Here is a 72089-nt window from a genome sequence, read left to right on the forward strand (position 1 = left end):
ACTGATTCCTTGTCATAATAGAATGACAACCCATTTGTGATCTGATTTTTTAATACTAAGGCCAGTTACGATAATATTTAGGGCAATCAGCTGCAGGAACGCCCACTAGCGACCAATTACAAGCGATAAATTGTTGTATGTGTGAGGAAGGCATTACTGAGGTGTTATGGGAACAATATAAACAGCAACAGACCAAGAAATTCAGTGCAAGGCAAGCCTCTGCACACTAAGAACAAAAAAGACAATGCACAAAGGAAACAAAACATGTTTAATTGGCTCATTGTTGGAAAAATATACTTTCAGTTTCAATATATCTATTATCTTATGTGCTGTGGTTTAGCATATATCCCCACAGTGGGTGTTGGCAGCTCTGAGCAGTGTTTGTTTTAGACATCCCAGAGGTCGCTGGCAATGTGTTAAGTCCGTTAAGACTCGGACCACAGAAGGTCGTGAACCCTGCTTGCTTTCAGGAGCATGTGACAGGGGAAATATCCACCAGGCCATAACTGTATCATTAGCGGCACTGATTATCCAAAAGGCAAGATGGCTACTTGCCCATCTGAGGTCTGAGACCATCACTAAGGGCTTGGAGGAGATTGAAGCACGAGTCTCAAGTAACATGAATGGATGGTTATTTCCAGGACTGGGACCCAGCAGTTCTGAAGTCAAGGGAGTAAAGGACGGAGGCCAGGGCAGCGTAGAGGTGAGTGCTGTTGAAGCACAGACTGTACACTGGGCTACTGGTGGTGGGCGCCAACTGGAACATCTATTAACCGAATATTGCAAAGATGAACTTCACTACAGTAATATAAAATACCAAAAGGTTCTGAAACATGCATGCTCACAGTTACCTGTAAACAGCGTGTTTGCCGTTTGTCCCAAAGACGCACTACTCCATAGTATGACGAGCCACTGGCAATCATGTGATTCTTGTCAGACTTTATACAGTAAAGGGCGCTGTCATGAGGCTCCTCCCACTCCATCACACACTTTCTGTTAGAAAGGGAAATTCAATGTACAGATATTCAAACATGTTATTTTACAGGGCAGTGTAGTCAATATTGTCACAGAAGTGCAAATGTGATTTAAGAACTACAGAAGGGGAACATTTACTGGGAGTAATGACTTAAAAGCCCCTTTAACAGAGATTCCGGAAAATAAATGGATAAAGCGACCCGGGATTTGACCCGGGTTCGTTTGATTTTGCTTCATTCACACTGCCAGTGATTTGCCGGAATCAGAGAGCGCGTTCACACACAACCCGTGTATGTTCCGGAAAGACACGTGACATCGATGTGACATGTAATGTCTCAGCAGCGTGTATAGTTTGCTTATGAGCTGCGATTTCTCTCTGGAGAAACCACGCTTGTGCATTTTTTTCTCTGATTCGATCATAAACTAGCGCATTATGTACCGTTTCACTAGCCTGCTTTCATTTCACTTCAGCGTCATCATTACGACACGGCATTGGTTACGGCTTTTGTTCACACAGCGCGCGTTCCGGGTCTGAACACGGCAATGTTACTAGGTCCCCAACCCGGCATCGATCCCGGCATCAGTCCCGGGTCGTGTTTGCGTTCACACAGAAGGCACTCTGGCAATTTGCCGGGTTCAAAGCGCTGTGTGAAAGGGGCGAAATTGTGGTCTGTTCTTCACATGCAGTCGTCGTATGACTTGGAGTGAATTGTATGGACTACCTTTAATATGGTTTTATTGTCTTTTTTGGAGCTTGACAGCCCGTATGTGCTTTCACTGTATGGAAAAGAGCAGCGTGACATTCTTCAAAATAACTGTGGAAAATATTTTATGTTCCACAGAAAAAAGGAGTGTTTAGTATCATTGAGATACTATTATAGTTTTTACTAATATTTTGATTTAGATTTTATTTTATATTTTCATTTTCACTTTAGTTCAAGTTTAAGTAATTTTTTTTGTGTTTTTGCCATTTTCATTTGTTATTTTAGTAAGTTAAAATAAATGAAAATAAGAAATTTTACCTTGGCAAATTTAATAAAATAAACCTAACCTAAACCTAATAAAATAACAGAATTTTATTTTATTTTATTTCAAGTAACAAAAAATATTTTTTATGGTTTTAGTTTTAGTTAACTAATAACACTGAAAGAGAGAAAGACAAGCAGGTTTGTAATTAAATGAGGGTTTGTGATAAAACATTTCTTTTGGGGTGAACTGTTCTTTTAAAGAACAATGGGTTATTAATTTCCCCTTATAATTATAGCTTGAATTCTTTTAATGAACATCACAAAAAAAATCATTCAAATTACGAACTGAAATTAATATATAATGCACAGTTATGCTATACATTGTGTCCAAATGCATAGTCCAGAAGTTCCTAGTTACTCCAGCTATTCGCACATTATATTAGACCAGTCCTAAAAAAGAGCCAAAGTTACCATGGCTAGCTTTGCCTGCGTGGCTTAAGGGGAGCGTCTTATTTGCGCTGGCAGGCCACAAGGGTGAAACCTCATCCCTTGTTTACGGAAAGGGGCTTTCTTGTTTTAGAGCAGGTCGGGGAAAAAAAGAGGGAAGGACAGGGCAAGTGTCTGTGCATGAGCTGAGCCAATAGAGATCAATTCTCCATTAATGGTGTGCTGAATAAATCATGGAGAGGGAGTGTGGCTGGGCCGCGTTGCAGACAGCAGGGCAGCAGGAGCGTGAGGGACATGTCTGGATTGGATCTTACTTTGCTGCATATGTGTACACACATTCACTCACACAGAGGAACAAAAACATAAGCTGGTTCATTCCTCTTACGTCGCAAAATTGCATCACAATCTATATCAACGTAATGCACTGTCAAAATGTGCACAATTATTATTTTAGGGCTTTGTCACTGGCAGTAGCCATAAAGGGACCTCTTTGTACGTTATCTACCCCTAAAAGGTGCATATTAGTACCTTAGAGTAGTAATATGTTCCCACTACTATGAGTATGAACCTTTTAGGGGACAAGTTGTTGCACCACTAAAGGTACAATTGTTGCAGAGTGTACACTGGAATAAATATTAAATTAAATATTAATAAATAAAAAAAATCATATTCTTTTATCACAAATAAGTGAAAATGGCTGTGAATTGTAAATAATTTCAATACTCTGATTTAAAACGTGGTTATCACATCTGCGATGTCACCAAATGCAAACTTGTTTCCAACATGAAAAATTGGCAATTTAACTAATCTTCCTGGTGTTTCTTAAATTTTTTTCTTTCTATAATTGAAATATTTCAAACATGTTTTCTTGCAAATTATATCTTAATTTTTTTTCAAGAAGTCATACTTGGTTATCAATTAAAACAATTTTAGTTTTAAATGGCGTTTTTATAAATGTCTTCAATATATGCCAATATGTCATAATCCAAAAGACATAATCCTCCACGAAATTATATTACTGTGATAGGAAAACAACAGCACAAGTACCATCAAGTATTATCAAAGAATTGTATGAATGTGATGTTTTGTGTTGTTAGCTGGTTTGTTTTATTCTAAAACATTACATCCTGGTTGATAAAAGTACAAAAATGAGTATGACAATAAGAACACTTTAACAAAATATTAAATATTTTAGTCAAAATTAACTTAGTCGTTTAAGCTAATTCTCAATCCCTCAAAGAGCAAAGGCCAAATTTAGTTATTTCCATCATAGGAATCCTGTTCATTTTTGTGTCATCATGAAAATAAAGTTCAAATTAATTTGATTAAAAGTACACACACACACATATAACTCTTATATATATATTCAACATGTCTTGCAAGGTTCTGAGCAATCAAATTCAAATGAAAAGACCAGCACAGATCCTTCTCAATTATTCACAATTAATCTAAAATTAGTTTCACACACTTACCCATCATGATCAGTTTACTCTACAACTGAATTAAAGTGCCCTCTTTTTATAGACGATGACGACTTTCAGATGACTAACCGCTTTGAATCAAGACGTACCACATATTGAGTCTTGACTGGTCTTACTGTGAATTATTGATATCTTAAGAGGGGACATTTGCCCCTCCCCAAACTCTCCAGGGCCCTCTTTCAATCACCTCTGATTTGTGTTACTTGACTGCCCATATGCGATTGTGAGGGTCCCCCTCCCCAAAGCCCTACATAGAGCCCCAGTCCACCCCACAAGCAGCTCGCTGATCCCCAGCACCCGCCCTGTTGCCCTGGAGACGCGGCGCACCACATCAATATGGCCACCAACCGGTGTGGACTTGGGTGGGTGAGAGTCCCGGTGCAAGAGCCTCTCTCGACAAGGGGGTCCTTTTCAATCTCTCAGAGGAACAATTGTGTCCACAGACCCAAGAGGAGGCTCAAGTCTGGCTTCTTTTTTATCTAAACGGTACTCTATGCACAGGAGGGCTTATTAGATTAACAGAGAACACTAATCTTCCTCACAGGCTCTCTGAGACGTACAGGCTAACTTTATTAGTCTCTGTAGACAAGGCCAAATCTGCTGACAGCACAGGTCAATGTAAGCGCTAAGCCTAACTCAACACCACAACACCAATCGTAACGGCAAGGTGCTGAAGGTTCCCAGCCTGTACCTGGAGCAGACGCGCAAATCCCAGTAGCGGATGAAGGTGTCGTATCCGCAGGTGAGGAGCTGGAAGGGAGACTCGTAGATGATGTCCAACACACCTGCTCCGCGGCGGAACTCTGTACCAAGACACGACACCAGGTGACACCTGGGAGGAGGAGATAACAGAAGAAGCTTGCAGATTATACCTTGTCAAACCTCATTGAAGAAGATTAACACATTAATAAAAACACAGACAGCAACTTAAAAAGCAGCCGAGAGAATTACGCAAACTTGCTGGAGGCCGATCATTCCAGAGCGCGAGTTGAAAGCGACTGGACAAGTGAGGTCACCTGCATCTCGTCGTCTGAGTATCAGTTTTATCAAAGCGATTCTGTGACTGGCAGGCTCATAAAACAGGTCATGTTTACATGCTATTGAGATTGGAACGTCTCCCAGTCTTCACATCTCGGAGTCAATAAAGATCTAATTTCAAACCAAATGCCTTCATTTGCTCACTTAATCTCTTATTACCATTAAATCCCACTATACTCGTGCATTTCCAATGTCCACGGACCACACAAAAGCTAAATTAAGTCTTAGGATGAGGAGAAAAAAGTAAACACCTTTCGGAGTTTGAATAGGCTGCTAAAGCAGCTTAGTTTGGTTGTAAGGTACGTTCCCAGATATGTGAGATAACCGAGAGGACTGGAAGAAAGGAGATCGTGGGTAGAAAGGGGGTGTTGGGCCTAGCACCACGCTCCTATGATCACAGACCCAACGGGTCTGCGGCGCCCTCTGCCCCCACCCGCTCCGCAGAGGCCAGATTATTGTAGAATCACAATTTCTTTGTTGCTATTTAATTCCCTCCATGACCGTGACTGTGTGCGACTTGTGGACCTTTGATACCTGGTCCCTAGCAACCATTTAGGGGAGCCCAATGGCCATAGCGACCACCCCCCACGTTCGAGGTCTCCTGTGAGCTTGTTCACCGAGGGCAGACTGGTAATCCCCAACCTTCGCTCTGGGGGAGATGAGGGGGGTCTTTCTTAGACACAGGCTCTTTAAGAGATAGTCCTGCAGAACCAAAGGCCAAGACCCTGGTGGGGCTAAAGACAAACTCTCTTGTAGCCCCTCGGGCATCTGCATACCCATCATTTACCCCTTGCTGCTAAAATAACACGCTGGCAACAACTTGAACTGATGGCAGTGCTTAACAATGGGGACAATCAATTAAATGATGCAAAACATTTGTTTGCAAAACATGCAATTTGCATCAGATATTTCTTTCCTAAGTGCTTTAGGAAATTGTGTAAACTGGAGAGAGAGAGAGAGAGAGAGAGAGAGAGAGAGAGAGAGAGAGAATGTCTGGCGTCTGCTCGGGACCTTGCAAATGTCAAAGCGCGAAGTGAGAAAAACAAGCATCGTAAAAGAAGTCCTCGCATCTGTGCTCTAATTTTAAAGCCAGTAATAGCACTGTTCCAAGTACAACAGCAAACACCCGGGATTCTTAAATTGTTAGGTCACAGGTTTTTTTATGCGTCCCATGTTTTTTCTCCCGTTTTAGAGAGAACCTGTGAAGATTACAGGATGGAGGATAACCATATAATCTTTTAAATTACTGCATCTGCATGGCAGGCGACCTTGTTCTTGCAGCGTCTGATCTGTTTGGGAACGTGCGGCGAGACTGTCCCTTCTCCAAAGGCTGTCTGATCACGGCTTGTTCGACGAGAGATTTTGATTGAGTGGAAAAGGGTTAGAGAGCTGCTAAGGAAAAATTGATCTTCGATTTAAACTCAGAGTACAGGAGTCATTTAGCAGAGTGACGGCACATGTTTTATTAAGGTCAGAAGGTGAAATGGACAGATTAATTAAGACATGAGAGCGACTGTCCCAGTGGAGTAATACATATACAGTGCATCTGCCAGCACTCCCTCTCAAACGTGCGTTCAAAGGCTGCCAAAGAAAGGTGGTTTGTCTTCTCCTCCTTTAAGCAAGCAAAACTAGAAATTACATAACAATAAGGGAGGCCCTATCGTGGCTATTTTCGCAGCTCTTGTCGAAGGAGATGTCTAATGTTCATACATGTGGAAGCTGAGAGGTCACTAACAGACATGTCGGGGGCAACCGTGATATTTGCAATCTGCTAAAGTGATCACATGAACAATGTAGCCACCAAATATAGACAGACAAACTAGAGGGAAAAAGCTTTATTTTCGACATCCTTTTAAAGCGCCCCTCAAAGAGCAAATGACCTCAACCTAATCCTCTTTGACCCCTGAATATGTTTAAGCTCAAGCAAAAACAACACTCAGTACTTACGATACTTAGCCACACACCCAGACAGAATTTGTAGTTTTTTTCTGCACTGATTTTACTAGAAAATATGCAGAATATTTAAATTAATTTAAGTATAGCAAAACGTAGTTAAACAGAGTTAAAGGCATAATGAAATAATATTTAATAAACTATAAATGACATTTACATTTTTTTTATAAACAATATATATATATATATATATATATATATTTTAAAATGTATTAATCATATGTATGTATATATATATATATATATATATATATATATATATATATATATATATATATTTATTTATTTATATACAAATAAAACTAATTTATATAAATTTATACTCATATGAAATGAAAGATATATATATATACATACACACACACACTGTATATCTATGTTCTTCTGCAATTGTGGTTTCATAGATAATATATATTTTTTGTAGTCTTTATAGAAGTAAAATAAAAAACTTTTAAACTGCCTTGTTGCCAACAGCTACTTGAATCACATAGTTATGTCTTTATATTTGTGAAAAACTAACAAACTTTCTAACTGCCCTAAAAACAGTTGCAAATAAATGTCCTCTCTTTTTTATGTTCTGATATTGTTAGAGTTTTTAAATCCCTATTCTGCACTATAAAGAATGGCATGTGTTCGTAATTAGTCGTGAGTTATGGTCTCAGGGCCATCAAAAAATGGTGGGGCTGGCTTCCCTACAGTCCTCTGTCTCTGCTTGACCATTTGGGCCACACACACACACTTTATAAAAGGGAACTTTAATGAATTGATGGATTTAGAAAAAGGGCAATGCTGAGGACATTTCTTTGGGTGTTAGATCTACAGGAAAAGGTCATTTTGAGCTAACGCTCTTGTAAGGTTAAGTGTAGAGGGTAAACTGGCACAGGGAAGCTATGGGAAACAGTCAGTGCCCTGAAAGGATGTGAGACAGGTACATAAAGAGCCCTGCTGAGGTTTTCAGGGCCTAAAACAAACAGAAATCGCATTGCTTCGGCTGCATGTCAGCCAATTTAGCCCACAGTCGAAATAACCACCAGCAAAGAAGAAAGAAGAAAAAAAAAAGAATGCCATGGACCAGGACAATGGAGACTTTTAAATGTCACACGCGTTCTCTTAAAAACAATGAGATTGCAATTTGTATAAAACAGCTCTTGGTAGGATCCAGGCATTTAACCCTTTTCTTTGAGAGAAAAAAATGTTAAGAATTTCGGGGCAATTGTGAGATTCTTTGATGGCAAGAGCCCCATGAAAAGTTAGGGGTCCTTTTAAAGCACCACTTGTGTGTCCCTGACTAAGGCTGATCATAGACTTTTTCCCTTTTAAGAGGAGAAAAACATTAAAGAAAGAACGTAACTGCCATGTCCAGGTCCAAGTCGGAAATGTTTCCGATTTTCATTATAATGAAAGGTTAATTGAAGCTTAATGCATACTTAGGGTCCAAAATTAACTTTTTGCCTCATCTGTCAAATTGAGAATATTTAACAGTCATTACTTTGTTTTCATGAAACTGTATCTTAATCTTTTTTTTCTTAAAAACAGGATAAGATAATAGGGCTTATTTACTGACATTTGGTGCTTGGATTTATTTTATCCTCAGCATACTATTTATAAACATTGATCCTTAGATTAATTGTTGCTTATTTAGTGTTTTCAATTAAATATTAATAACATTAAGGCAATATTCATGTCTATATTGACAAAGCAATAAAAAAAACTTGTTTGGTGTCTGGGCATCATCTGTCTTCAGCTCGATCATTATCAAGTATCTTTTTCAAGCGATTGACTTAAAAGACACTACAGAAAACAACATGCTGCTAATGTGTTGGCTAACAGTAGCAAAATCTCCATGTCCCTCATACTTAAAACTCTTTTCTTTCCTTCCCTCATAGTGCCGTAATTAGTTCAAGCAGCCGGTCAGCTGGTACTCAGAGACATGAGGGTCTGACTGATCTTGGCCTGTACATGTCCTCTCTATTATTCCTCCACCCAGTCAACAGGCCCTGCTGAAAATATACTCAGATCTTTCAAGAACATGTTAAAAAAAAGTCAGCGGCTCTCGCCAGTTGCACTTGAAGTAGCCGGCTGAAAAACAAAACAAAAACAACATCCGGAATTCTCTCTCTTAGGAGATCTGGTGTTTTTGAAGATCCTCCACTATCCAGTGAATTTCTTTATGATGAAAATGAAGTAAAGGAAGTATCATTTAAATTTTAGAACTGTGGGTGGTTAATTTGCTGAGCATTTCATGCAGAAAGATAATCTGATATGCAAAAATAAAGGCATCCGAATTTATACTTTGGTGTTTACATCAGCAGTAGCCTGTTTCATTAGACATGTCAAATGCTTTTAGTTTTGTCATAGCCAATGTATCTAAATTTACTCCAGCCATGTCAGAGTGGAGGCACAGTGTGCAACGCTTCATCTCAGCTCAAGTTGCTAGGTCTATCTTTTATAAAAAAAATTAAAAAACAGCTATAAAATATTTATACACTAACAGATATATAAGAATTCCACTATCATTTAAACATTTGGGGTCAGTAAGAATTAAAAAACGAAAGAAAAAAAGAAATTCATGCTTATTCATTTTTAATAATTATTCAGCAAGGATGCACTAAATTGGTCAGAATTGAAAAAAAACATATTTATTATGTTACAAAGAAAATTCAGCTGTGTCATCACAGGAATAAATTAGATTTTAAAAACTATATTTAAAATAAAATAACTGATATTTGAAATTATAATAATATTTCATAATGTTACTGATTTTACTGTATTTTTGAATGAATGCAGCCTTGGTGGGCATAAGAGAGTTTGCACCGACCCCAAACTTTAAAACGCTGCTGTATATACAAACAATAGAGTCTGGCTGTACCCTAAAGTAGTATGGGAACTTTAACAAATGAAAGCACAAGTAGTTTTGTACTGAACATAAAACTAGGCCAATCTTTAATCAGAAAGACAAAAAAACAAACAAAAAAACAACAACATTACAGAGCATCTCAGTTCTGGCAAAAAGGCAGGATGTTTGTGCTAATGTCATCTTCGATCGAAGGTAAACGTATCCTCTCTAATATGTCTCATGTTTGTGCTGGTCATATAAGGGTTATGCTGGTGGCCTGTCTGGGAAAAGTTAAAAAGGGAGACATAGGAACACACACACATCCACACAGCCCCCATTCCCTGTCACCCCCCAGCCCCTCCACTCATCAGTCGGTTTCTCAGCCCCCTGTGACTGGCGGCTTTGTGCTCCTCACACAAGGTGCACCTGATTACTAGACGGGAACACATTATGGCAGGATACAACTGACCCTAGTGCAGCCACACAAAGACAGGAGGAAAGACAACACGACTTACTCCAGGACAGGTCACTGAATGCTCCTGTCCTGAGACACTTACACTCAGGTAATGCTCTCGGTGTTAAAACGCACCTGTTTTGCACATTCAACTACAATAATAATGAGTGTTACAAAAATCATCTGAAACCTCCTTACTCGAGCAAGTACAACAAAAGGTGACGCAAATATTAATTACTAAGGGGGATGGCTGATGACTAATAAATATGCATGTACACCAAAATCTATATATGTATGCGTGTGAAAATATACATAAATGTTTTTTAAATTTATATTTAAGATGTTTTTTTCAAAAAGGATGCATTCATTTGATCAAAAATGACATTAAAGACATTTAATGTTACAAAGAAATTCTATTTCAAGTAAATTTTGTTCTTTTGAATTTTCTATTCATAAAAGAATCCTGAACAAAAACGTATCACCGTTTCCACAAAAATATTAAGCAGCACAACAGTTTTTAACATTTATAACACTAAGAAATGTTACATGATCACCAAATCAGCATATTAGAATGATTTCTGAAGGATTATGAGACAAATATTCAGCTTTGCCATCACAGGAATACATTGCCTTTTAAATATATTCAAATAGAAAAGAGTTATTTTATATTGAAATAATACTTCACAATATTAAACATTTTTGATCCAATAAATGCATTCTTGGTGAGCAAAAGAAAATTATTTCAAAAATAAAAAAATCTTACTGGCCCAAAACGATTTTTATAAAAGAAAACCTGCTGCGTGTAACTCTAAAGCAACAAGGATTCTAATGCAAGCAGACTTTTGGCTGTTCACTGACTGTCACACCTCTTTGTAACCTTAACTGGTTCTTAGTTTAACAGGTTTGTAGTGAGTCTAACTTGATTCAATGGCCTGTTTACCTGTGCGTGCATCTGCATTCTGATAGCCGGCCAGCCCACGTGTCCATCAAGCTGACACTGGCTACCCGCGCCTCACAGATCAAACGGCAGGCGCATCGGTGGGTCACATTAATCTTGGCTCAACTTTTGTGTTCCGGTGTTCTATGGAACATGTGATTCCCATGGAAATCTGTCTGGAATTGCCTCTACTCCTTCTCCGCAATTTTTCCCGTCTCAAATTTCTTTGTCATTTGGTGCCGGAACTCACGGCCCACCCCACCTCCTCCTCCTCTTTTACTTTCCTTAGACTGACAACATGCAAGAAGGCTGAATTCAGCAGGTAAAGCTGGGGAATTATGGAAACCAGTCAGGTTGTATCAGGTTTAAGCCTGGCCTTTCATGACAGGAATTTTTAAGTCAGCTTTGAACTTCCCAAAGAGAAAAGACTGAGCTGAAGGGATAATGGGGCAGCTTCTATCATCATGATAAGGTTCTACTTTCACTTTGTGTGAAATTAACAGTTTCAAATAGTAACATATCTGAATACATACATTTTTGGAGATTTAAACATGTAGAAAACACAATGAACTGAATGATGCTAAGACATAATAAAACATAATTAGGACCCAAGTTAAAATCGAATGGTAATTTTCGATAGAAAGTAAAAAATACTACACAATTTTAGGGCTATCAACGTGACATGTAATTTCAATAAATGTTAATAAACAATATTCATATTTTGAAACTTTGCCCAGTGTCTTTAAATAAAAAGGCAGATGTTTTGTGTGAACTGCCCCTGTTACAGACTAATAAACCCAGTTGTAAAATGGATTGCTGTGGAAAGTAGGCCAGTGACGGGTTCAACAAGAAAAATAAATATCATTATAATTATATATAAAAAATATGTATACAACCATGTGGGGGGTGGGGGGGTGGGGGTGTGGGGATCGGTACCTTTCTGTGTCCCAGATTCGAAGAGGAGCAAAATTCTCACAGCAGGCTGTTCCTGTCACAAAGGTGCTGCAAAGATATAAAGATCTTTAGTAATGATTGCAAAATAGATGCTTTCATTTGATGCAACTTAGCTAATGTCAGCATTTTATAGGCAAATAATAATAGTACTATTACTATTACTATTATCATTAGTAGTATAGTAGTAGTAGTAGCGGCAGTAGTTTGATTGTAATTATTATTATAAATAAACCTTTACGAAATCCATAAAAATCTGTGATTGGGAGTTTTCACTGCTTTTCAGAAAATTTGCTTAATCTTTGTTCCAGCGTTTAATGTTTTTAGCATTTAAATACTGAGCAGGTGACGTAACAGTGGAGTCATATTTTGGCTCCTGGAGAGAATACACACAGAGCATTAAAAACAAATTTTGAAAAGTGAATGGAGCGTAGCGAGGTGTAAAGAGTGGCTGAAGGGTATGTTGAGACAGCGGATTTGTTCACAGATGTGTTTTCGTTCAAGAGATATCTAGGGGGAAAAAAGGAGGAACGTGGTGAAAAAAGAAAAAGAAACAAAAACACTCGGATGCCCCCTTCTTAGCTGGGTGACAGGTTGAAATGAGTTGAGCAGGTACGGGTGGGCGGGTGTGTGACCGCAGTAGTTTTGACCTGCGTGATAGTCAGGGATTAGAGCCCTCCTGGACAGCTGGGATTGGCGGGCGAGGCTCAAGGCTCTCCTGCTCCCTGCATTGTGTTCGGAGGTGAGCTGAACAATAGGGCCCTCACACTAGTGAACACACAGGAATGTGCCTGTTTTAGCACTCAGGTATTCCTACAATGCCCTGCTGGGATGGACTCTTTCATTGACAGAATGCTTTCTCAGTCTCTGTGCCAACTATGTAAAATGTGTGCGGCGAGTCGGCGACAACGTGCCTTGGAGCGAATGCTTACTGACGCACCACGCGAGAGGCACGTAAAACTACACAAATCACAAAGCATCTTCCTCTCTCACATACTTTCATACCTCTAGAGAAAACCCAGAGAAAGAGCAGGGGGTTCTTTGCCCTCCCACTAACATCAACCAAAGAAATGGGCTTCACAATGGAATACCAGTGTGGCCTCAAATTAACAACCAGCCCGTGTGAATAAGCTCTGTAGCGCCTGGTGTCCAACTCTAAACCCCCGGCACAAAAACAGAGAGGGACAGTGACCCTTCATTTCGCTAACACACAACATACACATGGACGGTCGATTAGACTCGAATGAAAAGGTGTGCTTGAATTTGAACATTTGATGAGGTAAAAACATAAAACTGATCATAAAAGTAGTACCAAACAACAACCCAACAAGTCTTTGAAGATATATCATGCAGGTGTCGAGAAACTGAGACACATAAGCAAATGCGAAGCCATTTTTGGTGTGAAAATGGAGAAAAAAGGCAGAAAGAAAGATAGACAGAGCGCGAGTAAAGTTGAGGGAACATGCGTACTCGTCTGTGATGGCTTCAGTTGGTTTGTTCATTGAGGACCCAAGCATATTGGCAAAGACAGCCATGGCAGCTGTCAACCCAGTTAGCGGTGGCCCATCAACCATATTCAGCTCGCCTGGCCAGTGCTGGCATTTTAATTACTGTTGGGTAAACTCATTTGCCCCAATGAAGGCCGTGCGCCCTAATAGAATATGCAGTCTGCCTGACCTTTGAACCCGTGTGACACAAGATACAATAGGGGCAAGGCCAAAGCTCTCTCTTCCCAGCCCTTATTACTCTCTATTACTTCAATTACTTATCCCTCAGTGAGTCCGATTGTGAAAAAACACAAGGGAGGGAGAGAAAAGGAGAAAAATAGAACACCACAATTAAATACATTTTTGTCTCCCGGACAAGTTCTGATTGATCTGAAAGGGACTCCTAGTGATATTATAGCTGTAAAAGGTCAAAGCCTCTCTCTCGCCTAATGTGCCTCCACCTTCCCTCGACCTTATGCCCCCCCTCTAAACCGAAGAGCACAGACAATCTCCCTCCAAAGCCCCCGGCCCACGCTGCCCACCCCGAACCCCAACTCCTCTGCCCCAAAAAACCCAGCACGCCTCAGGATCATTAGAACATGTCAGGGGTTCACTGCCAACACAACCATTTTGGTAACCTAATCAGCTGACATCATTATTCGAGGAACTGTGCAGCATGAAATTAGTGCCGGGGTCACACAAACTTTAATTCAACCCCTGCTGGGAGAAGAACTCCACAGTAACAACATTGTTAGGGCCAAACCAACACAAGCAACCACACGTATTGGGTCAAGACCACCGCAAGCGCTTTTCATAGCAAACCGCACACATCACTGAAAATGTGCTGAGTGTACCACAGAGATATGATGGGCTGTTTTTTAAAAATAAAAATAAAACTTTGTTGTTACTTTTTTTCCCCCTTTTACATATTGTTGTTGGTATACTTGTATGTGGAACGCAAACTAAAATATACACTTTCGTTCAAAGTTTGGGGTCAGTAAGATAAAAAAAAAGATAACAAAAGAGAAAATTATACTTTCCTGCGCTCCAAATCAGCACATTAGACTGATTTCTGAAGGATCATGTGACACTAAAGACTGTAACGGCTGCTGAAAATTCAGCGTTGTCATCAAAGGAATGAATTACATTATATGATCAAATACAAAACAGTTATTTTAAATTGAGATAATACATCACAATATAACTGACCGCAACTGTTGAACAGAAGAAAAGAAAGTAAAAGTAGTATAAACACTTTTTAACATTCACAGAAATACACATGACAATAACAACAGTAAAAACTAAAGACAGCTTTAAGAAAAAATAAATCAAAAATAAATGCTGCTAACATGCGTGATGTAGTGCTATAAAATGCTCTAGCTTTCTATGTCACATTATATTGTGTACACAGCTTTACAACTGAGCAAAATGAGGAAAACCTACTAGAAAAACCAGGTCAAGTAATCAAGCTGTTTTTTTTAAACATGGTCGCTGGTCCATGGTGGTCTACCAGCTCTGACCAGCTTAAACAACCAGCTGGTAGGTCAACCACCTAAACCAGCTTGTACCAACAAAAACAAAAAGAGCTATTTATAACAGATTTAAATCATAAAAATATGTTTTGTTGGTATAAATTAATGTATTCAGATTGATTCAGTGATTTTAAAGCTCCAGTCCGTAACTTTTTAAAGTTAAAAATAATCCAAAATAATTATATTAAAAACTTATTATAATTAAAACTTATTCTGCCAGTGGTCAAAACTATCTGCTTGCCATAGCTAGATTCAAAACGGTTAGCTTGTAATAATGATTTTAATTCCAGTGGTACTGGTGGGTTTCCGCGGGAAATTCGAGCATGTCTTTGCGTCATTACGTCACACCCGTACACATAAAGAAGGAGTTTCGGCTAGCCGGCTATACTGCGCGTGACGAGATGTTTAGATGTATAGGCTTTTCTCGCAGGCGCAGCACTTTACATAATTAAACTTATGGCATCCAGAAAGATCCAAACAACAATCATCAGTGTCAACTGGAGATTCAGCAGTTATAAAACCCAAAAGACTTCGTACTTCGGATTTAAGGTGGCTAGAGAAAGAGAAAGAAACCGTCTCATGCGAACACAAGGATTTAAACATCGGCGGGGCTTTTGAAAAGTGCATGAACTCCGTGTTTTGAAGGGGTTCAAAACAGAAGAAGAGACGGCTTTTTTCTGCTGAACAAGTAAGTTAAGACATTTCAATAGTTCAATCGTGTAACAGTACGTTTTCTTAATTCACACAGTTATGGAGTTTCCTTTGTTGTGCCTTTCTCGTTTTGCTATTATGGAGAATATGAATTCTGAACTACACAGGTAACCATAAAACACGTTAAATTTAACATTAGTCACGCAATGCTGATGTTGTTAACATGAACAATTTGAGAACAAAGTAGGCTGTAATTTGCACGGTTGCTGTAAATCTCGTTGATTAAATCTAACGAAGCTTATCATGTCGAATGCTTTTTCCCCCTTAGTTGGTCAGAACAAAAATGGATGTTACTTGTTCAGAAGACATTTTCTTATGAAAATTCTTATGTTGGTCAAACTTTCAAAAAGTGAATCTGTGATTCTGTATGACAGTATCCACACAGCGCGGTGACTGACAGCAGCACTCGCCTCAAAGCACTGTGTTCATCCGCGCTGTTTCATGCCGATTTACAACCCACGTAAAGATGATAATTCCGCGAATCACTGCAGTTACAGATTTCGAACAGAGAGATGGCGACAAAGAGGAAAAGCTACGGACTGCAGCTTTAAATAATACTGACTTGAATAAAACCAGTTCATTTACCATTTTAGGTTGTTTTTAATAAATCTGTTCATTTTAGTTTAACTTTTCAGAAAACCAATTGTTCCTTTTTTTAATTAAAATATACATTTAGTTAAACACTGCCTTTTATCACAATATTTTTGAATCAGGGAACTAGCTATTCCCCAATTATCTCCCCAAAAAGAGCACACAACAACATGACCACAACTAAAATAAAAACAGCAAAAGACATAAACACAGACTAACCCTAATACAAATTGACATATTTCAGCTAACATATAAATAAGAAAAGGTGTTACAAAATTTTAACTCTATTTTTATCTAAAGATAAATAGAAAGAATCAATCCTAAATTAGAAATATGACATTTAAATTGTCATTAATTGTGTAATGACTATAATAAATGAGGAAAATATTTTAAACAGTGAAATAAACCTATTGAACCCAAATGCATCTCATTCTGTCCTAAAGGCCTATGGGTAAAGACAGGGTTCAAAGGGAGTTTAACCCCCCGTGCACCGGCCTTGCAGTGGATGTTGTTCATTTGTTATAGTTGACCCCTGGCTTTGTTCAAGGGGATGTTAGAGTGCTTTCATCTTAGTCCCTAAATATGTTTGAATTGAAAAGGGTTATGATGTATTTATATTGGCTGGAGGAACACAATAGACAGGGTCTTTCTCTTTCCCTCTCTGTGTCGACCCTCCTGCCCCGTTCTCCAGCCCAGCTCCCCCAAGCCCCCCTCCCGCCCCCCTGTTCAGCTCACACCCGAGTTCACAGACCTTTTGGCTTTCTGTTCATGTCCCCTGCATCTGAGGTCAGAGGAACATTCCATACACCACCTTTTGCTTTTACCACATCAATTTAGACCAAAAAAAAAAAAAAATACACATGAGAAAATATTCCATGAGAAAGTCAGCAGCCAGTCTATACGCAGATCTCATCTTATTAACATGCAAATAAATGACAAGCAATTTTATCAGTGCCTCAGATTAACAAAATTACATGGTAGTCTTAAAAGCATTTTTAAAATAAACATTTAGGAGTCAAATTTAGTTACAGCCAAATTACAAAATAGTTCAAATAAACATGACACAACTGTCAAAAAAGGTAAGAAATTATGGCTCCAACATGTCATTTAACTTATTTTAGGGCATGTTGACAAAAAGGATGATAACTATAATGATAACTTTAGAGTTTTAATAATCATTCTACTTTTATGAGAATAAGGAAGTCCACATAACAACAAATAGAAACAATACCCTTGGAATCACCCATTTTTCCACCTGATGAATGATAAAAACATTTGATCAGAATCCACCGCCAATTAGAATCCACCTGGCTTTTAAAGAACTTGAGCATTTAAAGTGTCAGACAACAAAACTGCAGTGTACACTTATAATAAACAGAATGTATCTGTCCGTTGGTGTGGACACTACCATTATAGTTTTTTTATATTCTTGGTGTGAACAGGTCTTTACTGTAAAACAAAGATTCTCTTTGTCGGTTCATTACAATTTAACGTCACAATGATAAATAATGAGCAATATTTTATTGTAACAATGTATATTTATAGAGAATGACTTGCTAGGAATCAGTTGTGAACTCTGTAATAGCTCTGAACGATTCACTGACTGAGTGACTGAGTCAAACTTGAGTTCGAGATAGTGAATTTTTGTGCTTGACTCATTAAAAAAAGAACCTGAGTAATTTGTTCGCGAATCGGACATCATGGCTCACGTTTGATTCTCCATACAAGAATCACTAATGCGTGCTTTAACGAGATATCTGCCGAAATTGCATATGGATACTTTGTTAACTTGACTTTCTTTCCGACTAGATTTTCAATTATTGTCACATTTTTGGTCACATTTCAGACCGTTTTGGTCACAGCGGGTTGCATAGCAAAATTACGCTTTCTGACGTAGATTTTACATTTTCACTGTTCAAAAAGGATATTTTAAGTCTCTTTTAGTATTGTTACAATGTTTCTGAACTTATTTGTTTCATTTTATGTCAACAGTCTAACTCTATCTGGTTAAGAAAAGCACAGACAGTCATGCATTACACCACAGCCACAGAGTTAAACTCCCCAGCAAACTTCTGAGCAAAAATGCTTTTTAGGGAATAACAAAAGTTTCCATCTCAAATGCGCCTGGGGAACACCTGTATGTGGCATGTGTGTAATGATCTGCTTGTGCAAAGCCTGCATAGAAGGGGCATATTGACTGCAATTATTCAGGACACCACCTGCAGTCAGAGGCTATAGCTCCCATGCTGTGCTTTCAGTAGTAAGCGCCCTGTATTTAACGTGTGGGAACGCACATTCTGTCCGTTATCGCTTTATTGTTGCAGACTCTTTCTTTTCTTGCTTTCTTTCTTGTTTTTTCCCCTTTTTTAACTAATTGAATTCTTGACTCCTAAGACACGGCTCGCCCTCCCAGCCTTATAAGAGAGAGAGAGAGATGAGAAGCAAAATGAATGACATGAATTTCACTCTTTTTTCCCCTTCTCTCTCTCTCTCTTTTTGCTTGAATGAGGTGGAGCAAAGGGGCTGAAATTAGGGCGGGTGAGCTTAGGGTGGTATAGAGGGGTACATCTCGCTGTACTTTCATGCAGAGGGTCATAGGTCACGCTCCCTCCGTTTGCCAGAGAGTGGCGTTTTGGGGGCGGTTTATCCAACAATCATTTTCTTTGGAAAATTTCAAAGGCAGTACCCCTGCAACATCTTTGTAGATATGCTTGGCCAACTCTAAACAAAACAGGCCTCCCCAAAAAGAAGCCTTTCTAACTTCTCCTTGGGGTTGCTTCTCTTTTTGACGCTTGCGCCCGGCGTTCCTTTTCATCCCCCCTGCCTGGTCGCTGTGGGCTCATTGCGACTACTGAGGTATAGTGTGTACTGCGCTCTTTGAGGCAGTTAGATAGAAGGAACGCTTCTGTCCGTAGTGCCATGGCCTATCCCATCACAACATACAAGAAGCACAAAATCTGCTATCTGTGTTTACATTCTCTGCATAAGACATTGATTAGCCATGTTTAAAAACTCTCTGGGTGATGAACAGACACAAATGTATGCAGAATTTGCATCGGCCAATGAGGACAAGCACATTTGATCTTCCAAGTGAGGCCTCTTCGTCTAAACTGTAATTAAACAATGTCTGAAAAGCTAAACGAACGTAATTCTCTCAAGATCTGAGATGTGCATGGTATTAACAATACTAAATTACACATTTCAGGCTAATAAAATGTGTGCTTCTTTCTTACTTTCTCTGCAAGTGAAGTGCTGACATCAAACTGAAAACAGACAAACCCAAACCTCACTTTATATCAAACAAGCTTAATAAACTAGCTGACAGGATCTGTGGTGCATGTGTGTGTGTGTGATATGCAAGAGGAAGAGTGGCCGATGTACCCTACACACACTCTGGCTAGAGTTACCCAGGTCTGCATGGATTCTTCCAGACTTAACAAGTCCCATCTTGTCAGTTAAAATCTGTCATGTCTGACACTACAGGAAACTATTTATCACACAAGGCGCTCCCTACTAATTCTACATCTACTGGTAAAAAGGGAACGACAGAACATTTTCAATGGGATGGGTCAGACAGACATAAAGCAGTGAAAGATGGCATGTCCAAAGGAAATCAGGAGATGTCCAATATCAAGTGCCAGCAATTTTTAAGTGAAACGGTTTAGTTACAGTATAATCCATTAAAACGGTATAAAATAATATAGCAAGTAGACATATAAAATGATAAACAATAATATTAAAAACATACACTTCCATTCAAAAGTTTGGGGCCGAAATGTATAATTTTATATGTTTATCATCACATTATTAGAAATGGTTAGAAATAGGAGGACAATTTCAAATAACTATTTTCAATTGTAATATATTTTAAAATTTAATTTATTCCTGTGGTGGCAAAACTGAATTTTCAGTATCAGTATTCAGTGTCACATGATGCTTCAGAAATCATCCTAATTTTCTGATTTGGTGCTCAAGAAACATGTCATTATTATCATGTATATAACAGCTGTGCTGTTTAATATTTTTGTGGAAAGAAAGCATGATACAACTTTTCAGGATTATTTGATGAATAGAAAGTTGACGAGAACAGCATTTATTTGAAAGAGAAAGAATTAGTAACATTATTAATGTCTTTACTGTCACATTTGATCAATTTACTGCATCCTTGCTAAATAAAAGGGATCATTTCTTTCACGCCAAACTTTTAAATAGTGAATAATACTTTCTTGAAAGACAGTAAGTTGATTGTATAAAAATTAAACAATTAAATTGAGGGGAAAAGTCATTTGATTGGCATTGCATTGCCTTCATCCATTTCTTACAGATTGTATATGTAAAGATGCACACGAACATGGGAGTATCTCTAATGGAATAAGAAATGTAAACACTTTATTTTAAACATTAATTTTTCTAATAATCCATAATACAGATCGTTGGTAGCTCTAGCTTATTCCTGAATCGCATGGTTTGCTAGGAAGTCTATATGCTGTGGTTATGGAGGAGAGTATACAGGATAATCGCAATGTAAACCGTCAACCAATTTTAGCTGCAAAGAGCAACTGAAAGACTTGAAAGAGTAGTTTTCTCCTTTGAGAGCCACGTTACCAACTGAACGAGTCATTCCAGGTCCTAAAACAGTGTCCTCAAGATAAAATGTATGCTAATCAGAGGCCATTAGTAGCAATCAGGGCTTTTCCTTGCACAGGAGCAGATGAATCAACATTTGGGGTGAGAGTCTGAAGTCTGACATGGCAGACAAAGACTAGACTGAGATTTGGGGGGTGGGGTGCGGGGGGATGAACCAGTCAAGCTCACGGGTTACAGATCAAGAATCAGGAATCATTTGGGCTGCTGTGAATGGCAGGGTTTTTTTTCTTCTTCAATATGGCCGCTGCTGTCTCTTTGATATGAGATTGTAAATGGAATTCAGAACAGAAGAGCAACCCACTGGAGTGAAATGAGAACAATGCAGGGAGCCAGAGTGCCCATTACCTTCGCAATGGGAGAGGGGGCAGTTTTTTTGGATCGGTCTCATAGTTAAGGCTGGGACCGCTAGCCATATGACACCATTTAGGGAATTTCAGAGCTAGCGTTCACATTGCAACATCAGCTGTGAAAGTCATGCAGTCACCGTGGAGTTCTTCAAGTCTGCACAGGACCTGTCCTGCCCATCGCCTACATTACGCTGTGATATAACTACTGAAAAACCTGAGAAGATGGTCCAATATAAAAGAAATAAAATGCAGTGAAAAACTCAAGCGCCTAAAATTGTAAAAAGCAATCTCAGAAATAGGACAAGGGCTACTGGCTACGGTTAGGATCAGTGACTACAAAAAGATAGACGACAGTCAGCCTTGGCATTTCGCTCCAGCCGGAATATCCCACTGACAGACCTTGAGATAACGTTCCTTGGAAAATACGACGGCAAAAAGGGAGGGAGGGTTATGGAACAAGCGAGGAGGGAGGTTAAAATGAATGAAATACAAATCAGAGCCTGAGCAAATGGTGGCGGGAAAAAGAGAGAGAAGGGCTATATTTTCTTACGCGGTTCTTTTGTTTTATACACAAGTGTGATTCTGCATTGGGTTGGAACAATACAGCCCCTAACACCTGAGTGTCAGAGGCGACCATATGCACACTCTTTCGACATCTTTCTCTCTGTTCTCTCTCCCTTCTTTGTCCCTCACCCCTTCCCTCGGACCCGTTGCTCACTGCAGCGTCTCCTCTCTTGCTCCTTGTCCTTTAGATACCTCAAGCGTGAAGCTGGAACAATTACATTTGCAACACAAGGGCTTCCCATCTAGTTCTTCAGGTTTCCAAATTAAAACACACTGTGCAATCCCTATTTTGAAACCCTGTCCATCTACAGTTTCAGCTCCTGACTGTTGTAGGAGTGAAAGCAGAACATACTCTCAATTAGAGGACATCTGTTGCTCTTTTTAATTGGTGGAGCTCACACATAAAAAACAGATCATCTTGAGAGGATAAGACACTTTTTAACAAAAACTAAGCAGTCTCAAAAATACCAGCCTTGGTATGTTATATAAAATGAAATAATGGAAGTCAATAAAGTGTGCTTGAATTTTCTTCTTGAAAATAGTTGTGCTGCTTAATATTTTTGTGGAAACTGATACATTTTTGTTCAGTATTCTTTGATGAATAGAACCGAATTTACTTGAAATAGAAGTTTTTTGTAAAATTATAAATGCCTTTAACGTCATTTTTGACTAAGAGATTATTTTTGTGGAAAAACTGATAAATTTAAGGATTCTTTAATGAATAGAAAGTAAAAAAAAAAAAAAAGCTTTTGTAACATTATAAATGTCTTTACCATCACTACTGATCAACCGTAAAAACAGATCTTTTTTATACATAAAAATATATAGCAGTCTATATATTTTAGGAATAGATTCTGTGAAAAGGCATAATAAAAAAGTTTGAAAACCCCTGGCTTAGTTGACGCCTTTATTTCAAGTCAACTTTATTTCATCAACTTTGACTTGACTCCCACCATCAATACATGTAAAGAAGTGTGGTCCATTATCTGGGTCCAGCAGTCTTTTTTGGAGGCCTGCTATTTCAGCCATCAAATTGGAGAATTAATGATGTGTATAATCGTCTCTTATTTTGAAATCTAAATTCTTGGCTGTGGAGACGGGGCAGTGGGGATTAATAACTCGGCTGAGTGACTAAAACTGCGTTGAACCATTGCATCTGCTCAAGTAGCAGTGGCTTTCTTCCGCTACACGCTGGCCCTGTCGTGACAAAAGATGAGAGTGGTCAGTGTCCTCTAGTGTCTCCCAGCACACAGTGTTTCCATTCCTTCAGCAGTGCTGTGAAGGTGCGTTTGACGGATCAGGGGCAGGTGGAGGCTCTGCGCTAGTGTTACAGCTTCATGTGCCTGCGTGTCATTAAGCGTGTGGGAGTATACATGGCCGAGCAATCAAAGGCAGCAGGAGCAAAGGCAACCCCGCTTTGCCATAATATCCTGCACGTTTTTTTTTCTCTTTCCCTCTTCGCCTGTCTCACTCCATCCCACACTTGTTTAAACAGCTCATCACATTGGGAAACTTCCCAGATGTATCGGGGGAGAAACGGTTAACCAGTTGTAGACTGAAACAGCTCTCTAAAGTTCAAAAGTCTGTAACGATTTATCAAATGGAAGGTTCAACACATTTCAGTGTTTAAAAAGTCAAGAAACACAAAGAAACATTCAATGATGCATCACCCCTGTCCTAGTGAGAGTTAAGAAGCGGGGAAAAGAGCGTAGGTTACATTTGAGCATTTTCAGACCATAAAAAGGGCCTTTTTCCAGGCAAAATTCTGCTTTCTAAGGCTTTAGGGGCCGGGATGACATTCTTCTGAATCTGCATTTCAGAGGTGTGAGCTAATTGACTTCAAAGCAATGGCATGGCAATAAATTGAAGAGTATGTATTAAAAAAGGGTCTTGCCACCTGCATTGGGTTGCCCTTTCTATGACCACTTCACCTCACGAGCCGTAACGATGCCACCACCCCCACCCCGCTCTTTTAAACCCACTGATACATTCATTATTTGAAAGATCTCAAATTCTCTTTGATGAAAGCAAAGGTTGATGTTCAGGTCTGTTGGTGATTCATATGGTGAGAAGAACAGAGGAAACCAGTGAGTATGAAGTATGTAGCGGAATCAAACACATAATGTCTAACGAGTGGGACGGTCTGAAACTGGAAGAGCATCATGGATACAGTAGAGGGAATTACAGTGTCCAAAAGACTGAGGCCACTAGACTAAATGCTTTTATTATGCATAACAATTTGAGTGGCAAGTTCAATTAAAATATTTTTGCATTTAAACATTTTGCATTTTGAGTATCTTGTGCTTCAATTGAAGCAAGAAAATCCTGGCTTTTGTTCAAAGAAGTTGGCATGGTCAATGTCACAAATATGCATATGCTTACTTATACAGTGACATAGAAATATTCCAGAAGCATAAATATTTCCCATTTCAATTTTCATCATAACGTTTCTTGTTCGAATTGATTCGAAATTCTACAAATTTATGTTCATTTCCAGGTTTAAATTCGATTTTGAATGCAGTCTCAGGCTTTTGGGTCCTACTGTATATTTGCTGCCATATATAGAGAGAGTTTTAAAAAATAAACTTTTAGTTTAAAAGAATAGTTCACCCAAAAATGAAAATTCAGTCATCATTTACCCTCATGACGTTCCAAACATGCATGACTTTCTTCTGTGGAACATAAAAGATATTTTGAGAAAATTCTTAAAAATATCTTTTGTGTTCCATAGATGAAAGTCAGTCTTGGAATAACATAACTTTAGCCAATATCTTTTATTTTATATTAAAAATCAAGGACTGACAGCATCAAATTCATCAAATACTGGAACAAAAGTATTTGGTAGAGTATATGTTAGCTTTATGGTTAGACTATTAACCACAAAGACTAGACTAATCTCATTGCACAAATAAATCATGAGAACAGGCTTACCATACAGATGGACTGATGGCCACCGACCACACTCTGTCATACATGGGAATTGTATGTAAGCACTGTCCAAATCGATCTGGAGTCAGAGCCCAAATCTAAAATCAAATTGCAAACAATACAAAAACCACAAGCCATTTGGACAATAACCTACACAACTCAAAATCAATTGAATGCCAGAGTAAGTGGATATAATACAATGCAAGACACCTAGTCATGGCCATAGCGATATTTACTAAAATGAAAGCAGAGCAACACACACAGTCACTAACCTTTGCGGTCTTGTCTCTGGAGCCACTGACTATCACACCACCTTTACAGTCAATGCAGTTCACCTCCTGATTGTGACCATAATACTCCACAGAGTAATCACTTCCTTTGTCATGAAGAATTATTTTACCATCTCTGAGAAAAAAAAAAGACAAACAGTAAAGATTGGTAGTAATAATACTACATACAAGAGTGTTATAGCAAATAAACATGAATTAAATACAACAAAAAACTTTTCTGTTCAGGATTATGTGTTTTAAAGAGCAAACTATCCCAAACAATCAAACCACAAGGTGTGGACTCACCGAATGGCTGAACTACTGCAGTTAATATTTTACTGTTTAAATGTAGGACTTTTGGCACAATAATAAAAAAGAGGGAAAACAGCACATTCCTGTTTCACCTTTCAACAGAAGAATACTGGTGGCTGCAAGACTTTTTTTAAAGGTCTAGACATCAAACTAAACCTTCATTGCATGTGTGACAATGGAAATCGCATCAGTTTCTCATTTAAAAAAAAAATGTATTTGATTGTTTTTTTAAATTTTATTATAATAAACAAGTCAGCAACAACCAGATAAGATTAGATGAGGAAGTGATACCTCATCAAATATGTTTATTGACATGATTATTAAAATAAAATATCTTATATATTCTTTAATGTCTTAAATATTCTTGAATGACCATAAGATCTGTAAGCAGTGATCATGGATTTACCCTCCTGCACTGATAAGGTGTGTGTCTGTCAGAGTGAATCTGCACACGTCCTCTTGGTGTCCCGTGAACAGGGCCACTTGATTGTTCTGTAACTTTCCCCCCTCAGCTCTCAGATGGTACGCACTGATGTTTGCTGCCTGAGAGAGATACAGCACATCACAGTCCAGCTGTATCCACGGCAACAAGCTGTGGGCGAACAATCAAGGAATGGAAATTACTCCTACACATGTTTTTTCTGTAGTTCAATCTGTATCTTGGGGCTTAAGGTGACGAGGAGGCTAATAAAAAAAACACAATAATGTCTTGTCCATATTGGCAAGGTCAGTACACACCCTAAGTCAGAGTATAAACGTCTGAAAAAATATGTATTTTGGGGTTGGACAGTGAAAGTATGACATCTTCCTACTTGCTTTTAAATTCCTTTTTTCCCCTTCTCCCTTTCGAAGTAAGGGGTGGGTCACATTATAACCATTTTATTCCACTAGTTTGAACGGTTGTATTTCTGCATCTGTATATGCCTAGTTATTTTATATGATTCAAGTTATTTATGCCTTCAATTTTGATGCAGTGTAAGTTAAAATATAAAATAACTCACTTAATTTTCCATTTTAAAAGAACTTCTTTACGACAGACTCCATGGATCCAGTTGTGGGACACCCTCACTCTGTCCTTAAGAGGAATGGAAGGACATCTGAAAAAATTGGAGGAAGATTAGGGGATTGATGGTTTACATTATTTGATTTTACTTTAGATAATTGGCTAAATAAAGCAGGAGACGGAAATGAAGACGGATCTGTCAACCTATTTGTTGTGTGCCATGTGTGATTAAAATACAGTATGCAAATAATAGCAAATAACTTTGGCTGGTGTAGGTGAGTTTATAAAGCAAATCACACATTTTTGTGACACAAATTAAAGGATTTTATCCCACATTTTTTGCAATAAAGAGAAAAACACGTGATAAGAAGGTTACATGCAAAATATCATTAAAAAAGGGGGGTTTGTGGGTCTAATGCTTTGAAAATGTTATGACATATCAGAGTTCGTATTCGTGGAAAGTGACTGAGGGGCTACTTCAAATTGGGCTAATCTAAACAATTTTACGAACAAAACCTGGGTCTTTTATCCAATATCCTATTAATCTACTTATGCATAGTACTTCCACAGCACAGTTCTTTTGTCTTAAAGTCCCTCTCACATACAGGTTACACATGTAAACAAAACCCGCATGACTATCAGCGTAAGAAATGAACTGAATCACAAGATACGCTGTTTGTATTACGTCACGACGGTAACGAACGCACGTTGTTCTACGCAGTCTACGTAGTTTTGATATTCTATGCGTAGGCCGAGAACTATTAGCTAGCAACACAGCTAGTGAATCTCAAAATTCTTACGAATCTATTCCTTGTCGTGTCAAGCCAGTATTTATAATGCCTTTAGCTATTTTCCTCCAAACAACGTCTCTGGAGATGAACTGGTAGCTTCTCTTGCACGCTTGAGAGAGGCGGCAGAGCGATCTGGGATCCAGGTAGGACAGGACGAGGAAGAGCACATCCTCGGGTAACTGAAACAGAAGCATCGCTGCTCCTTTTCCAGATCAGCGCCTCTTTTCTTTTCTTTGTCACGTTGTGTCTGCCTCCACTAATATGAAGGGCTTTACTGAGAGGACATTCGTCGTTTTGACGCAGAAATGTGCAGAAGCCCATGTTTTTTCTCAAAGCGTGTAGACACAGCAAGCGAAGGAAGCCATCACAACCAGAAGAGTCACGTGATCCACGCTGTGCGCAGTGTACGTAGTGACCATAGACGGTAGTGACTGACCAGAGCCAGTGACTCAAATTCATTCTGTTTGCTGTGGTAGGACTACTTTTCATTCAGGCTAAATATATGATCAGTTGCTGGAGCTTCTGTTGTTGTTTTTGTTTTGTTGATGATTATTTGACGATGTTTTTTTTATTTTTTTTTATGAAATCAATTAAAATGTGCACAAGACTGAAAAAGGTGGTTGATAATAAACAAGTAAAGATTACTTCAGAAATACAGTATTAACATACTAAATAACATTCTGAAAAGAAGGAAAGAAAAAAAAATCCTTTTCCCCCAAAGCAAATTAGTATGTAGTTAAGGCTTTCGCAATGAAATTTTATAGTTTCATTTTTTGTTGTTAATTATAAACATTAAGGAGATTTTCAGTGACCCAATTTCTAGTAAAAATATGTAAAATTTATACCCTTTAAAATTTTTGTTTGTGAATATAGTAGGCTATTTGCCATGATGCAGAATTTAGTTCACAGCATACCCCATCATCTCACTTCTGTTTAACTTATAATGATTTTTCCATTGACAAGGATGATACTGAGATATTATATACGAGTTATTATGACACCCAATGTGAGTCTTGAACAATGTGTTTAAAAAAAAATCCCGTTTTCCTTAAAACAAAATAAAAAAGCTTTTGTTGAATTTTTATCTAGTCCCAAAGTGCATTATGTTGAAAAAAGCCTGGTTCCAGTACGATATGGTATTTCAAACTCATTGCTGCAATAAAAAAAATAAAAAAAACACTTTAAAAAATGAGGAAACATCTCACAATGGCCAAATCAGATTAGTTATTAAAACTCTTCTTCGGAATAAGCTACATGTATAGAAAAAAACCCTATTAAAAACATTAATTTGTATCATTAAAAAGTACACTGCCACTAAGTCTGTTCATCAGAAATAGTGAAAATTATATAATTAATATTTTTAATTTAGTTAGTGGTAAAAGCCATTTTACATTCATTTTGAGCTTACACACGGCAGAAATAACAATGAAAAAATAAAACGGCTATAAACATGTTTTATGCAGGCTTTAATAAAGGACCGACTTGAATGTATAGCCTTTTTTCTCACTGATTTGTGAAACTGTTTATCAGGTCAACTAAAAGACAGGCCATAAAAGAAGCATTTCAGAACCAGACACAGAATTGAGGTTTGTAATTATTCATCTTCTCCTCTCATCTCTTGTGCCTCTATAGATGTTATTTCTCTGAAGATATGCTCAGTTGCTTGTGGAATGCAATTTTGTTCTTTTCTTCGTCGGCCTGTCCTCCAATCACTCAGCTTGTCCACCCCTCACTCTATGGCACATTCAATTGCCTTGATGTTTTTTCTTCTTTTTCCTCTTCGTTTTGAATGGTGAGTGTCTTGTAATTGACAGAGGACCCCATCTCATGTAAGCATTCACTGCTTGTCATTCTACAACATGTTTTTTATATTAGTGCCACAATAGGGCCATTTGATCCTAGGTTATGGTATGTGATTGTCAGTAATGCGACTACTTGGTGGCTGCCTTTGTTTGAACCAAAGTGGTGGCCTGACCTCAGCCCATTCAGTGCGGTGACCAAGTTACGCAGGCCTCTGTATCCTTTTACTTTTCCCTATCTCCTTTACTGAGCTCAGTTTAGTTCAATACACTGTCACAGATATTACCTCTTTAACAGCCACATCCTCTCTCAGTTGCTATAGAAATCATGGTTTGTTACAAACAGTGTTGTGGAAAGTTACTTTTAAAAGTAATGCAGGACAATAATGCGTTACTCCCTACAAAAGTAACTAATTGCATTACTTAGGTACTTTTTATGGAATGTAATGTGTTATGTTACTTTTGCATTTCTTTTCCTCATCTAAGCTGGGCTTGCTTGTTTGTTTTTTAATAACAAAAAAGTTTTATTTTTGGCAAATGTAAAGGCCCTTTCACACCAGAAGTGAAATGAATATGCCTCAGGCTGATGGAAATGTAAAAATGAATGCCTGTACAGTAAAGACAAACATTTTCAACAAAGAAAGTTCAACACTCTTACTTCAGCAATAAAATAAAAGAAACACAAATGTGATGTTAATCTAAAGTCATTTTTGCTTATTAATATCATGGTTGAATTGGATCATCGAAGGTCAGCAGCAAAGACATTGGTTAATAAAGTGAGATTAAATACATAAAAGTATATTTGTGTAATTTAAAGGGTTAGTTCACCCAAAAATGAAAGTTCTGTCATTAATTACTCACCCTCATGTCATTCCAAACCCGTAAGACCTTCGTAAGAGTTTTCTGACTCCCCATAGACTACAACGTAATTGCCACTTTCAAGGCCCAGAAAGGTAGTAAAGACATTGTTAAAATAGTGTGTTTACATTGTTAAAATGTGACTACAGTGAAAATGTGACACACCACGACACATGCGTGTGATGCTGACGCAGGAGCAGGCCAATACTGAGCCGGCGTTCTGGTGAAGAACCAGGAAGCGCTGCAGTGTTTATAACGTAAACAGTGTAGGAGACTGACACAGACGAGAAGAAATTGTTGTATAAAGTCGTTATTTTTGTTTTTTTGCAATCAAAAATAACGACTTTATACAACAATTTCTTCTCGTCCGTGTCAGCATTTTCTGAAAACTTTTGAGCGGGACTATAGTGCCGCGGCGGAAGGATTTCGTGGCGCGCTGAATGTTCAGTCTGCGCTCTGGAGATAGTCGCGCTGTCATAGACAGCGAGTTCAGTTCTGTGCCCAGAAAAGTTATTTCCTGACTGGGAAGCAGCGAACTTTTCGCCCAATTGACTGTGAGACCCAGATTCTCGAGGTGCTCGAGTGATATGGCCCTGTGTTCTATGAGCTCTGAGTGAGATCGAGCTAGAATCAGCCAATCGTCCAAGTAGTTCAAAACTCGCATGCCCCGAAGTTTCAGAAGTTCAGGACCAGAAAATATCTGCTGTACAAACCCCCTTCGCTCTGAGCTTGAGATAAAGGCTGTATTGCCCCTTTGCTCAATAGTGTCGCTATTTCGGCTCGAAGTAGATGGGCTACTTCTGTTTTCACCGTGGATTCGACGCGCGCCGTGTAACAGCGGGGCGTCGAGCGAACTGTAGCGAATAGCCTCTTTTTATAATGTTCAGCACCCATTCTGATATCCCGGGAAGCTGTGCCCACGCGTTTGCATGAACAGCTAGGAGTAGAATGGTATTTGGGCTCTGGTCGTGACATAGGGACGACAAGGGAGCCCTGGCGTGCTGTAGTGTGAACACTGCGTTCGCAGTGACTGAGGCGGGGGGCGCGCCGATCACGGCGGGCAGCCTGGCCGCGCTCATTTCCCTTATAGCAGTCTGCTGAGAAAGAGCGAGCGGGGCGAGCCCCGTGGGGCTTAGCATGTCTGTGAGTGAATGTGGGCGCGGGACAGCGGGCACATTTACTGCACTGAAAACACCGTCGGCCGGGGCTGACTGTATGTGTGTTGGTTTTGTTTTTACAGAAACCGTGGGACATGTTTGTGGGCACTGGGTCGTGGGCACACTCACTACATTTGTTGCACAATCGACATGAGCCGATTTTATTTGTGCGAGCCCTGTATTGTGGCGGGCTGTGTCTGTGTGTAGAAATGAGCACTGGGTTGTGGGCATTTTTATTACACTCATAACACCATCGGCCGTGGCCGGAACACCAGAAATTGCACTCTTTATGTGATATATCTGGGTCGCCGTGAAAACGGCGTTTGTGTGCAGGCAAGCGGGCCGTGTTGCCGACTTGTTTACTGCAGAATACACTGGAACAGTCGCATTTCCTGGAACTGAACGAGCGAGATGTTTCGGTGAAAGTCTGGCCGCGGCGGGACTTGAACACCGTCGTTTTCCTAGAAGGGCTAGGACGACTTTGAGGCCTCGGGCTTGATCTCAATCCTCGGCCAGGGCCCGCGCGGAGGGGGGCGGCGGCCAGAAGAGCGAGAGCGCGGTCTCTGATCCCGGGCCTGGTGACGCTGTGAAGCGGCGGCGGGCGGAGGCTTTGGTTGAGAGCTTCGAGCCGACGGCTGTTTAGGGCGACCTGCTGCAGAGCTAGCGCGCTTCGGGAGGAAGTGCTTCAAAGCCTGTGACGTTTTTTGAACTTCGACAAATCTTTCCGCGAAATCTTTGACGGAAGATCCGAAGAGGCCCGTCGGGGAAATGGGCGCGTCGAGGAACACAGAGCGCTCTGTATCCGGCATTTCCGACAGCGTCAACCATAGATGTCTCTCGGCGACAGTGAGAGAAGCCATAGTCCGCCCCATAGCCTGTGCAGCAGATTTCGCAGCGCGAAGAGCCAGGTCTGTAGCGCTCCGTAAATCCGGCACGTTGATAGCACCCGGGCCTTCCTCGTCCAGTTTTCGGAGAAGGTCGGCCTGGAGTATCTGCAGTATGGCCATCGAGTGGAGTGCCGATACAGCGCGGGAGTGCATGGCTGAAGTAGTGCGGCAAGCCTTAGATGGTAGCGTCGTCTTAGCTCGCCGTCCAGCAGAGGGCGGGCAAAGATGGGCTGCTACGGCTTCTTCCACGGGGGGGAGCGAGAGGTAACCTCTGTCTTTCGCACCGTCCACCACGGAGAATGCTGCAGAGACAGAGGAACGCTCTCGGGCTGAGAAGGGGGCGTTCCAGGATTTCGCGACCTCTTCGTGAAGCTCAGGAAGAAAGGGGGCGGATCTGGAAGGCAGTGGGGCGCGGTCCCCTTGAAGGAAGCACCCATCCAGTCGGTTGCGCGCAGGCTGCGCGGGCGCCTCCCACTCGAGGCCGAGGCTCGCCACGGTCCCCGTCGCTGAGTGGGGCTCGGCACGAGCCACAGGATGATGGCATCTTTAACCCTTTAGGCACCAGAGGTTTTTTCCTAAAACGTTCGATTTTGACATCTCAATTTCAAAAGGCTATATCTTAAAAGGGATAAAAGATAGAGACTTTCTGTAAATTAGAGAAATATTAAGGATGACCCAAAGTTTATGTAGGGATTACATTTTTCCATCTAATTTGCATATTATGACGTCATATGGCGGCGGCAATCTTGGATTATAGAATTTTCATGAAAAGTCACATGTTTTAATGATAAAATGCAGCACTTCTTTCCCCCCAAAATGTCCATCACCTTCTGTATGCTATATTGCACAAAACTGAATGCTCAGGTATATAGTAAGTAGTAAACAAACTGTGTAAATCATTACTAATAAATGGTAGAAACAAACCGAATGCATGTAGTGGTTGCCTTTTACTGTAGAGATTTTCCATTTACTAAATACAGTAGACACTCTGATTCCATGTATGGGGCACATATATATTATTCATATGACATACAAACACAAGTAGACAAGACCTGTTTAGTTCAAACGCTCACTGCACAGATCATGAGTGAGATGATACGAGCAGCGCGGCCAGATCTGCCTCGCGCGCGCGCGCCGAGTGTGCACAGCTCGGGACTACTGTCATTGTTATTGCGACTCCCCACCCTGCCTCCACATTGCCTCCTAACTGTCCTATGAATACTTCGACCTCGTCTAACATACCCAGTGGCATTAGACAAAGTCTCCACCACAATACTGTCGCCGCGATTGCGGAGAGGATCTGATAACATGGCTCACTCGCACACTAGCTCCACTTTTGATCTCACTGATTCAATGCGCTCTAACTCGAACATTTTGTATAGAAACATGACGTTTTTTTGATTCGGGGATGAAGTATGACATGTCTGCCATCCAGTGGAGGGGAGGTTGAACGAAATTTGACACCCAATTTGACAAAATCGGCCGTTTTATTCAGTGCCTCATCTTGTCGAGTAAACTCGACCGTGGCGCCTAGAGGGTTAAAAAGACGCAGCTCTTTTAGAAAAGGTGAGTCGCGGCGGCGAACACACACTTAGCAGAGTGTAAAGGATATAGTTGGCCGGGTAGCGTAGCAGGAACGGCGACTGAAGGCGGCGAAGTGAAGGCCAGCGGCTTCAGATGCAATGGCTCGTCCTGCAGAAAGGCTTTTTCCAACGGCACGGCTTCTCACTCCGGATCCAACGCTGCGTGAGCTACGTTGAAGAGATAAAAAATCAGTGATATCAGCCCATCGAGCCATATTTATAGGACTAGGTCACGCCTACTTTGGCGGGAAGGTGACGCAGTGGGCGGGAAGCGCCCCCATTGGACCGTCACCGAAGAGCCTCTCTCGATAGGCTGCTGCAGTTGCCGCAGGACAGCCAATAGGCACGCAGGCCGCCTTTGCCTATGTCTGTATGCTGCCGCAACACGTTTTACATTAATTCAAAATTAAGGATAATTGTTTGGCTTCAATATCTCGTGGAAAAGAGGTTTTTCCCTAGCGTAAGATATTACGCAGTACGAGAGAACCTCTCGTAAGAGAACTCAGATATTTTGTTGAAATTTAAAAGCAATGCATTCCTTTACTTGTTACTTACTTGTACTCACGTTACTTGTAATGCGTTACTCCCAACACTTACGTTTCACAAGACACTGGTGACAAATATTGTTTGTGTATTGTTAAGCTGTTTAAAACATAAGGAAGTAAATGGAAATGAAGGAATTACCATTTTTATTGTTGTTTAGGGAATCCAGTGGACCTGATAGTTTGTCATTGTAAAGTTATTGCTTTAGGTATTGTGGTCTGAACCATTCAAAAGTTTGAAGCCTGCGATATTTTTGGAAAGACGTCTGCTTACCAAGGCTGCATTTATTTGATCAAAAATACAGTAAAAATATTAATATTGTGAAATATTATTACAATTTAAAATAACTGTTTCTATTTGTATACATTTTAAAATGTAATTTATTGTTACGTAATTATTTATTGTAAGTTATTGCAAAGCTGGATTTTCAGCATCCATTACTCCAGTCTTCAGTGTCACATGATTCTTCAGATATGCAGATTTGGTGCTCAAGGAACATTTCTTATTAATATTAACAGTTGTGCTGCTTAATATTATTGTGGAAACTGTGATCTATTATGAATAAAAAGTTCAAAAGAACAGCATTTATTTGAAATAGAAAATTATAAAGAAGATTAATTTCTTTCAAATCCTTTTAAACAATAGTTCATATCATGCCGGCTTAAAGGGATTCACTCATAAATTACAATTCTTTCCATCCCAACACTCAAGACTCCTCTATAAGAAGAGAGAGAGATAGCATTTTGAATCGGATCTTTTCAATGAATCAGCGATTCTGAGTGATTCATTCACAACTTGGACTGATCCGGTTCTTGAGTTCAACTCACTGACTAAATGATTCAGTCACAGCGTTTCTTAAGTTAACAGATCACTGGAGGAGAAGAGTATCAGTTAATAATGACTTACATTTCTGTCTGTTTCTAATTCAAAGCTATCATATGGGACTTCAGGAGACTTGGAATATGGTGTACTAGTCCGGTGGACTCCTGTAATGATTTTTTCTCTCTCTCTCTTTTAGATACTTAAAAATAATGTAACACATAAAAGTAAAAAATAATGACATCATTTTCATATTTGGGTGAACAGTTCCTGTAGATGAAACATGGCGTTCCTCAATTAATTAACCCCTGAATTGGATAATTGTGTCCCAGATACTGGAAATTCTAATTTAAAACAACAACAAAATTAATTTATGGTTGGCTTTCCAGCTGAATTGTCATGACTGAAAGGAGATGAAGAAGGAGGGGGAATCTTCCCTTTTGATCTTTTAAGAGGGGTGCAGGGTGCTCTGTGTGGCTGGCAAACACATTTAGCCTGTAATTGTTCAGATCATTCAGACAATCAGCCTTAGAAATGCATGGGCAAACAAAAGATTACAGCTCCAATTGGAAAAGTCAACAGTTTTTCCATATGTCCCGTATACAAACAGTCAAACTGTCGTGTCCCATCTTCTCTTTGAACAGTGTTTGCATGTCAATTATAACTTTGTGATTGGCTGTTGGCTTGTGCGCTTGAATACTTTTGCTATTTTTTATCTCATGCATATTTTCTTCAGTACTGACCCAGTACTCTTTCCTGTGGATCAGGTTGTAAATTATTCAGCAGATTTAGACTTTTAATGGCTTAGTCATTGTGAACACTATATGGGTGCTAGAAAGAGCACTCGAGGTGGACTTATCTCCATCATTTCAACCCATGTTTCCTCCATTGAGCTCCAATTTGCAGGAAGGGTTTTATGACCAGGGTTAGGCAGAATGTGAAGTAAAGGCAGCTTAGAGGTCTGGGTCATCCCATTCTTTCACCCCTGCCATTCTGCCAGTTCAGCAGGGGGGCTTGTACAAGTCTAAATTGCTCCCTAAGCAAATTAAGAAGGTAGCCCTGTTTGTTTATCAGGGGTTAAGGATGACGGTTGCAGCTCAATAAAATGGATGAAAGCAGTTTTGCGTCCCCTCTTTCTCAGTGGAATTGCTCTTCATTTGCATGGCATCACAAGCTGCACAGAAGGTGCGATTTTTCCCACAACCTGCTGGATCCCCATGGTTTCTTACAACTTTATGGTCATGGAGACAAATTTCAGGGGGAAACTGAGGACTGATAATGCAGAATAACCATGGCAAATCATCAAGGTCTGTTAATCAATTGCAGACGTCATCAATGTGAACACACAGGGAGTCAATTGGTGGTTCCGGTGGTTCACCAACTCAAACCCTTTTAAGTGCTTTATTAGGAGTATTTTGGGGTACATCAAGCATGTGCATTAACTTTTTTTTTTCATTTAACATAAACATTTGGAAATCTAATGGAAAGAGTGTATCTTAGATCCAGATACTGGTCACCATAAAAAAAAAAAAAAAAATCATTTTTAATTACAATTTTCCCCTTACTATTTCACTTAAAATGCTCCTATGTGATAAATGAATTAAAAATTAATATAAATATTTTTAAAAAATAGTTTTAGTTTTAATTATAGCATCACACCTCAAAACATGTTGAAACTGATTGAAATTTCATGTTAACCCTGTAACAAACGTGTATGTGCTTGTGTGATTTGTTGATGTTTTCCAAATCCCTTTTCAAAAATCATGAATTAAAATCACACTTGGACCACAAATTTACTTTAAACCTGTTTAAATGAAGATTTGCATTATAATCTTCAGCCTGTCCTCTTAGTTTGTCAGTTTTAGATTTAAAAAGTGAATGCTTTGTCTCATAAGTAATTTATTTAGAAATGTCAAGAAGCGTTTTTTCCTTAATTGATTACCATTCATTGAATTGGATTACATTGTCGCTGAATGGAACTAAACCAGCGTACTAGAAAGTCAAAGAAACATTCTGTGGCTCTGGCCTTTCTAGGAGTTTGACCTCTGCACCCCGGCTGAGCTACTAGCATAACATGAGGCAGAACACATGGCATATTGCACCATAAAAACAATGCCAGCCTTCACTAATGTACCTGCATTACACATTTTTCAGTGATGCATGAGATGTGTCAAGCCAAAACTAATTAGAGGACCGGTTTTGGCTGAATCATTTAGAATTTTATGATGCAATTAATTTGATTAAAAGGGGATTGGGGAATGTCTGTTTTTTTTTTTCTCTGATCATAATTTACATAGCATTATAACTGCAGTAATGCATATCTCAGGCAGAGAGAAGTCATCAATAATCTTCCTCATCACTGACAAGAACGTGATAGTGATCTCACACCACAAATCCCGGATCTCATTTTCTCACTATATGCTGCCCTCTGATCTTGGCTTTCGGCTCCTTGAAACCCCGTCTGCAAACACAGAGCACCCCTGCTCGGACAAAACAGATACCCTCCAATCAGATTAAGCTACAGGGAGTTAAAGGTCTGAGATTAAACAAAAACACCTGAGCGAGGGTGAAGAGACGGGGCCAGGGAGCCGTAGTGTGTCCGGTTCAACCAGAGGAGAGACCAAACAGTGTAGCCCCCTGGAGAGACAGTCCTACTGAGCTGTTGACCTGAGCTGTGCCATTCCAAACATTCTGGGGGGAGAGACCCAGTATCTCCATCTCACTCTGTACCGGTCTCTAACCAGAAGGGTTATGCAAACAATGGTGGTATTTATTATGATGCAATTGCATAATGACAAGTTGTTTCATACAAAGACTGCACTGGCCTAATTTTCTATGGAAGAGGCCATTGACACGTCTAGAACACTTCTAGAAAAGACCCTTTGGCAATTTCAAATTGACGCCTTTTACTCACATATTTCATGTGTTATTTAAAGGAATAGTTCACCTAAAAAAAGAAAATTCTGTATCATATTATCCTCTTGTTGTCCATGCTTCTGACTATTTCTTCTGTGAAAAATTTATTGAAAAGTTTTTTTAGTATATATATATATATATTATCAGAGTCCAGTGGGATTTTGGACCCCATTGATTTACATTGTATGATCAAAAACAGTTCAAAGTATCTTCTTTTGTGTTTCACTGAATAAAAGAAGGTTGGGAATGACATAAGGATTTTCAAAAATGTTCAAACAAATTTTGAATAGTGCATTAAGCAAAAATGCAAGAGACGTCAGTATCCTAAGGTAAATTTATTACAGGTTTTTAAATAAATATTTCCATCATTAAAATTATTTTACACATCCTCAAATAAAAATATATTTATATTTGTATAAAAAAACAGACAAACAAAATGCAACAAATAACAAAAGCTTTTCCTACAGTTCGTACAATGCATTTACACACCATGGAATTTACAGTTTAAACCACGGTCGGAAACCTGCGATAATCAAAATGTAGCTGCCACATTTAAATATGCATTTAAAGCTCTGTTTGCTTTAACCGTGTTTATCTCCAGAGAGTTCCAGAATCAAGAACCAGAGAGGTTACTGAGAGATGAGCTTGGGTATCTTATCGCTGGGTGGTCGAGAGGTGCCCCGGCTGCCTGTGTAACCGAATACAGCCTTGTGTTGTCAGTGCATTCTCTCAGGCCCTTCAAGTCCCCTTGAGCAGCAATACGAAGAGTTATAAGTTACTCTAAAAACCATAGAAATCAAATGAAACCAAGAGCGGAAGGACGGATGAAGCCCACGCACTACTAAAATGTCAGCACTCACTCGTCCCGTGCTTTGCTTTTCTATACTCTTACATAGGTCAGTACTAAAAGTCAGGGGTACAAAAATAGATCTCTTTTTTTTCTTGAGATGTTTTTTTTTTCCTTATTTTTTGTTATTTCTGAAAATTCATAAAAAACTAAATGTTAGGTATATTGTTGCTCAGTACAAAAAAATGGTTTAGGAGTCCACAAGAGGAGTTCTGTTCATTGTTTGAGAAAGTCTCTCGCTCTCTGTCCTCTCCTTTTCTCCGGCTTCACTCTTCAACGCTCTCCTGAGTAGCGGGTGCGTTTAGTCCGTCTGTTGAAAGGGTAGTTGATGAAATCAAAGGGTCTGTGCTCTGCGATTTGGTGTCCCTTGGGCAGCCTCTTCATGAAGTGGACTTCCCGCTGGTGTTGCCTGGTTTTGGAGCCCTTGCGGGGTCTACCTTTGCGTGTGAAGGCCATGTACCAGCCTTCGTACTTCACATTCTGTAGAGCTGTATAGTTGTTCTCCAGGACTATCTCTGTGAAAATGCAGTCTTTCCCCAGACCGTTTCTCTGTGAGGACAAGACAAAGACAAAATTTGAGCTCCTGATTGATGGGAAATATGAAGCTTATCGAAAAGTATTTTGGAAAACGTCTGCTCCAGTTTACATAGGGGTTCCCCAAACGCACACACAGCATATGCTTAAGTCATTACGATCCAAGATCAAGAGAGAGAAATGACAGCAAAAACCAATGACTTTCCCCTTTCAGTAAACACCGGTGCGGATTCTTCCTCTGAGAAAAATAGTTCTTCTAATGTTCATTATAAAGGCATAAAAGGAGCCTAGAACGTTACAGTAATATTTTACTTTCTCCAGGACAAATTAGATGAACTACACTCAAAAAAAGATATAAAGGTTCATATTGGCATCTATGGTTCCTTAAAGAACCTTTCACATCCATGGAAACCTTTCCATTGCATAAATGGTTCTTTAGATGTTCTAAAACTCCCTTTTAGAATGTTTATTTTCAAGAATGTATAATATATGGTATAGATGGCTGTAATATAGGCATCGCATCATTTTACGTTCATAACAACAGGACCTTTAAACATTATCTGGGCAGTAAATGTAAATGGGGTAAGGAGCCAAACCAGGAGTCCAAACCTTTCCCCAGCCTCTTAACAAAATGGCCTGTTAAAAATCTAGAATCCAAAACCGAAAAAAGACTTGCATATCAACCAATAAAAAACAACAACAGAAAAAAAAAAACCCTCTCTCATGCAGGCTGTCGTTGGGCGGCCAATATGTCAGATAGCATAAGATCAGGGGTGCCAAGCAGATGGTCCACCTGGCAGGGTGCTGGGAGGTGGGGGCCGAACCTCCATCCCACTTTATTACCATTCACAGCAAGGAGAAGGCACAAATCCACATTGGAACAAGAGTAGCCAGCTAAAAAAGGAAGAAAGATCCCATTCTTCACACTCGATTTTACCTACTGCAACCAGGAAACGTCTGGTGCCCAATAACAGATACAAATATAAAACTTTTGTTTGATTGATTGTTTGAACGATCTCCTTGATAATGATACTAACAGGGATGTCCACAAGCAATTGAATGCTATAAACTACTACATGACTATATGAGAGGCGTTTCTGAATTTCTAATTTATCTGGTCTTTCTCTCCCTAGGTATGATTTCTTCTCATTTTCATTCACCAAAAATAACTGAAACATATGCTGTGTGTGTATATAATACAATATGTAAACTGACCATAATTGATCAGTCACAAAATTATTATATTATGAATTTTTCTCATACCTTCCCAATCAGTTTCCCCCTCCTGTTCATACAGATGTAGAAGCCTGTTTCAGCTCCTTTAATTCGAACTCGACTCCCAAATGTGTCCGTCTCCACTATGAGCTTGGCTGTAAAGAAAAGAAAAGAATATATTTTTTAGATGATGTGACTTCAAGTCTAAATAGGAACATTTCATGAGTAAACACACATGCACAAATGCACATAGAGATACACATACGGGCATAAATATGTGAAATCCAGAGGGACTACTCTTTAGGATTTATGTAAGCTTAAATTCTAGCAGAATGATAAAAACATGTGCACTTCAATTCTTCTGGAAGGAACCAAAGACTTCCTGGCAGGACTTTCAACTTTTTACCTTTTATGTAAGTACATATAAACAATATGTGATGATCTGTAATCACATGTCATCCACGTACCAACAAATAAACAATAAAGAAATGTGAAATATTTTAGTTAAATGCGCCATTTTGAAAAAGTACAAAAAATGTAAAGGTTTACAGTTAGAAGAAAATCAGAGTAGCATTTGCTTGGGACATTGCCCTTCCATGATATATATTCTCCATGCCAAGAATTAGCACTTGCAGCCATTCTCAGATTCTGCCCCCGTACTCTGAGTGATCGTAAAGAGCTACGGTTCAAATGGAGGGGGTCAGATAACCTGCTGGTGTAGAACCACAAGCCCAGAGCCGGAGCCAGGCACTGGCCCGAACTAACAGCCCTGCTGTCTCTACAACATGCTCAGGTGACATGGATGTCACCAAAACCATGCAGGGCTAGAGCCAGCCTTCCAAAAATACCACAACAGAGCTGGAAATGATTGGGTTTTTATGTGGCGAAACCACATAAGAGATGGGTACAAATAAAACAGATTTGATTTAACTGAAGTGACAAATTAAATATGTAACAGAAATTAATTCTTTTAATTCCATTAATATATTTTTGTGAGGACATTTTCAAACCATTACATAGCCTACATTTTCTTATTAAACTCATAGAAGAGGTAATCACTGATGTATTATTTTATAAAACCAAAGACACGTGTTAATCTTAAAATTTGATTCTAGAAATCTTTAAAACAGTTATTTAGGGTCTTTAGGCTCTATGAGATCTGTCAACAGGACCGAATGACCGTAGAAAGAAAGCGCGAGGGTCAGAATTCGGCTAGACATATTTTCATCCTGAGCTGGTCGGGAGAGGAGGGGAACGTTCTTCAGGAAATGTTCAGAAGGTTGAAGTAAGATGAGTTCTAATGGCTCTTCCAGACCCGTGCGTCTCTCTAGAGACTCACCTTCAACAATCTACAATCCATTTAACATTTTTTTGCGCTCCACTGCTTTTTTAACTTCACCAACTGACCAGATGCCCAACAATTCAAGTGCAGTGTATTATAAAGATTCACAAAATAAAGAAGCACAAATAAAGTTCCAGTTTTAACCAAAAAGGACATTTACAGCCTGGTTTCACAAAGACCTTTTTTATCCTATAGTTCTTCAGAAAACATCTATGTATTGGGGCTTTGGACACATTGAAACATAAGAACCTACAATGAAATGTGTGTGTGTGTGTGTGTGTATTTTATATATATATATATATATATATATATATATATATATATATATATATATATATATATATATATATATATAATTATCTCCAAGGATCCATACAGTGAACTCAACACCCTATACAGCTACTGGAGTAAAATGGAACCAGGACCACTGAAGTAAAATAAGCTAAATATTTCCATGAAAAACATATTTAAAATCATTCCTCAAAACTCCACAAATGGATTCATGATTGTGTATGAGATAAATAAGGAGGATGCTCTTACCATGAGCGTCACCATCTTCGGCCATGGCGTTGATTTTCTTGTTGGCCAGAACTTGCACGTGCTTGCCACTGGTTCGACTGTAAAGCTGGTAGGTCCGGATTAGTCTACGGCTGACCCGGTCCGTCACCTTACTTTGCTCACTCACATGCTGTGTAAAATTAGGCGGGGACTGAATGGTTACCTGTCAGAAATTAAATACCATATAATCAATACCTGCACAAATTGCTTCATCATTCGTTCATACGGGCCTATCAATTATACTCCCCTTCATATAGGCTAATCATTTAAAATAATGCAATCGAAATGAGAAAAGGTACTATCCGTAACCTAATCATTTTCAAGAATTTTCTTTTTAAAATTTAGAATAAAAAAAGATGCGCTAAGTGTTATATGTGCGCTAAATGTATGATTGCATACATTTTAAGTCAAATTGCCCTGAACGCATAAATTGAGCTTTTTATGTTATTATGTCCCTATACGACATGTTTCTTCACTGACTCGAGGCTGGCGTACTTCACGCGCTCATGCCCACGCGCATGTGCCAGTATGTTAGTGTTACCTGCCAGGTTACAGCGCCCACTGTGATACCCATCTGATAAGAACATCCTCTCCCGTCGCACTTTTAGTGCCTTTTAATTTAACGGCTATACGTGCACGTCTTTGCAAAACAACGGGATATATATACTAAATAAATATATAAATCTTAATTTAGGAGCGCGTGCTGAAGCATTCTGACATTACAGTGTCTCAAAATAGAATCAATATATAAGAGTAATGATGCTTTACAGTTTTTCTAAAAAAAAAAACAACAACTAAAAAAACAAAACAAGCTTAAAGCATCTAATAAAATGACAGTAAATAAGCATATGTGAAGATGTTGCACATACCTGAGCATAGTAGCAAAACGCAAAGAGGTGAAGGAATCTGCAAGAGAGCAAATCTTACATTAGTCTTTGGAAAGCAAAGCTGTTAATGCGTGAAAACAAAATTTAAAAGGTAATATACTTACAGATAACTCAATCGTGATGGCATGAGTCTCATGTTGCTGGACGGGAAGGGCCTCGGGAAAAAAATTGTGCGTAATTTGCAGAGATTTTTTTTATTTATTTATCAGGTTTTCCAGTTAAAATGTGTAAAGTCCTGCGCTAGTATCCAAACTGTGACTCGCAACATATGATGAACAGATCAACTGGCAAATTACGAGATCTGCTGCTCAGAAGCAGAAAAAAAGGTCCAGATTTTTTTTCAGACTGAGACCACTGACAAGTAAAAGCCCTAATTGGATTTCCTTCATAAGAACGAGAATAACAAATAAGTGCACTTAACGCAAAAACTCACAGCATGTAAACGATTTACTTTTCAAGTTTGAGCGAAAGAGATTCTGATGCATCTAATCATAGGCTACAGACTCAAGAAGTCCCGTGCTGTCTGTCCATGAAGGTGAGGAGCGCAGCAGAAATAGATCCTTTGACGTTTGATCATCCAGCCTGACTCCTGCGTGAATGTCAGTCAGAGGAGGCAGGACAGTGCATCTGATGAGCTTTCTTCAAGAAGCAGTGCTGCTGGACTCTCTTATCCCCTCCTCTTCTACCATTGCCAGTCAGTCTCCAATGTCAACCCCGCTTGCGCTGACACCCCTGGTTAAAATGGTAGGGTTGGTCCTGGAGGAACAAGCCCCCTTTTCAATAGAACAAAAGCAGGGGGGTCTCACCCAAACCCCCACCCCGAACCAATTTTAAATATGCCTTCACCTGAGCCCATAAGCACTCGGAGGAGTTTAAAGGACATTCATATATTTGGTGAGTAATCAAATGTAAGGTTATTTATAGCTAATCAGCACACGACTTTACGCAGGACATTAAAAAAATAGACCTAATTAAAAAATAAAAATAGAAATGATCATTCAAATCTTCAATAATCAAGCATCAAGTAAAAATGAGTTAATTCTGATTTCAAAACTGAAACCGAGGCTATTGTGCAATGCAGCAGACAGCAGAACTGGTTTGCTGCTGACTTGTGTATTGCAAAAAGAAAGTGTGAGACATATTAAAAGGATTACAGACGATTAGCGTTTTTTTTTCTCAAAAGAAAAATCCTTAAAACATCAGAAGGATAACACAGGTGTGAAGTGTCCCATTTCTTGTCATGCACTGACAATGCTCTTTAAACTCACACAAAAGTCTGTATAAGAATCTGTCATTTAATGGTACGCCTCTGATATGTTATTTCATGTTATACTCGATTGCTACTAAATCACGCACAGACTAGTACTAAGTTACAACTTAGTTTTAATGTATTTAATGTTAACTATTTATTCTTAAAATGCTTTTAAAAAAACGTCTGTCAATTTGAGATGTGCGAACAATGTACAGAAAGGGCGTTTAGTCAAGCAAAGATTAAGTCGATCAATCTATTTCTAATCTGGACTAATTAAACGTCAAAATAAGTCAACCCCACCCTCCATTATGTTACTTTTCAAAAACCTACATCAGAGTAAATTCTGATGGCCCACCATCACTCAAAAGAGGTCGCCCCTTATTCGCGGGTTTTTAAATGGTTAAATACCTTATAGCCCACGCCCGTCAAATGAAATGTTGAAGATAAAAGGATGAATAGCCTAACTACAAGTGAAACTTGTTTAATCAACAAATAATTAGATGCTACCAACAAATGGCATGATAGCTATTAGAGTGCTCGTATTTTTTTTGTGCGCTGCACCACAAACACACTCTCTTTATGTGAATACTAAATTGACTTGTGCAAAACTCTCCACTAAGCACTAATTTGAGGAATATGAGCTGTGAAGTATCCAGTGCAACAGTACTTTGTACCACAGGAGGGCGCCACTCAAAACTTTTGCAGGTGTAAGATAGGCTACACTTAAAATATATAGGCCTATTTTATAAATTGGTTAAGGTCGACCAGGGAGTAACAATTGTGAACTAACATTCACACATGCTGTTTATTACGTTTTAGGGTTGTTAGGCTACTTTTGATGTATTTCTATATTTGTTTCCAATATTTGACTCTTTAATTTATAGCAGACAAATATGGGATAATATGAAATTTTGAGTTAGAGATGTTACAACACCCTGCTCTCCCATATAAAAATAATTTTGACATTCCACAAGAGATTCTATTTATATTAATCTTACACACATCGAAAATACACAGACAAAATGTTGTTCTATAAAGATGCATTTTATTGATAAGCTCTATAATGTCACTTTTAATGCCTGAAATGTGTCTTAACAGTAAGAATACAGCCTTATATCATATGTGTATATCCTTTATGCCCATCAACAATTCTCTGTGGTTATGTTTTCATGTTAATTTGTGGAAATGAGATGAGCAATTGATCTGTGCAGTAAGACTCATATATCTGCTTTTAATGGAGACACTTCCTCATGCTTTCTTCTGGTGTCTTGGGACATGACATGTTTTCTTTCTTTCTTTTCTTGTATACATTAGGCTTGGTGTTTAAGTGGACCAATATTAATGGAGCATTGAAAAGTCAACCATCTCATTCCATGGCTGAGTACTTTAGCATGGCCTGAGGCAGAGCTGGGCTCCTAGTTAACTTCGTGTCTAACTGTCTGTTGCTCATTGCCTAATCAACTGCAAGATGACTAATCGGAGGATGAGCTGCTGTCAACCTGCTGCACACATTTGTTCAAAAACACCTAAATACAAGCACAGAGCTAAAGGAAAAACCATGCACTTTTGCAGAAGGATTTATAATAAATATCTCATAATATCCCTCTTAAGTGTAGCATGGATTTCATTGGAGACTTTTCAATGCAGTAATCACTATTAAAGCTGCAGAGGATGATGCTAATTCATTCTAAATTGAATTTGAAATGTCCCTAATGGAAGGCCTCTGCCAACAATTTGGTCGATAGCTATCTTCTTAGATTAAATATTCACTGGAAAAAATTACACTTTTGATTAGTTTCATATAACCAAACCTTTCTAAAAAATGATTTGGCTCTTAAAAATGTATCTCTTTTGATGGGTTGGATCTGTAAAAGAAAGAGAGAGAAAGGAAAGAGAGAGAGAGAGGCAGATATGTGGAGGGTGGAATGGCACTCCTGGAAAGCACATAGCTCTCCTGAAGTGTTGACAACCATGTCTGATGTGGGCAAGGTGCCAGAGTGGAATTACTGGAATAACTGACATTTTTTTAGACTTGATGGCAGTTGTACAATTTGTTTTTTCTGTCATTGTTACTTGTACATTTCCAAAGTATTTTTTTTTTTAAATGAGAACAATATGTAAAAAGAAATATAGATACAGCTTAAAGGGATAGTCCACAAAAAAAGAAGAAAAAAAGAAGCATAATTTACTCACCCTCATGTTGTTCCAAACTTGTATGACTTTCTCCCTTCTGTTGAATATAAAAATATATTTTTTCTCCATACAATGGAAGTCAATGGACACCAAAACTGTACTATTGTGAGTACATGATTGCAGAATTTGTAATTTTGGGTGAACTATCTCTTTAAGGTTGTGCTAAAAATATTTTTTTTTACATTGCAAAATTAAAATAATAATAAAAAACTATATTTATGGATTTGTAATTAAGTTCTTTAGATTTTTTTGTCTTTTACATGCTTTTTTAAAATACATTTTAGGTGGGTTATTTTTGCATTGTACACAAATGCACTTTTTTTTTGCAAGAAAACCCAGATCAAGTAATGTTTTCCATAACTTATTTGTCATATCCAGTGGCAAGAATCCCAAGTGGCTTTACGAGAGAAGAGAATAAGAGAGAGAGAAAATGAGAGCGCTGGGGGTCTGAGAGGCAAAGAACAAGTGTCAGAGCTTTAGTTAAGACAGAAAAAAAAGAAGATATAAAGTCAAAGAAGGAGGGAAAGAAAAAGCAGAAGAGAGAGAGAGAGAGAAGAGCAGGGGGCTGGGCCAGAGGACCCCTGCAGTGGTTGGGATGGCGGTCGATGCTCCTGGGGTTAAGAGGAGGGCAGGCAGGCCCTGTGCCTGGCTGCAGGGAGTAGGCAACCTGCTGGGAGCCTCTGGGGCCTGATGGCTCTTCCAGAGGGCCTAGAGAAGAGCGCAGGAGGGGTAGAGTGGTGGATGAGAGACTCCCCGTACTGGAACCCAGCGCTTGTCAATCTGCCTTGCTTTCAACCGCGTCATCGATGACGCCGGATGCCTGTCTCGCCTCACCCTTCGCCACGGTAACATGCGACAGCCCCGCTTACAGTCAAGATTCATCACAGATCAGGCCAAAAAAAAACCCAGCAAGACAAAACACACCCCAGGGAAGAACACTCATTTGAGTACCAATACCACTCAGCGGTGATTGAGAGGTGGCAGCATTGTTCTCACTTTTAAAGTGTTCTTTCAGAGGGACTCAGGGTGATGGACAGGCGTCACAGCAACACACACCGGCAGAACAAACCCAGAGTGAGGGACATGTTAATTGGAGGGAGGGAAGGAAATGGATAAGCAAACACACTAATGGTGAGGATCCTCGACAGCAGAGCTACAGATTAGTTCAGTATGCAAAGAATGTAATTGGCCCAACACCAGCTAATGATCTCCAAAGACTAATGTCAAAGTGATCGGATTCGACACAGACCGTCACATATGTTTGCATTTGTGTCGGCGGGCTCGAACTGCACAAGGCGCAAATACGCAATCCCCCCATCAGCAATCAGCAAAAAAGGGGGATACTTTCTGGACAAAAACTCTCCCATGAACAGAGATATTAATTTTAAGTATATACACTATACTATTCAAAAGTTCATTTCATTCTAAGGGTGGTTCATTTTAATAATGGTTTAGTCTCTTAAAGGGTTAGTTCACCCAAAAATGAAAATTCTGTCAGTAATTGCTCACCCTCATGTTGTTCCAACCCCGTAAGACCTTCGTTCATCTTTGGAACACGAATAAAGATATTTTTGATGAAATCTGAGAGCTGGATCACTCCTCCATACTAGTCCATAGGCTTCTTCAGGGATTGAACTTGCCGGCCTCGAAAAGTTATTAAAGACATCGTTAAAATAGTCCAAGTGACTACAGTGGCTCAATCTTAAGTTTATCAAGCGACGAGAATACTTTTTGTGCGCAAAAACAAACAAAAATAACGACTTTATTTCAACTATTCATGTCCTTCTCTTTGGGCCTCTAGTCAGTTAACGTAGTGTGATTCCGTAGAGCTACGTCACACGTAGGCTCACTATTGGCCGACGCTGGTCATGTGCGTGATGCGTGTGACGTACAACAACAGAAGCTTACGCTATTACACTAGTGAACTGACTCGAGGCCCACAGAGAAGGAAATGAATAGTTGAAATAAAGTCGTTATTTTTGTTGTTTTTTGCGCACAAAAAGTATTCTCGTCGCTTGATAAACTTAAGATTGAGCCACTGTAGTCACTTGGACTATTTTAACGATGTCTTTAATAACTTTTCGAGGCCGGCAAGTTCAATCCCTGAAGAAGCCTATGGACTAGTATGGAGGAGTGATCCAGCTCTCAGATTTCATCAAAAATATCTTTATTCGTGTTCCGAAGATGAACGAAGGTCTTACAGGGTTGGAACAACATGAGGGTGAGTAATTACTGACAGAATTTTCATTTTTGGGTGAACTTACCCTTTAAGCTCACCGAGGCTGCATTAATTTGATCAAAAATACAGTAAAAACAGTACAACTATGCAATATAATTACAATTGAAAATAACTGTTTTCTATTTTAATATTATTTTTAAATGTAATTTATTCCTGCAATGGAAAAGCTGAATTTTCGGCATCATTACACCAGTCTTCAGTGTCAAACTATGCTTCAGAAATCACCTATTTTTTCTTTGTAGAAAACCACTGAATCCAGTATGATCATTCTGACCCACTATGTGCATTCATCAAGTTTTTTTTGGTATTTTTTCCCCCACATGCACGGAGTTTGTTAAACAAAATCCTTCTTGAATATATATCCATATGGAGGAAGGCATTTTAATGGCATCAGCTTATGAAAATATCTACCTGCAGATACTACAGCAGTTTATTGCATACTTACAGCCTGTGGTTGTTTCACAGTCCCATTGTGTTTGAACTGATATACTTTTTTTTTTCTCATTGAACATATGTTAGTAATATATATATTCCATACGAACATGCTGAACAATATGGTATCAGCATCTAGCACTCTGCCCACTCATACTGGTCGTGTGCCAGCTGTTTGTATTGCGGCACATCAGGTCTGATCCGCTTCATGGACTGAGTGCGGTAACATCTTACCATTTGCATTTCACAGACTTTTTGCATGTCACTTTAAATGACTTGTGTGTGTGTGTGTGTGACAGAGCTGTACCTTGGGGTGGTGTGTGGGGTCCTGGGGCTTGTGTCTGGGGTGATTGCAGGTTGGCGGCCACTCTCAGATCCATCAGCCAGGCTGAGCTGCAGGCAGCATTGGTTCCTGGGTGGTAACTTAAAGAGCCGCGTCACGCCCCGTTTAAGAGCCTGGGTTGGTAGAGAGGTGAAGGTCAACAGTCATCCAAAAAACAGGTTTAGGTTGTCACTGGGCACACCACACACACATGCAGACTGGACTCCCAGAACACAACCGTAGAAAAAAGCTGTTACACATTTTACGCCCTGGATAGTAATAGATGAACACATACTGAACATTTAAGACTGGTTTCACAGACAGGGCTTAGATTAAGCCAGGATTAGGCCTTAGAATAATTAGGACATTTAAGTAGCTTTTATAAACTTAAAAAAACATTACTGGTTTGCATCTCGAGACAAAACAATGGCACTGACATATTTTAAGATATGTCTGTGCAAGTTGCTTTCAGTTAAAACAGCTCAAACATGCATTTTAGTCTGATACTATAGACTTAAGCCTTGTCTATGAAACCAGGGGTTAGACTTTATGATTTAACAAGATGAAGTTCTTTGCCGTATGTGGTATTTTTGCATAACACAATCATGTCATAAATATGTTCAATAAACACTACTGTTTAAAAGTTTAGGGTCAGTAAGGTTTTTGTGTTTTGTTTTTGTCTCTTATGGTCATCAAGATTATTTGATCAAGTGACATAAAAGTAAAAACAGTAATATTGTGAAATATTATTACAATCAAAACAAGTTTTCTTTTTTTTTTCTGACGGCAAAGCTGAATTTCTAATTCAGCACTAATTCTAATATACTGATTTGGTGCTGAAGAAACATTTCTTATTGTTATCAATGTTCAAAACAGTGATACTGGTTCTTATTTTTGTGGAATCCATGATAATACTACCAATTAAAAGTTTGAACACACCTGAATATAATTGTTTCTTCGGATCCAAAAGACAAGCAAATCCAAACTAATAAAAAATGTATTTGGTAAGAAGACATGCACATTGTGGCGAGCGATGAGACTGAATAATTCACTTAGAGAAGAAATATCAGATCATTAACATCACATAGAAGTTGCTCTGCTCATTCTCTTGAACATATGGGATGGAAACACAGCTTTTATTTGCAAACTGGTTTTGCAATATCCCGATTTTTCATCATTTGCAACGTAGATGGAAACAGTTAATGATGTCGACTGCAGTTCTGTTTATAAAACGCACATCAACCAAACTTGTTCTCAAAATTCGTTTTTGACAGGTAGTCACATCAGTTACCGAACAAGGTTTTACTGCTCTCATAACCTAATTGATTCGGCTGCTTTGAACACAGCCATACAGAATAAAGCTGTGCTTCCCATGTTACCATTTCATTACTTTTAACACGCCTTGTGCTGGTGTCTGGCCTCCATTTGTGAGAAAGTTACGTTGGACTCATTCCAAGCATTGCCCTGCTCCCAGCACATTCATGTTCTCCATCTACCATCCATTCCCCCTGCCCTACTCGCGGACTGCTTTTTACATTTTGTTCTGCTATTACAATACATGATCAGCACACACACACACATAGCAAAGAGGCTGTAAAAGCACTGGCGGGTCACTGCTGCTCGATAGCTGAGAGAAGTGACTGAATGTCTGAAATGGCTAAATTTACGGCGGCATAACTGCAGGCTTAAGCTAGACATAAAACGACACGCTGTCGCAGGAGAGCAAGGATTCAGGAAGGCTGTTCAGGCAAAGCTGACGGCTACTTTTTCTGTCGACGAAGAGGGGTAAAAGCGTGGGAAATTGTTCCTGGCTGGCTGGCAAATGTCATTGCAGAGCCTTGCGTGGGTTTAAAGTCACAGAGTGACGGAAGTTTTTCACTTTTCCAAATGTATTTTAGGCCAGCACAGGTCTCCAATATGAGGTAGTGCTGCATATTTCATTGATTAAATTCACAAATGTGTCTGAAGATGAAGACTTTTCTACATGTCTGGTTAAAAACCTGGTTAGAAATATGTTTGGACTCTAACATTAAGGTGTAGAGCAGACGTTTTGACTGATATAGTCTACTCTCAGAGTCAAAATTCTATAGTGTTTTTGTTGCCGTTGTTAAAGCTGCCACCACCTACCACAGCATAACACAATAAAACAAAGGAACCGTGTAAGTTTTGAACGCAGAATGACCGTGTGGCCTGCCTGTGTGGTTTGCCAAGTATGCCTGTAAGATCCGGCGATGGGGCCGACAACTGTCAGACTGATGTCCGGAAAGGAAATGTGGTCATGATGTTTGGGTTTTCAGTTCCGTAGCTTTTTCCGGGTTTTGACTCCAGAGGACAGCTACAGAGTGTTGTTGGATCAGGAATCAGTTGTCGACCACGAACAGGATTCTTGGTAAAATCCGTCAATTAAAACAGCATCAAAGAATGCTGAAAGGGAGAGATCGACAAACCTTAGTTCCTTTTTTTTCTGCACACATTCTTCTTCAATATTTCATGAACAGGGCTGCATACTAAAACATGAACAGGGAACCATTGGCCCCCTAAGATTAAACATTCAGTAGCCAAATTACTTTCTTAGTTGGAAAATTACCAATGAGTAGTGATCCTGTTTATATTTGTGCATTCTGTCAGTCTGTTTTGTAACAATAATTCTGTAATATTTCAAATATTACTCCAAAGTTTCCCTTACAGTCAATTCAACATTACAACTGCACCTTACTATGATAAACAATGGCCAATATATATATATATATAAAAAGAAAAGAGTCTTCCAGTTCATTTAGAATCGGACCGAAATCAGACCGAAAATGACACGGTTCACTGAGGGAGTCAGTTGTGAACTCAATGACTGCTCTGAACGATTCACTTACTGACTGAGAATTCAAACCGGTAACTCATGAATTCAGAGGCTGCATCCTTCGAAGGGCGCATTTGAAGGCCGATTGCGTCACCACGGCAGGGTGAAGAATGTCCCAATTCGAAGGCTCCTTCAAATGCGGCCTCCAAATGCATCAATCGTTTCCCGTGAAATTAAGGATACAACCGATGGATCCTTCGCGGTCTTGCTTACCCCAGAATTAAATTGTGCCCCGGTGACAAATTGCACTTTTAAACACGAGTATTGGGTTTCAACTTACTCAAATATCTAATGATACAAATGTAAAAAATAAAAATAAATAAAAAAAACTTTAAAGAGGTTCAAATGTTGACTTATATCTTACTAAGATGCGATTATATATAGTTTAAAATCTTTATTATATACATAAATGGACCATAGTAAACATATTTAGACAGTTTGTGAACCCGGTTTTGTTTTCAGACAGTTTAATATAACTTTCAAAAAAGTCCAGTACAAACATTACTGTCCATCATCAACGATGAGGATCTTGAAGGATGCAGCCTTTGAATTGGGACACAGCTTACTTTGTGAATCTGTCTGAATCATTAAAAAGAGCCGGTTCATATGTTCAAATTGGACATCACGGCTCAAGGCTGTTCATTGTTGCAGAAAATAATGAACGAAGCTATAACGACAATTGTCAAAGACTCATACGTAAACAGAGTTCTAACGACTTTCACCAATGGTGACTTGGTACAATTTCCGAACGTTATGTCTGCGTTCTGTTGGAAGTGGATGGAACTCAACCGGTTGTTCCAGACTCAAACGAGTAACCGAATTACTAACGCAATATTGTAACGCATTACTTTTCAAAGTAAGTTTCCCCAACACTGCCTTCAACAAATGGTAAGACTATGCATTGAAAAAAATGACATGTCCTTGAGAACATCTGAACACAAGCCCATGGTAGAATGGTATTTATTGTCCTCTCTGCTCTCTTGTCTTTGAACTGTTGCATGGCCGCTATCTCTTGAGCAAAACGTGATTTACAGTCTTGTAAACACATAAGCAGGCCCACACGAACTCCACAGATTTCTGCAGAACTGGAACGCTTGTCATTCACAAAGTTCCCTCGTGTGTTTATGAAATATTTTGTCCAATTTGAAGTCAGACAATGCGGATGCCTTTTTTGTTATTTGGATGCGTTCCCTCGCAAAAAAGACGTCAAACTGCCAATCTCACTTCACATCTTTATTGCTTTTTACTCTTTTCTCACTATCCCTCTTCACAATCCAATAATCTTAAACTCTTTATCTTTTTTTAAACACCCATTTAATCTCTCCCTAGTTACCTGCTCTCTATTGTTCTGTTCCTTCATCCCTCCGTTTGTCCTCCTCTTTCTCCCTGTCATACATCAATGCATTTAACAGCCGTTCTGCTGGGCTATTAAAAAATCTTGTCTTTTTAAGTGGGGACAGGGTTAGGGCGAGGGTGACTACTGCAGAATTGAGAAAGAGAGGGAAAAGGCAGGGGCAAAGAAGAAAGAGATTTCAGTGGCCCACAGGGAATCTGACTCGTCTCTCAATCTTCTCCAGCCAGGATGACAGAGTGAGAGAGAGATTCCCTTATGCTGGATCATGTTTCCGCTGGAGGCCTCTTCTCATAGTGTCTTGTCTGACACACTCTTCAGCACATATCTGGAAAGTCTAACATACACAGATAAAGGCAGAGAAATACAGACCGTTCACAATACACAAACCTCAAGATACAAGAAGAGATACTGCCGTGTTTTCTTAAGACTATAAACACCAAGGTCGATAACAGATCCAGGATCTCACCGTGTCAGATCTTTTCGAGATTCTTGAAAGCTTTATGAGGCCAAAATACCTACAGTAGGGGATACCAGGGGAAATTCTAACACATTACATTTTCAAATTACAAATATGCCAGAATGATGACATTTACTTTACATTTGCTCACTAAAGTTCTTTCTCTGCCTGAGAAAAGGAGTGTAGACTGTTTGACTTTGTGAGAATTTTTTCTCATAAGAGGATTTTTTCTCCTTTCTAAAGTTTGATTCCTTAGAATAGAGGGTTATATAAATTGTATTTGCAATTTGTTGGTTACATGTTAGCATGAGATTGGGCCAATCTCAATATTACTCCAATTATGGAAAAAATCCATATCCATATAAAAACATACATACATACATACACACACACACACACACACACACACACACATACATTATTAAGATGATTAAAGTAGTTTAGAATAAAATCAAATCATTAAAAATTAAAAAAATACTATAAAATTATATTTTTTTATAATTAATATTAATCTATTTTTTCCTATCCTGATTATCCTGTTTCTAACTGATGTCTACAAGCATTCAAACCAACAATTAAAATTAAGTAACAATACTTACAAGATAACAAAATTATATGCAGACATGGCTGCAGTGGAGACATTTAAATTAACTGGTTTGTCATTCCCATATTCACAAGACAACACCATAGATGTCTCTGTCAAAAACGAAAAGAAAGACAAGGGGATTAGGGCTCCAGATAAGGCCACTAAAATAAAAGAAAGAAGCTAAAAGAAAGCAACCAGCAGAGTTTGGCCATAAGCAAGAAGGACAGAAAGAGAGGGAAGCAAAATGAGGGCAGACTCAAAGAATGAACAGATTGAAAAAGCAGAGAAGGTGCAAATCTTGCTGGAATTTTAAGGAAAGGCAGAGTTGAAAGGAGAAAACGGCATGTAGAGAGTGCTTGTGTTTATATAGTCCTCTTCAAAGGATGTCGTAATTATTTTTCCATACAAAGTATGTTAGGTCCATATGCACATTTGGATGCAGTATGTTTGTGAGCGATCCAGTACGTCTGATGCTCACTGGATACAGTATGTAATTCAGTGTTGTTGATAAAAGAACACATTTGTGGCCACAATGACATACGTCCATCTAGTAGCCATGAGAATATATATCTGCTTTTGCATCTGGAGCAAAGAAATAATCATAAAGCGACTGTGCTTGGGTCTGCAAAAGTGCGCTCAGATGAGAGAATGGCCAAATTCTCTCATGTCATTTCAAGTCATAAGTCAGGTTAACATAACACCACGTGCAACTAACACCAGATAACCCAAATGTTTCGGCTGTAAAACCTCCAGTGTATATATGCTGTTCTGGGGTCAGTCTCACACAAGCACGGGGATCCCCTGCCACCCTCACGCCTTCCTTGACCCTGTAACCTCTGCTGTCCCTCTGCAGCTGTAAAACCACACTACAGCATCATTAGCATGGAAACAAGATGTTACCTATACAGACAACCTGGGGAACCAATTAGACGCTGTGCAGGCCTTGCTCAGAATAATCCACTGGACTCTGCCTTAAGCGCTAAAATAATATGAGGTCCAGCTTTGAGCTGGCTGAGAATGACTCAACACAGAGTAGCTACTACTTACAGGAATATCTAAATAAGACCATACAATCTCCCATGCAAACTAACAGTCACACTGTAGAATGTCTAACTATTACAATTCAGTAAATAATGACTATGACTGTTATTGTACTTATTATTATAGCCTGTTGTTTTTATTTGCTGTGCTTTGTGACAAATGGTCTTTAAGTGGACTCCCTACAGCAGTCAGCTGGTTGCACTCTTGATCATACAGCACAATGAGATCTAAATAAACGAGTAAAAGCGTGTAAGGGGTCTCTAACAGCAGATTACAGGCACTAAATAGTCAGTGATCAGCAAAGAGCTCTTATCTCCTGAGCAGCCATACTGTGTGTGATAAAGCTGGATATGATGCGTGTTCCATTAGGCCCAATTAAGTGATATGCTTAACTAGCTCATTCATAGAGGCCGGAGATCAAGTGCTGCTGGATTGCCTACTGAACAGAGAGCTTGTTAAATTCAACAAGGACTTGTTAAATGTGTCAACATGACCATAGATGAATACTGCTACTTTATGCTTCAGTACATTTGTGTTTTCATTGAAGCATTTTAAATCTAGCTGCTAATCCGGATTAGTTGTAAGGGTCATATAATGGTTTGTATGTTTGCTCATGCATATAGATAAATATCTGATAAAAATATGATGAAATGTATACCATATATGTATGTATGTATCCCTCCCCCCCTTTAAACAGCTTTGCCATTATTTAATTTTTTTTTAAAATTGAATGCAAAAAAGTTTTTCTTTATCAATTAATTTTAAATATATTTTTGTAATTTATCCATGTAATTATTTATCTTAATAAATAGTAGTAAATTAAATAGAAGAAAATAATTTCATATAAAATACTTAAAATATTTTATACATAATTTACACATATTTGATCATCTATTTTATGAATATAATTTATATATATATATATATATATATATATATATAAAATGATTGCTATATATACCTATATATATACACACAGTATATATATATATATATATATATATATATATATATATACACTCACCGGCCACTTTATTAGGTACCCCATGCTAGTAACGGGTTGGACCCCCTTTTGCCTTCAGAACTGCCTCAATTCTTCGTGGCATAGATTCAACAAGGTGCTGGAAGCATTCCTCAGGGAGTTTGGTCCATATTGACATGATGGCATCACACAGTTGCCGCAGATTTGTCGGCTGCACATCCATGATGCGAATCTCCCGTTCCACCACATCCCAAAGATGCTCTATTGGGTTGAGATCTGGTGACTGTGGAGGCCATTTTAGTACAGTGAACTCATTGTCATGTTCAAGAAACCAATTTGAAATGATTAGAGCTTTGTGACATGGTGGAAGTAGCCATCAGAGGATGGGTACATGGTGGCCATAAAGGGATGGACATGGTCAGAAACAATGCTCAGGTAGGCCGTAGCATTTAAACGATGCCCAATTGGCACTAAGGGGCCTAAAGTGTGCCAGGAAAACATCCCCCACACCATTACACCACCACCACCAGCCTGCACAGTGGTAACAAGGCATGATGGTTCCATGTTCTCATTCTGTTTACGCCAAATTCTGACTCTAACATCTGAATGTCTCAACAGAAATCGAGACTCATCAGACCAGGCAACATTTTTCCAGTCTTCAACTGTTCAATTTTGGTGAGCTCTTGCAAATTGTAGCCTCTTTTTCCTATTTGTAGTGGAGATGAGTGGTACCCGGTGGAGTCTTCTGCTGTTGTAGCCCATCCGCCTCAAGGTTGTGCGTGTTGTGGCTTCACAAATGCTTTGCTGCATACCTCGGTTGTAACGAGTGGTTATTTCAGTCACTTTTGCCCTTCTATCAGCTCGAACCAGTCTGGCCATTCTCCTCTGACCTCTGGCATCAACAAGGCATTTCCGCCCACAGAACTGCCGCTCACTGGATGTTTTTTCTTTTTCGGACCATTCTCTGTAAACCCTAGAGATGGTTGTGCGTGAAAATCCCAGTAGATTAGCAGTTTCTGAAATACTCAGACCAGCCCTTCTGGCACCAACAATCATGCCACGTTCAAAGTCACTCAAATCAACTTTCTTCCCCATACTGATGCTCGGTTTGAACTGCAGGAGATTGTCTTGACCATGTCTACATGCCTAAATGCACTGAGTTGCCGCCATGTGATTGGCTGCTTAGAAATTAAGTGTTAACGAGCAGTTGGACAGGTGTACCTAATAAAGTGGCCGGTGAGTGTATATATAGGTAATTTTTTTTATTAATGTGTGAAATCCACATTATTCTATAGTTGCACAAAATTCTATACAAATATAATACTATGTAACCTATGCAAACCTACCATCAGAATGTTTCCTACCATCAGAAATGCCACTAGAAAGGGGGAAAATTCAAGACATTGGAAGGACAGGAGGACTAACAACACGGCATTCCACAAGCATTCCCTCTCTCTCTCTCACCCTTCATATGTCAATCAGCCTTGTTATCTCCCTGGTCTCACCCCTGTGCCTGCCTGCTTTCCCGTTCGTGGCCGTCGATGTGTTAATCACCCTGCACTGCTGACAGAAGGACCCAGATATTTTGACGTCCTGATAACCCTGTGCAGGACCTCCATGTCCTTCTCTCTTTTTCTCTCTCTCACTGCCCTGTCTCTAGATCTCAAAGCTTTCTCCCGTTGCCACCTCCACCCCCAACCAAAACACTCTGAGAACTCCTTATCAAAGCCCCCAGAAATAGACACCAGGGGTCAATGAGAATCTTTGCTGCCACTTACTTTGTGGCCACCTCAGAGAAACAGGGCTGTGTTGTCACCACAAATATATATATATATATATATATATATATATATATATATATATATATATATGGTGAAAGTCTCATAGGTGGCCATTGTGGTTTTGCAACAAGACAGCAGTATTTGTTAAAATTCTGCATTGTTGTATTTGGCTGCTTTCAGAGTGTGTAATATCAAAACAAACCATTAAAACAACTCTAATTACATGAATAAAATGAATAAAAAAGAGACTTAATTGAGAGGAAATAGATGTGGATTATACCTGGAAGCTGAATGAATCACTGAATGAGACTCTTTAAAGTTGATGTATTGGCAGTGGCAAGGAGGAGGAGGGAACTGGGCGGGAGGGGGGCCGACTGAAATAAGAACTGTTTTGGCGAGCAGTTGATACATTTGATACGGGACTCACTGGATCCTCGACACGAGCTGTCAATGTGCTGGCAGGGGAGGCTAATCAATCACTGGCCTTCTATCTGGGCTGCCTGTCTCCCAGAGCCTGGGGATGCCCTGTTTGTGTTGAACGAGGCCTGTAGAGTCGAGGGCTGTGCTGTTACAGTAACCCCGCCACCCCCTCCCCAGCTCCCACGCTTCATTCTGCAACCGGGTAAGGTGTAATAGAGCAAGTCCTGGCCTCCACTCTCCCGTGTTTGTGTATGTCACTCTCACGTCACTTCAGAGTCTCTTTCTGACCCGGTAGGGCTGAGCAAAACGTCTGATGTCTGCACTGTCAACGCGGCGGTTCACTGCACTAAGTTTAGCCTCTCCAGTGAAGTGCTGCTGTGAAGTGGGGTGAGACATGTTGATGTATTGGTATGTATGAACCAAATTCCACTTGATTCATTGGAGTAAGTATAAAGAAAGTCCAACTGCGTATTTCTAGCCGGTTCTCATGCTCTACGTGAAAGATGAGAGGGTTCGGTCCCACAGCTGTGAACCAGAATGGTAGGTGGCTTTGGAAAAGCTTTAGGGACAGAGAGTCCCGGCAGCCCGCCGGCAATTGTTTAACACCAGCAGAATGAATATGTAAAGTGCAGCTAGCTCATAAATACAACATCAAAAGGCTCCTGCTGGGTATAAAGACATGTTATTAGCCTGACTTTGAAAAAGACAACTGGGAGTATTACAATGAGACTATATATTCATTGGGGACATGTCCTCGGCCACACAATGGGGACAGATCATTAAATTAAGGAGAGGAAAGAAGTGATAATTTGGTAGATTGTTTAGTACAAATATGGGGGAAATAATGTTTTCCATCTACTACTGGGTTGTTTTCACTTGCAGAACAGAGAGATCAGTGTGAAACTCAACCCTCATTTGCTGTTCGGTGTTTAAGAGAGCCCGCGGGCCATTTTCAAAAAAGTAGTTACAGGTTGATCCTTAAAGTACAAGAACAAAATTTATATTTATTATATATAAAATTAAATTTATAACATGCTTCAAATATCCTCCATGAAACATGTTAATGTTTGGGGGCTTATTTTCTGATTAAAATGTAGGCTATATGTTTTTACTACATGACAAACAAAGTTACTAGAATAGATACAAGTCATATTTCTGAAAAGCTTATGCCTAGTCCATGGTAAAAATACAGGGGTACAGCTTAAAAAAATCTGCTTGGTTTTGATTTGGTCAGAAAAGGATTTGTAGGAAAAATAAGAGCTTATTTTTAAAAGTACAATATTCTTTTTTATACATAATTCATAGCTCACAGGAACCCAAAACAGTCAATCTCAACAGAACCTGAGGGTTTGTTTCTCTGTGTTTCTCTGCCTTTGTCAGCTGTGTCCAAACCTGGAACGATTAAAATGATTTAGATGAGTGAAAGGAGGAAAACCGACAATTCTGTGGTCTTTTTTCATTGTGGGATTGCATTCCCAGCTTGCTCCAGATGTAGAACGGTGGATATTATCTCAACATGAAAGCCACTGTCACAACTGTCCAAAAAACAACCTGCCTCATGCCTTCAAAAGTGGTGAATGTCCAAAAAGTATGTATTTGACAAATTGTTCAGAGGTTCCTCTGACATGTAGAGGATGACAAACATCTGGAACACAAGGCCAAAAATATGCGTCCTCCACACCCCTTTATGGCTTACAGAAGTGACTTCAGCTCGCTGTAGCTGACACTCATATCAAACAAGTTTTACACTATTATTTTTATGCTCTACAAGTATAAAGATCTACATGGTGGGATGTTAAACAAGTTGAGCAGCTGCCAAGCTTCCCAGGTGGAAGTCGTGCATGTGAAAATGAATTTTTCACAAATACTTAACTACTTTTTTCTTAGACGCGTCTCCCTGCGGTGCATATTACTGTATGTGTGGGACTGATTTACAGAGATGTTTGTAAGTCTAGCTAAGTGTATGTTTCTGTTAATACAGTCACTTTCTGGGGACTAAAAAGCAGTCTGGGTGGTGAACAGAACAGCAACAGCTTTCCCAGCCATCCACTCAATTCCCCGAAAAGTCATCCTATAATGTGCTATGCAGTGAGAAGTGTTCACTATGACACATACACCCACAAACACACACGTACTTATCCAGCAGATGATGTCCCTTTTGACACAAGCCATTCATTGTCACACAATTAGGGCATTTTTTAGCACCTGCTGCAGAGGGAATGCCCGTTTGCCTGTGTTAATGAGAGCCAGACTTCACTGCTCCTCTCTGAGAACATGTTCAGAGATGCAATCCTAACCATGCAAACACTTATCACTGCCACTTACGTGTGATCATGCATCTAATACCTCAACCTCAGGAGGGAAACAATCACAGCAGACTTCTTGATTGTTCCAAAATAATAACGTCTTAAAGGGATAGCTCCCCCCCCCCCCGCCCCCCAAAAAATCTCACCATTTACTCACCCTCATTGTTTCAAACCTGTGTGAATTTTTTTTGTTATGTGGAACACAGGGCTATCGAGCGATTAAATATTTTAATTTCATTACATGATGTGCAATTTAATCACACATCAAACACGGAAGAGAAATTACCCCCAAAAGATAATTTTTATGAATAAGTCATTATTGTGTTAAATGAGAAAAGTATCAAATAGAAATATTTGATTTGATTCAACATATAATTTATTACACATAAACTTTCAGGCTGCATGATTTTTTTTCAGGAGCTGCATCTGAATAGGTATTTAGACATTTTTACAGACCAAAACAGTTTGGTTAGCCAACATTCTACAAAATATCTTCTTTTATGTCCTGCAAAAGAAAGAAAGTCATACAGGTTTAAAACTACATGAGGGTGAGAAAATTTGGGGCAAACTATCCCCAAAACATGAAATGATTATTTTTTTTAAAGAAATTATATACTATATAAGAACCTAAAACTGCCAGTAGGTGGCGGTAAATGTCTAAATTAATAAATTATTGAGTCATTCATTCATTCGATTCGTTCAAACGGCTGATTCATTCAGGAATGAAGTAAATGGCTCTCTTTTTAAATGGACCATTGATTCATTGGTTCACCTGATAGATTCGCTCAAAACGCCAGATTCATTCAGAAATGAAACCACTGTGGAGACACAGTTCTGCTCTGGCTTTACAGGTAATATTTTCGTTGGCAAAATTGAGCAAAAATATTGTGTTTAAAATACAATAATAATTTCTTATTAATTGAACTTTTTTTTAAGAGGCGTTTTTTTCGCCTTTTGTATGAGTAAAAACACCAAGGGAAGCAGGTTGAGGGAGTGACGAGAAGATGCCGGATAGCAAATCTATTAATAATGTCACTGATTAAACCCACTGCCTATCACTCAATAAAATCACATAATTTTTTTTAATATATATATTTTTTAATATTTGTTATAAATTTGTTATACATTTATTTTATATATATATATATATATATATATATATATATATATATATATATATACACACATTATATATATTTGTTATATATTTATATATATATATATATATATTTGTTCGTGTCTGTCCACTGAATGTGACCCATCATCTCTGACTCCCCTCCATGGGCATGTGCTTTAAATCATTTTAAAGCCTTATTTTTAAATAAATGTGTTAAATCGACAGAAGACATTGTGTTTTTTGTCCATGCAATGTTGAACCCCATTGACTTTCATTGTATGGGCAAAAACAAGAAAGAAAAAAGAAAGCCATATGGGTTTGGAATGACGTAAGGGTGAGTAAAGGCTTTTCATTTTTGGGTAAACTGTCCCTTTAATACCAACATGGTTCTTCAGGTGTGTTGGAGAGTCTGTATAAGGTATTACACAAAAGCATTTTTTTTTGCTGATGTTGGGCAGATGACCCGGACCGTTAAAGGTTAAAGCACTAGCCTTCAAGAACACTTAATAACTCCTGGCTGATTACAGCTTCTCATTGTTTTCACTTTAAAGAGCTGTAAAGTGCCACCTAAGGGGTGAAAGAAATTCCCTGTCTGATTGAGAAAGAATCCAGCTCACACTCGCTGACTACAGGCCACAATGCAAACTGGGAAATTGTGCTTATTGTCATTCGTAGAGGGCAGACATTCAAGGCTCTTTTTTCTTTGGTTATACTCCGCTGTTACAGGTAGTTGTGACCTATCACCACTTGTTGAAATTTAGGCCCACTACACAAAAAGAATGGAAGTACAATGACTTCAAATAGGTTTCTAGGTAAACTCCCTTTAGAGCCATATAAAAGAGAAGACTGTACTCAGACACATGTACCTTGCGTATTCTAGCTGTGTATTGGCTTATTGTTTTGACGTTGTAAATTAGGACAGTAAAATGTCTTCCGGCATTTGTGAATGAATAAAGGTTGGGCATCACTGTTTTTTCATGACCCCTCACCCAGAGAAAGCTAAAGCTTCACAAGAATTTTGTAATATTACCATTTCCCCTTAAAATTCAAGAAGTCTAGTTCTTAAAAATAAAACCAGCAGATTCGAAAACTGTTGTTAAACTTACAAGACAGTAAAAATGAGTGATGTTTGAGCTTTTTTCATTTTGTTCAGGATTATTATTTTCAATGTAGTATCAGACAGGTTTATCTATAGGTTATGTTCAGATTAGCTTAATACTCTTATTTCATATATATGAAATATGTAGGCCACATAGTACGCAATATGCTAAATTATTTTATGCGTGGCTGAATTAGCAACAGCCTGCTAGCATACTACTAATTCTAACATACAAAGATGGCTGCATTTAAATGTCCACTTTTTTTCCCCCTTTCCTCGCTAACTTCCCTTCGTGTCGTTCACTCAGATGTACGTCATTGCTTATGTTGCATGAGTGCCCACTACTGGCGACACCATTGCAATGGGTTTAAATGGAACGCCCCAAGCCTTTGATCACTTGTGGGTAAATTAGTGTACATATTAGTAGAATAGCTCCCTCTGTCAAAATCGAGGGGCTGAGGGTCTGTCCAAATAAACTTCCCTCATCCACTTGATGGCGGCAGGGATTCCCCCGAGGGGAAGTGCTAAGGGAAGTTCGCAAGTGTATGTCTAAAAGTGGAGTTAAATGCAGCTAATTAGGTAGAAATAGTAAGAGTAGTATGGTAGTATGCTATTCTGAATACCAGCCGCGGCTCATCTGTAAGGGCAGATATTCCTCCAAAACATAGACCTCTATATAAACTGAATCATTAAATTGTAAATGTGTTTAGAATTTTGCTAAACATATTAAAGAATCCGAAAAATATTTGAAGTCGTAAGGTGAGCAAGATATATTAAAATTGAACGTATGGCTTCAGCAGGCATGTATTATTATGAGGCAATTGTAAGATGGCATTCTATGCGTGTAGCTACTTAAAGCCTGTCAATCAACATAAGATCACCACCCTCAGGCTGAATAATGCAAGGACACTAGACCTCTGCCAAAAGTGGCATGTGTTCAGCGATTAGAATATAATGCTTATAAAATGTTTAACTTTAACTAGCGCTAAGACACAGAATCTAAATTTAAGGTCAGGAGCCGCTACGGCTGAATACCCAGAGTATCTACTACATTTGCCAATACAGAGTACTACAAAAAGTATATGGGGAAAAAATTATATGAAATAATGTGTTATACAATGCAATTTACTAGGCTTGACCTTCTATTTCCAATGCAACAAATGAACGAAATGGAAGTAATATTTGCCCTTGACTGATTGTTTGTGAAAACAATATATATTATACTACTCATTTAAATGTTAATTATTGCATACGGTGTACTGTTTCATATACTTAGTAGTATAAATATATACTGCATATTATTAAATACATTAGAATTCCATTTCAAACATAGCCAAGGAATTTCAGGGAGAGACATTTGACCTTTGACCTCCCTTTAGTTTAAAGAGTGTGTCCTCAGCTCCCTCTAGTGTCCAACTGGGTATGACACCACAAGTAAAGGTCATATTCACAACAAGACAGATCTATAAGAATAAAATGTTACCATTTAGCAGCATCTGCAAGCATTACTGCAGTTTCAGACCACTGTCCTAGTCACAATGAGACATTAACACATCCATTAATAGACCAGCAACCTCAGACACAAAAACCAAACAGACTGAATGAAGTGTCAAACTCTTACATAATCTTAAATGTTCGACACATTTCACAGGTTTTAACTTTGTATTTAGATTCTTTCTTAAAAGCAACGTGTGGTATTTTTCTCAGAATGTGATCAGGAAGCTAATAATACTGTGAAAACATGCACTACAATACATTACAAAGCCAATTAAAAGAGACATGTCAAATCCTTTCCAGAAAACCGTGAAATGAAATCAAGACTGAGATAAAAAAGAAATGTTCATGCTTCCAAGTTGTGACTGACTGCATTGCTAATAAGTTTCAGAGTTCTAATACACAACAGACAACCAAACACCAAAGAAACCGGTTTATATCTTAAGATCTGGATCACTACAGGATCAAAACAAAGGCAAAGCTTTCTCAGTTAAAAAGGGGAAAAGAAACAACATCTCTCTGAAACCAGTCGCAAATGTATATTCAAATTTTCTTTCAAACATATCTGCAGGAAACCAGACGTAAATGCATATTTCACAGCAAGAAGCATATGCATATGCAGCCCCGCTTAAGAATAATCTTTAGGAGAAATACACACAAGAAATTATGTCTCTTGGTGTCTCAGTTAAAGACCTGGTGTGCCTCACACTGATTTGAGAGTTGTCAGTGAGTCGTTTAAGAGACTTAGCAGCTAAGTAGCAGGAACGTGTCATATTTGACAGCTATCTGCTGGCATGTTGACAAAAAGAATGGTGGAGGATTGAGTTTTAAAATATGCAAATGAATGAGCGAGACAGAGAAAGAGGGATGTGCCACTGTGTGGATGTTCATGTAGTTTTGAGTGTAATTTTACATTTTCATAAAATGTAAAAATGTAGTTATGTGTAGTAATGTTGTAACTTGAGTAACTGAGGCAGTACTTTTATGAGGTAGTCTGTTGGGGCAGAAGATTCATACATTTCATTGTTTTTTTGTTATTCACAGTTGGCTATAAATCTAATCATAAATAATAGGTTTGATTTGAAACAATCAGATCTTTGATATGTTTGTCCTTGCTTTAACAAATCATGCCTAAGGTACAGTGTGAGAAATAAAAAGCAATACGTATTGCTAATATTTCATAGTCAATAGTGGTTCAGCGATATGCAAATTAATATTATGAATTTTATAGTTTTCTAAGGCTGTTATTTATAAGTAAGTAAGTAAGAATTATGGTAAATTTGTACAGCAAATTCAAGAATTCAAAAAGACAAAGTTTGAGCAAACCACAGCCATTTGTCTTTGTTTTGGACACCAGTGGATGTACTTCCTGTGGCAGCTGAAGAAGTTCAACCTACAAAGACTCCATACTCACCTCCTCCATCACCATCTGATACGCTGCTGCCAAAGCCAAAAGCAGACTGCAGCAGCATGTCATTCACTCTGCTGAGAAGGTGATTGGCTGCAATCTGCCACCTCTTCAGGAACTGTACACTTCCAGGACCCTGAAGCGGGCAGTTAAGATTACAGCTGACCCCTCTTACCCTGGACACAAACTTTAAGGCACTCCATCAAGCTGGCGTCCATCAAGACTAAAACCTCACGCCACAAAAACAGCTTCTTTCCATCCGCAACTGGTCTCCTCAACAATACTCAGGACCCACCATGGTCTCTTATCTGCCTCCATGGACATTACACATTTCATTAACAAAAAAACAACAACCTCATTGTTGTTTCATATGCTTTACATTAGCGCACACAACTACTACTACTACTACTACTACTACAACTACTGCACCTTCTTTTCTTCAAACTGTGAGCTTTTGCAATAGCCTACTTTTACACATTCTACACTAATATACAGTTAATGTCTCTATTTCCTAAATTGTTCATATTTTTATATTGATGCTCATAGTTTTCATAACTTAGTTTCTTTATATTTATGCTTCACTTTCTTATCTTACCAACAATGTTATATCTTACTAATATTATTTTATTTGACCAGTTCACCCACGGTACTTGGCAATAAAAGGTGATTCTATCTATCTTCTATTCATGTTTCATTTAAAAATGTAACTCCATTTTGACTTGAAATCTTAAATAAAATAATATATGTATGTCAGTATGTTTGTCCTTGACTTTAATCAACCAAAATTCTTTAGTTCATGCCCAAAGTACTAACAGTCAATGGTGATGCATCAATAAGCAATTTTAATATTGGGTATTATAGTTTTCTAAGGCTGTTATTAGTTTGGAATGAATCTATTGTAGATCTAGTTGTTGTCTTTAGTGCCAAACCAAAGTAATACCTTGGTGCTGCCATTGACAGCAGACTCTAGGTGGCACACCAGACAGCCTTTGTGTTTCGTTTCTCCCCAAAAGACTTCTATACTTTTTCTGGGACTGCAATTAAGAGCTGCACTGCCTGTGTACTGTTGTTTTGCAATATGTATATGAATGCAAATGCACATTTGTAACACATTGTGCTTCCTTCTTATTTTTCATATTCAAGCAGCAGTATTGATTTTGTAGCAAACCTAACACAGTAATCTTTCCACATTTCAAACAGTTTGGTCCCATTTTTTCCCCTAAGTGACTGATAAACCAACAGACCGAAACATACTTACATAAACATGTTTAAGTCAGGTGTGCGCACAGTGAATCGAGAAAACATGCAGACAGATAAAGAAACGCACACACAGCCCTCCTCGCTCCTTGTCTATAAATACCCTCTCCTCAGTGATGGCTGTCAGGGCCATAACCTTGGCTTCTCCACTAGTGCATTGATTTATGGTGGGGCTAGATTGAACTGACCTTGCACTTGGTCTCAAGCAGTATAAGTAATGGTGGGTCATCAGCGCTGAATCTGGCAGCCATCTTAGGCAGGGCTCGTCTGTTGCTTTTGTCTCTATTTCTCGGTGTAGCCTCTACCCCGGGCATTGCCAAATGGACATGAGTGGCCCCCTGCTTTTGAGGCCATCATATAGTAAGGGTGAGATAAAGGCTTAACTGCAGTAAGGATCAGGCAGCGGTCAGCAGTAGCTCGCTTTAATTTCATGCCTTATTTCTCCCTGTGCTCAAAGAATTGATCTCTTTCCTCTGTCTCCCTAACCTCGGCCTGGCTGTCGAAAGCTCCAGCCGGATGGGGGCGAGGTAGGGGCCAGACTGTGGCCATTCATCACACACCTCCCTAGCCCTGGATTCACAGCTCTGCTCTGAGCAGTGCCCAAGTGATGAAAGCTACGCCACAAAATGAGCTTATTAGATCATCATAAACTCAACAGGCCAGATTCATCAAACGAGCACACGTTGCTCAGTGAAACTCATTCTCTCGGCACAGAATGAATCACAAACCAGCATTTCCTGATAAACATTTGTGCGCAAAATACTCTCGTGTGCAGGCATATTTGACACAAGCATACAGAAGAAAGGCTCAATGATCGCGTGGTGGATTTCAGTGGTTTCTTGCATCTTTGCTACATAGCCGGTAAAGTGCTTGCAACGCCAAGGTCATGGGTTGATTCCCAGGGGATACATGCACTATATATAAAATGCATGCAATCACAGTAAATTGCTTTGCATAAAAATATTTGCCAATTGCAGCTTGACAGCAATTTTTCAAATCAAAATTCTAAATGAACGATTTTGGTCTACTAAACCTCCTCTTTTGCTTTTGTAGTAATGAAACTCTAAAGAGTAGCTATTTATTTATTTAACCCTTGTGCTGCATTAGGGACATTTTTGGTCTTTTGCAGTTTAATTTCTTTGACCATTTTGGCTGTTTTAATGCAAATGGTATGTAATTTGGCAAAATTGTGACTTTTTAGATAAATGTAAAAAAAATCATCCCATTTTGCAAAATATGTATAACACACTCTGTGTAGAACAAATAGTAACACTCAGCACCATAATGGACAAAAATGTCCCATTGAAACCCATTAAAACGTCGTTTAATGCCGGGGCCATCATTAATACACGAATCATGATTTATGTTGAAACATCCTTTCATTTTGAAGCAAAAGCATTATATTTGCATTATATAGTGTATTCCACCAGATGACGTCACTACATAGGTATTCCCTATGGGTGGAAATGCATGTTATTTTCCTGGTTTCCACTAGGGGCACTATTGACTGTGTTATGAAGCATTTTAATGGCTCAATGATCTAAAATTATGTTTCTGAGTATGTGTGGATGTCTGAGAGCAATGTGTGTCTGCGTTGACAAAAGTGTGTGTGTGTGTGTAGGGCCTAAATATAATACATGGTGTTTAGGCGAGTGACAAATCACAATATCCTGAAGGTCATATTTTACCCTTTCTGTCTACTCTCTCTCTCTCTCTCTCTCTCTGTGTGTCAGTGGTGTATGATGTGTGTGTAGGCGTGTGTGTGTGTGTGTGTGCGTGTGCGTGTGTGTGTGCATTGAGCGAGAAAGCGCTTCTCACTGCATTGTTTTCTTTCAGTTTGATTCATGCGTATTTTTCGCACAGACATGAACCTTTGACACAGCTTCGTTTTTTAGCAGTCTATGTTTCAAAGTTAATTGATAATTTCTCACATACGTAGAGGCACAAACACAGCCATGCAGTCAGACCTTAGACAATAATAACAACTTTCATCTTGCGGCAACACAAAGATGTAGCTGCGAGGGATCCAAAACAAAGTCTGCCTTTGTTTTGGATTAGACTAGTTGAGAAATCATACAAGTGCGGTTGATGCAAAAGTTATAAAGCTGTGCACATCTTTGGTGCGGCAATTTCAAACTGAGCAGAAAATTCAGAGGAAAGTGGGTCTGCAGACACCCATGACAAGAGGAGGAGGGGGTGCAGTTTCTGCCCTAACAAAAAAAGAAAAATCTCCACCACCTGCTCAAAATGTGACATTTACATCTGTAAGGAGCATGCATTGCAATTCTGCAGCTCCTGCAAATGAGCTGAAGAATGAACCCATTTTGTTTTGAAGTTTTGATATGTTTTAATAATAATAATAATAATAATAATAATTCATTACATTTTATATAGAGCTTTTCTCGGCACTCAAATCGCTTTACATAGAAGGGGGAATCTCCTCAACCACCACCAATGTGCAGCTCCACCTGGATGATGCGACGGCAGCCATACTGCAAATTTGGCCAGGATGCCGGGGTTACACCCCTACTCCGAAATGGGATTTTTTGTGACCACAGAGAGTCAGGACCTCGGTTTAACGTCTCATCCGAAGGACAGTGCTCTTTGACAGTATAGTGTCCCACTATGTTAGGACCCACACAGAGCACAGGGAGAGCACCCCCTGCTGGCCTCACTAATTTTATGTTTATAGAATTAAATTGTTTATAGAAAAAATGAAAATTCATGTTCATGGTGATCTTGTAGTTTTGCTTTCTTTCTATAGCAAATTTTGATGTGTAGTGAGACAGGCACAGGTTATAATCACCTAGTAGAAATCAGGAAAATGTTTGCAGTACTACAGATGTTTGCAGTATGTCAATTATATGACAAATGGTACCAACTGGTGGAAAACAGTAAAAAGTAAATATTTTACCCCAAGGCTTGGTAATGACAGGGTATTTGAATAGAAATTATGATTTTATGATATTATGACAGTGGGTTCAAAAATGGATATTTGAATGGGTTCAAATAGGACCAAATTTGTCCTTAACGCGCTATGTGTGATTTTTTTCAAAAATCTTACATATCACAAAAAAATAAAAATGCACCAAAAATAATGTTGCTGCTAATCTTTGACATATTCAAGACTGTGATAATCCAAAGCCAAGGTTTTCACTTTGCATTTAGTATATGGAAAATAATTACATTTTTGTGTTTTTTCCTCTTATACAAATTGATGGTATCACCACCAAAACTGGTATTTAAAGGGTTAAAATCCTGAAATTAAATAAATATTTGGTAGTTATGATGAGGACTGATGCTTGTAAAGAGATTTAATTTGGTAAAAGTGGAAAATAATATTAATATATAATGTTTTAGGCAATGTTTAATATGTGGCCATTTTTGTCCATTAACGCGCTAAGTGGGATTTTTTTTTAAATCTGACATAACACAAAATCTTTAAATGCACCAGAAATAATGTTGTCGCTAATCTTTGACATATTTAAGACTGTGATAATCCAAAGCTAAAGTTTTCTCTTTGCATTTAGTATATGGAAAATAATTGCATTTTTGTGTTTTTTCCTCTTATGCAAATTGATGGTATCACCACCAAAACTGGTATTTAAAGGGTTAAAATCCTGAAATATAAATTAATATTTGGTAGTTATGATGAGGACTGATGCTGGTTAAAAGATTTAACTAAGTAAAAGTGGAAAATAATAATAATATATAATATTTTAGGCAATGTTTAATATGTGGCCATTTTTGTCCATTAACGCGCTAAGAGGGATTTTTTTTTTTAAATCTGACACAACACAAAATCTTTAAATGCACCAGAAATAATGTTGCCGCTAATCTTTGACATATTCAAGACTGTGATAATCCAAAGCTAAAGTTTTCTCTTTGCATTTAGTGTATGGAAAATAATTACATTTTTGTGTTTTTTCCTCTTATACAAATTGATGGTATCGCCACCAAAACTGGTGTTTAAAGGGTTAAAATCCTGAAATTAAATAAATATTTGGTAGTTATGATGAGGACTGATGCTGGTTAAAAGATTTAACTTGGTAAAAGTGGAAAATAATAATAATATATAATATTTTAGGCAATGTTTAATATGTGGCCATTTTTGTCCATTAATGCACTCAACGGCGTAAAAAATCTAATGCAGCACAAGGGTTAAATTAATGTGTGCTGTATTCAAAAAGCATTCAAAAAGACATAGATTGATCCAATCACAACCAAATGCTTTTTTGGATCAACAATACGTTTAAATTTAAATGTCAAATTAATTTAATAATGCAACAATTTGCAAATTTGACAGTAGTCTTAAATACTATTAAAAA

At 38.8% G+C, this 72089-nt stretch overlaps 2 protein-coding genes across 2 annotated transcripts; both read right to left on the reverse strand.

The window, feature by feature from the left end:
- Positions 1 to 251: 251 nt before the first annotated feature.
- Positions 252 to 27620, reverse strand: fbxw4 (F-box and WD repeat domain containing 4). Its single transcript, XM_056238028.1, has 9 exons — positions 27232 to 27620; positions 26430 to 26525; positions 25835 to 26020; positions 25120 to 25252; positions 24851 to 24945; positions 12026 to 12091; positions 4563 to 4703; positions 852 to 993; positions 252 to 766 (listed from the first exon to the last, which is right to left on the reverse strand). Exons 1-9 carry the CDS (start codon positions 27414 to 27416, stop codon positions 632 to 634), a joined length of 1179 nt encoding a protein of 392 aa, XP_056094003.1. The 5' UTR covers positions 27417 to 27620; the 3' UTR covers positions 252 to 631.
- Positions 27621 to 38100: 10480 nt separating this feature from the next.
- fgf8a (fibroblast growth factor 8a) lies at positions 38101 to 44074 on the reverse strand. Its single transcript, XM_056238061.1, has 5 exons — positions 43272 to 44074; positions 43150 to 43186; positions 42263 to 42443; positions 40429 to 40535; positions 38101 to 39180 (listed from the first exon to the last, which is right to left on the reverse strand). The coding sequence occupies exons 1-5, from the start codon at positions 43301 to 43303 to the stop codon at positions 38905 to 38907; spliced, it is 633 nt and encodes a 210-aa protein (XP_056094036.1). The 5' UTR covers positions 43304 to 44074; the 3' UTR covers positions 38101 to 38904.
- Between the last annotated feature and the right edge of the window lie 28015 nt (positions 44075 to 72089).

The sequence above is a fragment of the Rhinichthys klamathensis genome, unplaced genomic scaffold (genome assembly GCF_029890125.1).
Source record: "Rhinichthys klamathensis goyatoka isolate OS25496 unplaced genomic scaffold, OSU_Roscu_1.1 h1tg000505l_1, whole genome shotgun sequence".
Classification (NCBI taxonomy): Eukaryota; Metazoa; Chordata; class Actinopteri; order Cypriniformes; family Leuciscidae; genus Rhinichthys; species Rhinichthys klamathensis.

Excerpts from the sequence above, each read along its gene's own strand:
- fgf8a (XM_056238061.1), bottom strand. The coding sequence starts at position 43,303 with ATGAGACTCATGCCATCACGATTGAGTTATCT. Across the intron at positions 42,444-43,149 it reads CGTTTTGCTACTATGCTCAG|GTAACCATTCAGTCCCCGCC; the intron begins GTATGTGCAACA and ends AATTTCTGACAG. Across the intron at positions 39,181-40,428 it reads GGGGGAAACTGATTGGGAAG|AGAAACGGTCTGGGGAAAGA; the intron begins GTATGAGAAAAA and ends TTGTCCTCACAG.
- fbxw4 (XM_056238028.1), bottom strand. The coding sequence starts at position 27,416 with ATGCTTCTGTTTCAGTTACCCGAGGATGTGCTCTTCCTCGTCCTGTCC. Across the intron at positions 26,526-27,231 it reads ACACGACAAGGAATAGATTC|ATGTCCTTCCATTCCTCTTA; the intron begins GTAAGAATTTTG and ends CAATTTTTTCAG. Across the intron at positions 24,946-25,119 it reads CCAGAGACAAGACCGCAAAG|ATTTGGGCTCTGACTCCAGA; the intron begins GTTAGTGACTGT and ends ATTTGATTTTAG.